General features: G+C 27.3%; 1 protein-coding gene across 2 annotated transcripts; it reads right to left on the bottom strand.

The window, feature by feature from the left end:
- Positions 1–14782: 14782 nt before the first annotated feature.
- Positions 14783–69549, bottom strand: LOC100201849 (tRNA pseudouridine synthase Pus10). Of its 2 annotated transcripts, XR_010640705.1 has the most exons (20): positions 69395–69549; positions 66929–67012; positions 61969–62049; positions 49250–49284; positions 47394–47496; positions 47258–47319; positions 46760–46784; positions 43904–43995; positions 39149–39231; positions 38958–39040; positions 24799–24841; positions 24645–24701; positions 24432–24564; positions 24192–24245; positions 23939–24002; positions 22708–22916; positions 21681–21724; positions 15481–15579; positions 15274–15373; positions 14783–14963 (listed from the first exon to the last, which is right to left on the bottom strand). XR_010640705.1 is itself a non-coding variant. In XM_065805024.1 (19 exons), exons 1-19 carry the CDS (start codon positions 69476–69478, stop codon positions 14907–14909), a joined length of 1383 nt encoding a protein of 460 aa, XP_065661096.1. In that variant the 5' UTR covers positions 69479–69549; the 3' UTR covers positions 14783–14906. The 2 variants fall into 2 exon arrangements, 1 of the variants encoding a protein (XP_065661096.1); XM_065805024.1 differs by lacking the exon at positions 22708–22916.
- Positions 69550–71074: the final 1525 nt, after the last annotated feature.

Genomic DNA, 71074 nt, shown 5'->3' with positions numbered 1-71074 from the left:
ATTGGTTTTATGAGGGTTGATAGCTTCAACAAAAACTGGTTCAAGAAATTTTGAGGCATAGATTGTATGATCACCACGAACTACATAGTTAAGGTTAGAGCTTAGATACAGTAGAGTCCCACCTTTTTTTGACTCAGTAGGGCAATGGTCAGTGTTAAATCCATTTATGGTAATATCAGTTATATTTGAGTCTTTTATTTATAAATTTGATTCAGTAATTCCTATCACCATAGGGGAAGTGTTAAGAGTGCCAATAAGGCTACGGAGATCGTCGATATGTTGTGGTCAGGAAGCAATATTGAAATGAAGATATATATCAGTACCAGGATTTAAAGACTTATTGAATTCAGTAACATCAAGATATTTACAACTAATAGTTGGATTATATACAGTATTCATATCTCTATATAGACTTTTTAGGTGAGCAGGAGATTCAAGAGATTTTAATAGCTTAAATGGAAGATTCTTGCATGAAAGTGTAAGTTTAAGTTCTTGATCGGAAAGGGTACTAAATGGTATATTTTCGGAAATACAGTCAGAGCAATACCATTCTAAAGAATCATTGGAGATAATGTTATATGTATGCCTATTGATTAGATTGCACTTTGTGTGAATCTAAGAAGAGCAGCAGTCACATTGGATGACTCTATGGTTTTTAGATACATTTTTTTGCAAAGTCTGCAGGATAGTTTTGATATCATATTTCATAAATTAATATTTTTGACTTACATATAAGTCTATTAGAAGTTTCTAAGCATATAGAGATAATGCAAACAAAATGGTAGAGCAACAAACTGAAATGATAAAGCAAAACTGAAATGATGGCGCATAGGACTTTTTGGATTAGGTTTGTAGTTGTAAGTCAATTTATTTGTGTTAGATATTATTAATGTATATATTATGTATATTTACTATCTTTTTATAATAACATTTAAAAAAAAATTAAAAAGAGAAACTTTATATTATAGTCATAACTGAAAATATAAGTTCAGATAACTAAATAACAATTTGTTTTTAAGTATATAGAGGGTAATTAAGCAATATAACAGTAAAATATGAATTAATAATAAGAATTATAATTTTATGGTATTGGTAAATACACTAATATTATTTAGTAATAATGAGTATTTGTATATTTTAAGTATAAGACTATATAAGAATAAAGCTATATAAGTACACAAACTTATAATATAGATGGAATATAAATTTATTAGAATAAAGCAACTATATAAATTAATATAGAATTTACACTAATAAATTAATATAGAATATAACAAGCAAAATATATACACTATACACATGTACATATATACATATACACACATATATATTCACATATACATATATCAGTTACACTATATATATATATATATATATATATATATATATATATATATATATATATACATTCTTATTAACAATATGCAATAGAAATTGTGTGAATAGTAAAAATCAGCAACAAATTTAACTTTTTTTTTTACTTTTATATTGTTAACAAGGGTTAGTATAGTCTTATATAAGAAAGCTTGCTGTTTTGAACATAGATCAGGTGTACCATGATATTGTTTTAGGTAATACAATGATCAATGCACTTACTCTTCTGTTAATAATCGCAATAATAATTAAAAAAAAAAATTGATAAGTATTTGTAAGTCAATTCTAAACTGAAGTTTTTTACACTTTTTCCTTATATATCCTAGCTTCCCGGATCCGTAAAATATGGGTCTTTACCAAACCTACCAATTCTATACATATCTATTCCACATCGATAATTTCTATACCTATTCCTTATTTACTTCGATACTTTTTAGTAAAATAGTTTTGTTCTGAAAAAAACTTTAAGAGCAAACCTTAACATGCACACCTTTTCCGCACACGTAGAGCTTATGAGAGACTTATAATTAGGTTTGTTTTTCTGCTAAATGCATTTCATTGTTAGCTCAGTGGTTAAGTGCGCTGTCAGTGATTTTTTGAGGAGTTTAAGGCCTCCTTTTTGTGTAATACATTTTAAAGTATTTTTAATCTTGCTTATATGTTTATATCAAGAAAATAAAAATAAATTAAAAAAGAATTCTAAAATTTAAAATAAAATTTTAGATTTTTCTCATTTATATAGATATATTATACGCGAATATTCCATATTATGCCTGCAAACTAAAGAAGTTTACACTTACAGACGTTTGTACGTAACGCTATACAAATGGTCTCAAGTCATTAAAAAAAGTTTCAATTTTTTGAATATGATTAAAAACTAAAGAAAATAAGAATATAAATAATATAAGAATATTAAACAATCTAAAAGTGAAAACAAAAAAATTTTGCGCATTGACGTCAGTTTGTGGCAAAATAAACCTTTATGCGTCAAGTTTCCTTTTGCATTTATCTTACATTTTTTGAATAATTTTAAATTTGTTGCATACAAATGCATAAATATATTTAAAATTGGTACAGATATATCATTTCACGGATAAGAGGTTGTATTTATTAAAATAGTAATAAATAAATAGTTTTTGTCTTTATTAGAATAAAGACAAAAACTATTTATTTATTACTATTCTATATAGTTCTTATTCTAATATTACTACTATTCTATAGTTTTTTATATACCATACTATTCTATATAGTTCTTATGGGATATATTAATATTAGAATATATCCCATAAAAATATAATCCATATATCTTTAATAGAAGGAGTTGTTTTTTTTAATTTAAATAAAACCTTAGGCCGGGTGAATAAAAATGAGCAATTGCTTTTAGTTAGTAATTGTTCAGCTTTACATAAATAAAAACTTTAGAAGTTTTGCTCAAATTTTTATTCACGTAAAGTTAAGCAATTTACTCAGTGATTGTTCAGCATTACGTGAATAAAAACTTAAGCAAGTTATTATTTACGTAAGGCTGACCAATTACTGAGTAAAAGCAACTGCTTATTTTTATTTCCTCTTATTATTATAGTTTGTTTTTCTAGTTTTTTGACACAAAGTGACGTCACATACGCAAAAAAATTGTATCTTCCAACGGTTTACAAAAAAGCTTGACTACCATTTCCATGGTCTAAGAAGCAGATGACGTAATTTTAGCATCAGAAGTTATCAAGAGAGGGGCAAATCTAAAATTGAAGTTTTAAATTTTCCACTTAGATGAGACAATATGTTTTGTGCTTTTTCAATTTTGTCAATTTTTTAAAATATAATAACATACCTACAAAAAATCAAAACAAAACAGCTTGAGCAAAAAAGACTTGCAATTACTGTAGAATCCCGTAAACTCTGACTCTGAATGGATATATATATTTTGTCCGACTTAGCAAATGTCCGATTTAAGCGAAGCTTTCGGTATGTATAGAGAATTAAAGGGGAATTGAAAATTTGTCCGACTTAGTAAAAGTCCGATTTATCCAGGGTCCGAGTTAACGGGATTCTACTGTATTAGAAAAGTTTACTTACATTACTTACGATTCTGAATAAAACGTTTTATAAGTGGACTTTTTACATTTTATAAGCAATATATAAACAAATAACATTTTAGTTTTAGTGGCTTTTGTTAAAAGCTTTTAAATTTTGCGTCAAATTATCTCATTTCAACATATTTGTTGTATCATCCACTGCAGCCGTTTTTCAAAACGCCTTAAGGTAAAAAAATCATTTTCGACTTTTTTACAAATTAAGTTAGTTTAGATGTCTACAAACCTTATTGAATACATGTTGTTAAAGAGTTCTGAAAAAATTCATAAAAATTATTCGTTTCAAAAAAATGTTACAAAGAGTTTCCCGTAACAAAGTTTTTTTAATTGCGTTTATCTTGAAATACTTAAAATGGTACCCCTAGAAAAAAGCTATTTTCTTTTATAGTGATGGCGAATCGTTCTAATATCAATTCTTCAATACTAGAAATAAGTACGAATTTATTAAAGTATAATTTTATAACAAAACGGGCATTGTTTAAGGCTGAGTCAGCATTTTTTTACAGTTTCATGAGCAAAATTAGGAAAAACTTGGGACACAATAATTTTAAAACAACTAATGCATATAATAGAAAATTTAGTACAATGATATATTACATATATATAAAGGGAATGAGCGAAAAAATCTATAGACAGGCTTAAAAACCCATAATGGCGGCCAACGTAAAAAAATACACTTTTGAAACCCTCTATTCAAATACAAAATTGAAAAAAGAGAAATCAAATGATGAGTCAATAATTTCTTTTCGCTCAGTTTTTAGGTATATGTTTAAAGAATGTTTCCAAAAAATTTCAAGTCATAAAGTTTAATATTTATGAAAATATGAGATTGGAAAAACTTAAAATTGCATGAAAATCATATTTTGCAGAAAATGCTATTTAAAAACTTAAATACAAAGAAAAACAATACAAACTTTTATTCTAAAATCCAAATTTTTCATCTTTATACTTCAAAAGACCCCTCAAATAATCATCATCAAATAATATATCATTGGAAAGAGTATAAAATGCCATTTAAAAAGTATATATATACTCAATTTTGATTTTTTTTCTTTTTTTTCTTTTCATGTTTTTTTCGAGGGGAACCACCTTAATAAGCATATTAAGGCGTTTTGAAAACAGCTGCAGCATATATTTATAGTAAAATAGTAAATGTAGCAAAAAAATCTTTTAATGGTCAAAAGAAAGTTTTACAGTTTTTTCTAGCTACGGACTTTTTTTACAGACCATCAGCAGCTTATTAGGACTAATTACCTGAGCACATTAATAACATAAGTATCTCAATCATGACACATACGCAACAAATTTTTTCTCCCAGTGTTTTGATGTTTTTAGAAATTTTAACCTTTTAAAATCTTTTCGTTTGTTAAAGTGTATGATATCATTACATATGTTTGCATATAATCTCTATAAAACTTCAAAAGTACTTTGTATTTTAAAATAATCAATAATAATTAGTAAAAAACTTTAAAAGTACTTTGTATTTTAAAATAATCAATAATAATTAGTAAAAAAAAAAGTAACAAGTCGAAAGACTATAACCACGGATTTTATGTTTAGAAGCTCTACGTGCTATCCACTCGACCACTCTGGCAGATTGATAAACAAAAAATTTGTAAAACTATATAATATTTTTTTTATCGGAAATAAATGCTATATATCAAAATTAAACAGATGTTGCCGCAATGCAGTTTTCAAGTGAAAGTCAAACTGTAAAACTTGAGACATATTTTGATATATTTTAACATTACATAATTTCAAGTTTGCATAAGTAAGATATTTGCATACACTTTCGCTCACGTTTTCTTATAACGAAATGTAGTGCGACTCTTTCTCGCCACTACCTCAGTTACAATGGCTGCCAAGGGTTCCGTGTCAAACACGCTCTAAGGGGCTCTAAGTTCAGCAATAATATATAAGATTGCATTTTTTAAAGTAATATTTTTTTGTCAAACTGCAATGATTAAGGTATCTTTTAACATTTTAATTTTCTTTATATTTCTTGATTTTCAATATTTAAAAACTATTTTAAAAATGCTAGTCAAGTGTTTGAAGTCACCCGGGGGGACTTTGGACACGTATATCGGACATGTAGAAGGAAAGATTATGGACTTCAAACAAATAATACGCAATTTCAACAATGATAGTTTATTTTTCCTTTATAAATTATTGCAATTGGTATTCATCCAAATTGCACTTAAAGTGTATCATGTCCTTAAAACGAGACCTCTTGTCTTCTGTAGGAACTGGCAATGAACGCACTAGATCGGTTTAGGCAATGAATTCAAATTCTTCATTAGTTCTTTTAAATGTATTGGAAGGGATTTTCCTTTTGTAAAACTCCACTTCATAACCACCTTTCACTTTTTTAACAACTTTTGCTGTAGAGAAGAGTGGGGAGAAGTGGGACAGGTAAATTTTTTTTAGGATAATTCCAATATCTTTTTTATTTGATGTATAAACTGAGCTAAACAAGTTTTTTGAATAAACCTTCTTTTTAGGCACCGATTAAATCTCCTTAGGTTTCCAGCTAATTATATCTAAGTATATAAATTTTTGCTTTAAGAAAAAAAAAATTTACAAAATATTGAGATTTACCTTGCGCTCAAAGCCATATAATTTAGGAACAATTTAGGGATTTTTCGGGGTATTTTGCCGCTTGAGCATAAGGTAAACGTCAATATTTTTGGAATTTTTTTTTTGTAATCGCAATTTTTATATATTTGCCCCAAATTTGGCTTCTTGTGTATTTGCGTTTTGACAACTTTATTTTTTTGAAGACCCCTAATAAATATCGAGAACTTTCATTTCAATAAAAAATGGTTTGGAATGAGTGTATCGATCAGCAAAATTTATAAAATGGACCGCATGTTTCTGACAACGATAAAGGCATTTTAACTTACTTTTTTTAGTGCTTCCCCATGCAACATTAGCTTAATTTAAATAACTATGAATTAATGAATAATAAAGTTGAGTTAGACTTTTTTTACATAAATATGTTCTATTTTTTTCTTCCGAATTGAAAACCCTGTATTCTAAAAACTTTTATTTTTATATAGAAGTACTATAAAAAGCTCAGATTAAACAATCCGAATTGATTAAGCTATCGGAAATCGTGATTAAGCTACCGGGATTCGTCATTAAGCTACTGGAAATTTTTATTTATTCGAGGAAAATTTGTCACAAGAATAAATTTTTGCTTGTGGTTGTATATTGTACTTTTTTTTTAGTCATTTTTTTTTTTCATTTTTAATCATTTTTTTAATCATTTTTTTAAATCTATTATTATTAAAACCTTTATAATAGTTTCTATTTAAAATCATTTATCTATTATTAAGTTATCTATTTATTAAAATACGAACTCTTTTTATTATAATTTTTTTAACAAAACAAAATTTACATTTTTTAAATTATCATCTGTTTCGATAAATTCTGCCCTCTTATGATTAATCCCACCCTCTTTAGCCATCCCTTTTTTCATGAGAATAAACTTAGCTTGCCGCTTCTGCTACTTGTTTAACTCGTTTTTCAATTGACTGCCCATGACAATCTGGAACATCCATAGGCTGAAATATAACCAGTTTTGCATCTTCCGTTGTCTGATCACATTTCAGAATAGGCTCATAGGAGATAGTCCAGTCGATTAACTGTTAAGTATTGTTGCATCAGATTTTATTTCTGGAGTTATTCTAGCTCTCATATTTTTATCGCCAGTTTGAAGTTTTTTGATTTTCACAATTAAATTTAGTCGAACCATCAACTCTTAGTCGAGCTTTTGTATTATCATTTCTGCCATCAAAAAAACACAACCAATATTGCTAGTCCTGCATTGAGTGTCACACTCTGTAGAAAGAGACAGGATAATTTTTTCTTGGGCTTGCTTGACCGTTGTGATCAATAACCAACTTGTTATCGTCTTCTTTAATTATTCCTGCATCCATCCAAGCTGTTGTCGCAATTGCAGCTGTTTCCCATAAGCTTGTACCATGCCGTATGGTTGCTAAAGATATGATGAAAAAACTTTCATAGTTCTTTTGTCCTCGTAAACGTTCCTGAACTTCATTTTGTTGACACATTAGATAGAGTTCAATATTGCTGTTTGTTGTGCAACATTCATTACTAAATAGTTCCTCTGTTTCGCTAAATTCAAAATCAAACCTTTCTTCGTGACTTTTTTTTTTTTTTAATTATAGATAAAGTAATTTTTATTAAATAATGTTTTGTGAAATACTTTAAATACAAGTAGTCTTAATTCTATATTTTTTATCTGTAATGTCTTAACATAAGTAGCGAATTAGTTAACTTTACTTACATGTATAAATTCATAAAATATATAAGTATAAATTTAGTTCTTACATATTTAAGAGTTAAACATACACATACATATTAGTAAATATATAACAAAATAAATAAACACATAGCAAAACGAATTAGAAATACAAAAAATGGTTAGATTTAATAAATATTGTTTCACTGTTTTTTTAAAAGTTTTAATTGTGGTGATAGATTTTATGTTATTATTCAGGATCGAGTTTCACAGACGTGGACCACGACAAGTAAATGAGTAGTCCAATTTTTTAAGTGTTGTTGACGGAATGTAAAAACTGTTAATAGAATGTCTTGTTAAGTATCGATTAATTAAAGTGAAATGTGGCTAAAAGTATAACGGAAGCATGTTATTGTAAAGTTTAAACATAATAAATTTTGATAAATATTTAGTTCGTATACATTTAAAGCATTAATTTCTTTTAGTAAAGGTATGCAAGTAGATATGCATACTTGGTAAGCCAAGTATGCATATCTACTTGCATTAAAAATTAACCGAGTCGCTTGTTTTTGTTTGCTACAAATTTTTTTTAATGAAGACGACTGATTACTTGCTCAAGCTATATTTCAGTATTACATTATTATTATAGCTATGGATAAATGAAGAATATAAACTTTTTAGGCTCATATTATTCAAAAGGTACCTCGTTTTGAACATGATTCCCAAAGTTAAAGAGATTTTATTTCCTATTAACTTAATATGATTTTTCCAATTTAAATATTCGTCAATATGCCTAAAATTTTCATTGAATGGACTTTTTTTATTTAATATTGTTTATAAATAAATATGGAAGTTTAAGGGGTAAGCTATCAGATATTAGAGGGTTTTTTGAATAAAATTTTTTTTCGTTTTATCATTATTTAAGGAAAGTTTATTAGCTTTAAGCCAGTCGTTGAGATTTACAAGTTCAGTGTTAACAGTAGAAAAAATGTACTTTTAATTTAATTGTTACCAGAAAAAAAAAATTAGTATCATCCGCAAAGAGAATAAAATTTAGGAATTTGTAGGATAAATGGATATTATTTAGATATATAAGAAATAGCAGAGGACCAAGCATTGAGCTTTTGGAGACACCGTAATTAATAATTTCTTACTGTGTACTGGTTAAGTCATACTTTACACATTGTTTACGATTCAGAAGAAAAGACTAAAGCCATTTTAAATTCGAATTCAAAACTCCGTAGTTTTGCAATTTATAAAGAAGGATTTCATGATCGACATAGTCGAATATCTTCGATAGATCTGCAAAAACTCCAAGTGTATAGTTGTTGTCATCAAATCTTTTTAAAATACTGTTTGTTAAATCAACTATTGCATCCTTAGTGCAATGGTTTTTTTTAAATCCAAATTGTTTTTGATATAAAATATTATTTTCTTCAAGGTAATTGTATATTCTATTGTACATTACACGCTCAAGAAGCTTTGAAAAACAGGAAAGTATCGAGATAGGCCTGTAGTTTGTTACTATTGATTCGTCGCCGTTTTTATAAATTGGAACTATTTTTGCAAATTTTAAATGATCAGGAAAGAATCCATTTTTTAAGGAAAGATTAAATATAATGAAAAGTGATGATTCTATAATATCATAAATTGCTTTCACAACATTCGCACTAATATCATCAAGACCTGCGCTTTTATTCGTTTAAAGCGTGTTAAAAGCTAAACGAAGCTCATCAATAGAATCTTCCATTAAAAAATCAGATTTTTTCAAAAAAGACTTGAATGATTTGTTACTTGGAGAGATTTCACTTGCTAATTTGTTCCCAATGTTTATAAAAAAATTAGGTTTCTCAATTTAATTAGATTTTGTTAGTTTTAAGTGGAAACAGCCAGATATTTATAATACAACAAGCCAGATTTTTGTAATACAAAAGCCAGATATTTGTGATACAACAAGCCAGATGTTTGTAATACAACAAGCCATATATTTGTAATACAACAAGCCAGATATTGTGCGACTGTGGCGCAGTGGTTAGAGCGCTTGCTATATAAGCAGGAGATCCATGTTCGAAACGAGCTCTGTGCATATTATCGCGTCACGTTAAGGAAGGAGGCTTGAGCTTCCTGATTAAATGCACCTCCGCAGTGCTCTGTGACAAGACCGTTAAGTCTTCTTGGGGCACCTAAAAAAAATTAAAAAAAATAAAAAGATATTTATAATAAAACTAAAATTAATTTTAAATAGGAGTTCAATTAGCTTTTATTTATTAACTAAAAATTAATTAAAAACATAACTAATTAAAAAAATCTTACCTCTTCCTTCACTCTTTTTTCTCGAATTTTATGCTCTAATCTTTATCTCTAATCCATCTCTTCTATCCCTAACTCTTCCTTTGAAGTCTTTATTTTCTTTTCGCAAGTGCAATTAATGAGGGCTTTATCGTTACAATCTGATGAACGGTTTTTCTCCTGACAAGTAATAATTTGGCATTTACAATTCAGTATATCAAACAATTTGTCAAGTTTGACAATATATCTATCTTTATCTTCTAAGCTTGCTTTTTCCTTGGCAACGAGGTTGGCTGCATTCCAATCATCTACCAATCTTGCAGTAATATAATGTTCGATATGTGTTACAGCATATACAAATAAAGCATTTGCGTAGATCATTTACCAATCAACTTTGAGTAAACTTCATTCATTAAGTGGACCGTTTATTTTGAAAGTAGTGTAAGTCCATTTTTAAAAAAAAGTTAGAAATCACATAACTTACATTTAACTTAGTGTGCACTTTTATTTATAAACAATTTGCAGTTAATATTTAAACATATCCAGTTTAAATTTAACTGCAAACAATTTGCAGTTAATATTTAAACATATTTAAAATTTGTTACTAAATGAAATTGCATAACAGTTGATTATGAAAATGGTGTAAGTCCATTTTCTTTAGAATTACTCATTAAGCACTTAAAAAAAGTTTATCCGTCAAATTACGCAAAAGCGTAATTTGACAGGATGGAATGAAAAAATAGGATGGAATGAAAAAATTTGAAAGGATGGAATGAAAAAACCGTTAGCTACAGAAGTCCCGAGAATTTGCGTAATTGCAAATCAGCAAAATATTTGTCTAAAATGCATTGTTATCAGTATTAGTTCGACAGTATCGCGAAGTGTAGTCCCGATATTTAAATTTAATGTATTTTTTACAATTATTTACTTTTATTCTATAAAAAGTGGATAATTTCATGTTAACATCAGATAGTGATATAGGTAGGAATAATAAATCATTATTTTATAATAGTTTAAGATATTTATTTTATTCTATTGTAAATATAAAATCACACAGAAATAAAGCCCATGAATATAAACAAAAGAAGAGTCTTACAATCGGAGGATAATTCCACTAATAAAAACATATGTTTAAAGAAAATTACAAAAAGAAAAAGAATTATAGAGCTAGAATGTACATTAGATGAGGACGATGTTTCATATAGCCAAAACTTCGATTCTGCAAAAGAAAATGAAGGACAATATGCCCAAAGAATAAGTAAAATTAAGCGAAATTCCGGACAAAAAACGGTAAAATTACTCCAGAAAAAAAATTTGAAAATAAAAATTGTAACTGTTCGAAAAAATGTGTTGAACGTATTAATGAAGCAGAACGTAAAATAATATTCCAACAACTATGGAATATGAGCGATTTTGATAAACAAAACTTATTTCTCTATGAAAGTGTTCATAGTTATCCTGTAAAAATAAGAAGGCCAAGAAATTATTCAGAACTTTGAGGACTAATGTGTATAAATTTCACCTGAGTACTCCTCGTAAAAACATTTTAGTATGTAAGAAATTTTTTATAAATACTTTTAATATATCTACGGGACGGATTGATCGCATCTTAAAAGCAAAAAATATTCCAAAAGAAATGCGTGGGAGAATGGATGGTTCTTGCAGGAGAACTAGTGAACTCGCGATAAAATTTGTTAGAGAACACATAAAAAGTTTTCCGGCTTTTGAGAGTCGTTACACTCGATCCCAAAATCCAGAACGAAAGTATTTGAACCCTGAATTAAACATAAACAAAATGTTTAATTTATACTTAGAAAAATGTGCGGAAATTAATGAAATTGCAGTTAATGAATGGACATACCATGAATAGGAAAATCTTTAAAAGAGATTTTAAGTTACATTTCCATCAACCACGCAAAGACACGTGTGAAAGATGTGATTTCTTTAACATGAAAATTCAGACAACAAACAGTGACGAAGAACTCTTGTACAAAGACATGATGTTCACTTAAAAAATGCCGAATTAGCAAGAAAAGCTTTACAAGAAGATAAAACTCTAGCAACAGAAAATCCAGAAAGGCATTTTGCTTTTTTCTTCGATTTACAAAAAGCCTTACCATATCCAAAATTATCTGTTTCGGAGCGGAATTATAAGCGGAATATGTATGTTTTAAACGAGGGATTCCATAATTTTCTCGACGATAAAGTTTTTATGTATGTGTGGGACGAAATTGCTGCTTCTAGGGGATCGCAGGAAATTGCATCTCGTTGCCTGAGATATTTACAAAATGTAACGACCCAAAATCATGTTATAGCTTACAGTGATATGTGCACTGGGCAAAATCGAAATATTCAAATGGTATTGATGTGGTTAAGAGTTGTCCAGTCCTCGGAAAATAACATTGAAATCATCAACCATAAATCGCGCTAAAGTCTTTGTATATAAATGCTAGACCCTTTACACACGAAAAATATAAGGATATGATGCAGTTATTGCCTTATATACCTCCTGTGCATTATAAATATTTTAAAACACTTCTACATAATGAGTTTACATAAAAACCAATAACTAATGTTAAGCTCGTTTAACGTTGAGAATTAAAAAGACACTATTTTATTTCTTGTTATTATTTTTTTTTATGAAGAAAATCAGAACAAAACAATGTATTTCAAGTGAAAATTAATTTTTGATCATTGAAATTTATTGATCTTTACAATTCAATAATTATGAAATTGGTGTAAGTCCATTTACGACCCTGAAAGAATATTTTAGTTAAATTCACATGGAAGTCATTTATGTAACCAAATTACACATTTCTAAATTCGTAGAGACATTACCAAACTTAGTACAATTTAGGCATATTTTAAATCGACTAAAATGCTAACCTTTAAATATCTCGAAAGCAGAAAAAATGGACTTACATCACTTTAAAGATAAACGGTCCAAGTATTTTTTTGTGGATAATTTCTTTTGTTTTTGTAGTTTCTTTCTTGTAAAAAAAGACCATATCTAAGAAGATCTCTTATACACTAAAAAAAAAAGGAAGAAATTTCTACCTTAGGGTAGGATATGTGATATACCCTTAGTAAGATATAATTTTTTACCTTTTAAGGTAGAAAATTATATTAAAAACAATTATTTGTCATACAATTTTCTAACTTTAGGTATAATTTTCTACCTTATAAGGTAGAAAATCATACCTTACTAAGGGTATATCATATATCCTACCTTAACTAAAAACTTCTACCTTTATTTTTTAGTGTGTAGAGTTGGTAACTCTGATACAAGATAATCTGTTCCAGAACCTATAAATTTTCGAAAACTATGATCCGCTCCTTTTTCTAGTTCTTGATGATGTTGCCATGATTAAATCGTAGATTTTATCATTTGCAAACCTTTTGCGTAAATATTTTTTTTTTAAATAATATTTTTTGACATAAAAAGAAAATAAAAACCATCAGTTTGACAAATTATAAATTGGCAACTTTTTATAGTTTTGAAATCACATCTCACATAGAATTCCAAGTGAGTAGGCGTAAACAATTACGTGCGTTTAAAAATACATGGGCACAAAGCAGTATCTATGGTTAGATTCAAATCTAATTACGAAAAATTTAATATAAATGTGCAATTTTGAAAAACACACTTCTCGATGGCTTAACATAATTTTTTTTTTTTTTGGTTTTAGTTTTGAATTAGTTGTACACAAGTTTTCTATACACCAATTTTTTTTAAAAAAATCATTAAGTATGACACACCCTAATCTTCATCAGAAGCATATAGCAGTTTAATAAATTCATGACTAATTCAGGCAAAACCACTTTTTAAAAAACGAATCTACTAAACATATTTTTGCTTAATGTATTTGTTTTTTGTTAAATGTATAAATATTATTTAAAATTCAATTTTGGATAACATACCGAGGGTATACTGCCAGAATGCACTAAGTCATTTTTTGTTGGTTTTGAGTCAAGTCAACATAAACACTCATTATTATATGCTTTATCACTTCCAAAACGCACCAGACCTTATATTCTATATAATACCAAGTTATCGATCATTCTCAAATATACAATGGGAACATACACCATTGCTAAAATGGTGTATGTTCCCATTGTATATTTGACTTAAACTGCCATTATCTCAAAACAATAAAAAATGACTTGGTGCGTTCTGGCAGTGTACCCTCGATATAAACCTCAGTAATTAAAAAAAAATTTTTTTGGTTACCAAGAAAATTTGACAACCTTATTACAGAGCACTGCGGAAAAGCATTAAACAAGGATGTTAATGTTTTTCATTCCGATGTCTCTCATATGGCCAGAGCAGTCATCATGTCTCGGATCTCCTAATTTTGAAGCAAACGCTTTACCCACTGTGTCACGGGTACTTATTTTAAGACATTTTTTTTCTAAATACAATATAAATCAAATTTTATGATATCCTTCTAAATTGACGGGTATATATTTTATGAATGGTATCTCGTAAACAATGCTTTTAAAATGAGCAAATTTTGTAATAATTCAGACTTAGCTCTTATTAGTTCAGATAGAAAGAAAAATTCTATTTCACTCTATAACTTTAAAGTTTGTAAAAAATATTATAATATATCATATTATTCTTTACAATAAAATATTAAAGTGCAGTCTTAAATAGTATGAATTTAGGTAACATTTTAAACTTGCATTCATCATAGAAAAATTTTTCTTTTGGCCCCTTGTGGGGGGATCAAAAAAAAAAAAAAATACAACTAGCAGCACATCAATTAGTCAGCAATTAATTTTATAAAATTGTTACAAATCATTGATTTGCAATAAAAAAATCGCAATAAAGAAAATATAAATAGATCATTCTAAAATGTCGTTAATGGCGGCAAAGATAATGACTAGTCATTCACGCAATTTACGTCATCGCAACTGGGAGGCCAATCGAATTCCACATTCTAAAACAAGTTAAGAACTTTTTAAAAATAAAAAATTAAATTGAATAGTTATGAAAGTTTAAATTTTTACATCAAATACGTCTGAGTCTGAACTGCCTTAATTAAATTAAGGCCCAACAAATAGGGAGAATTGACGATTCAAAATTATCCGATTTTAACACTCCACAAGACTCTAACCTTTTTTTAAAAAAGTCGATTACACAGAAACTATTTTAAAAAATGAACGTGTTCTTCTCCTGTTAAGTAACCATTCTTTATGATTTATAAATGTTTTCACCAGATTATTTATTTATTATTAAGAAAAACTAACCTGCACGTCTAGCTCTAAAATATCAACATCAGCATTTAGTAATGTTCGCAGAGAGGGGTTAGTTCGTCCAAAATCGCCATGGACAAATTCTTTTACGTAACTTAAAAACAAAAGCAATGAACATATAATTTATAAATGTACACAATTTAACAACATTAACGATGTGCAGGATACATATTCTATAATGTATATAATAATGCTACTCACGTTCCAGCTTGCGTAGTAATAAATAGATCGTAATGAAAATCGTCAATACGAGTTATGTTTGTTTCATAAATTGTACGCTCTCGCGTAATTAATGGTCTCCTATGATAAAATGTATTAAAATAATATTAACTCTGTAACAGCTGATCTGTAATAGACGACTAAGTAACAACTAGAAATATTTTGATTAAAAAAAAAAAGAAATGAAAATACTATCTAAAACTTTATATTAAAAAATTAATAAATTAAATATTAAACAAATTTTTTTTTTACTATAATAATTGCAAAATAGAGCTAATAATTAGTGACCTCCATATAAGAGGTATGTTAGAGTGCTTTTTAAGGTCATTTACTGAAGCGGTTATAAAGTTTAGTATGCTGGAGTGCTTTTCAAGGTCATTTACTGAAGGGGTTATAAAGTTTAGTATGCTGGAGTGCTTTTCAAGGTCATTTACTGAAGGGGTTATAAAGTTTAGTATGCTAGAGTGCTTTTTAAGGTCATTTACTGAAGCGGTTATAAAGTTTAGTAAGCTGGAGTGCTTGTCAAGGTCATTTACTGAAGGGGTTATAAAGTTTAGTATGCTAGAGTGCTTTTTAAGGTCATTTACTGAAGCGGTTATAAAGTTTAGTATGCTGGAGTGCTTTTTAAGGTCATTTACTGAAGCGGTTATAAAGTTTAGTATGCTGGAGTGCTTTTCAAGGTCATTTACTGAAGGGGTTATAAAGTTTAGTATGCTGGAGTGCTTTTCAAGGTCATTTACTGAAGGGGTTATAAAGTTTAGTATGCTGGAGTGCTTTTCAAGGTCATTTACTGAAGGGGTTATAAAGTTTAGTATGCTGGAGTGCTTTTCAAGGTCATTTACTGAAGGGGTTATAAAGTTTAGTATGCTGGAGTGCTTTTCAAGGTCATTTACTGAAGGGGTTATAAAGTTTAGTATGCTGGAGTGCTTTTCAAGGTCATTTACTGAAGGGGTTATAAAGTTTTTACACTTAAAAATCAAAACAATAAGCAGTTTTGGATGGGCCATTTTATCTTACTATAAGATAAACTTAAAATATTGTCCTGAAAGTAGATGGTCTTTTAAAATACTTTTCACCTGTCTCTGTTTTCTTTTCGTCTCTTCCCTCTATTTTCACAGTCACCAACACTTTTACTTAAAATACACTCCAAGCCAATATACGTAATATATGCTAATAGCCAATACATGTAATACCATAACTATGTTTAATTTGGTTGAATGGCTTGTCCTCATGGCAAGAAAATTAATTGCATTTATATAAAGCTATATTTTGATGAATTTTGCCTGATGGCAAAATGCCTTGTCGTGCATGAAAATATCAAACTTTTTAATTCAAAACCAATTAGACACATTGTTCTTCAAAATTTTCAAATAAATCCACAATTTTATTTAGTTGTAAACGGTGTAAACCAGCAGTGATTGATTGACAGTGATTAAACCCCAAATCATAATTGCTGGATATTACTCAACAGAAGTTGCAACACAACATTGGCTTAGTGAATTGTTAAACTTGCACGTCATCTGAGAACATGATATGTCACCACATTTCATAGCAGTCCAATCCTTGAGTTCTTTGTCATAAATATTTTTTTATAATAAATTTAATAATTAATTTTTATAATAAATAAATTTGTCATAAATATTTTTTTGATCGAATATTAAAATAAATATGCATAAATATATAATAAAAATATTTGCAAAACTTTATTTATGTATTATGTACCATAATACATAAAGTACCATAAAACATTTCACACAATTATGGGGACACTTTAAAGTTAACAACTGTATTTAAGTGTTAACAACTGCTTTTTAAGTGTTAACAACCGTTTCTATATGGTGAAATAGCTTTTGCTAATATTTTCTAATTTTTACCGAAATATTACAGGATGTCAACAAGCTTATCATTAGATATCAACAAACTTGTCATTAGATATCAATAAGGAAGGAGTATATATCAATAATACAAGGAATGGAAATAATATCAATTATATAAGGAGTGGAAATAATATCAAAAATATGAGTAGAAATAATATATATAGTACAATGTGTAGATATAATATTAATAATACAATGAATGGAGATGTGTTTTTTTTAAAGACAAAATGATTCACTAGTTTTTAATACTGCGTAATTTTAAGATATGATATATTTATATGATATATTATAAGATAGGTGTCTATTGGTTAATATCATTGATTTGTATCACTACCCCCCTATCCTAAAAATTTTAACTTATAGTCGGATTTTTAAAGAATATAGTCAGCTAGTTAGCATTTGACACATTTCATGGGGTACCTTGGTACAACCTATACACACCATAAAAATTTTAAAACCTATATCAAACTTTTTTCGAATTTTCCTACAAGTTTAACATATCTTGTTAATTAATCATTCAAACAGCACTGAATGACTCAAATAGTGAATGTTAGAAAGCTCAGTAAATTTAGTTTAGTATGTTTGTTAGGTTTATGACTTTTTAAAAAAACAATTTCCTGTGTCATAAATCCATGAACTTTTGTTAGAAAACATTGAAAGCATGTTCAATTCCTCTAGGCTGTAAAAAAAGGTAATTAAAATTACGAATTGTCATTTATTTAATCTTGTTACTACTACTACTAATACATTAAAAATCATTTAAAACTTGAAAAATGTGAAAATCATTTAAAACTTGTAAAGATTAGAAGTGTTTAGAACTAAGGAACATTTTGGAAAATTCCAGAATATTTTAGACGACTTTAGAACATTCTGGAACAAATTAGAACATTCTAGAATAATTAAGAATGTACTAGAACAATTAAGAATGTTCTAGAACAATTAAGAATGTTCTAGAACAATTAAGAATGTTCTGGAACAATTTAGAATATTCTAGAACAATTTAGACTGTGTATATATAGCTACTTATCTAATTTTATAGTATTTACAGAAGCAACACATGGTGACGTACAAGCCTAGCGATAGTAGCATTTAGAAAAACAAGGATGTCTAAGCCAATAATCTGGTAAAATTTGAAGACTCTCATAAAAGAAGAATGGTCCCTTTGGAAGAATATTCACTGGAAGAAAAATGCAGAATGCCTCTACAAAAGAAAATTATCGGATGCTATCTGATCAAGTTATACGAGCAAAGCTTGATAAAAAACTGAAATGTTATGATGAATGTGTAAAGCGGGAAAGCTACAAACCCCTTGATGAAATTTTTGATACTACTAAAGTGGATGGAACATGATTTATCTTCCGAATCCGAAGGACAAGCGATTGTACCATCTCCAAGTGCAAAGCAAAGGAACAGTGAGATACTCTACAGGCCAAGCGGCCAGTAAAGAAACAATCCATCCCCCTAAAAGACAAAAACTTTCTAATAGGTCATCCAACTCATCATCTTACTCCTACACCAAGCAGAAAACATCATAAAAGCAAAATTGCAGTCAACTTGGTGACCTACACAAGAGTATCAACAAACAAAGCTGCTAACATATGCAAGCAATTGGCTTGTGAAGGCATTGACATCCCAACTCCATGTCAATCAGCTATTTACAAGTCAACAGTGATTGAAAAGTTGCAGTTGAAATGATTGAAAAGCTGCATATGGAAAGTTGGTCCTTGCACTTAGATGGCAAGCACATCAACGGAATCGATTACCAAGTGGTCGTCCTTAAAAATGAAAGAAGAGAAATCAAATTGGATGTCCTAGACTTGGTAGATGGCAGGGGAAAAACTATTTCTTAAGGGATTTCTAAAGTCCTCAATGAATTTCACCTATAGAATTCAATACAGATGATTGTTGCAGAAACCACCAGCGTTAACACTGGAAAAAAGAATGGTGTTGTTTTAATATTCAAAATGAATAAATGTTCACAGAGAAATGCATCAACAAACCTCAATTTATCAGTTGTCAACACCATGTATTAGATAGAATACTCCGTTTGGTGATACATGAAGAACTTGGAAGTAAAACACAATTGTTGAACATCGAATATCTATTTGTATCTCAACTGTTGAAGGAGTACGAACAACTGAAAACACAGTTTAATAACAGAATAGAAGTAATTCTCGAAACTTCCGGCCGGAGAGATGATATGAAATTTTTATTTTAACTCACTCAAGAGTTAGAATTTTTTGATGAAAAGGGACATTTTTCATTAATCAGGTTTCAGAAATTACCCAACACCAGCAATGCAAGGTGGAATTCCAGAGCTATACTAGCGATCCTGGTCTTCATTTCAATTCCTTCAACAAAAACAGTTCTGCAGAGAGTCGATTTATATCGTATGGCTGAGCAGACCATTGGTTTACAGACCAACTGTACAACGAAAACGACTTTAATAACTTGGCTGAAGTACTGAATCCATACAAAAAGGCTTTAAGCTCTTTGAAAAAATACTAGAAGCGAGAGCCATCCATACTACAGATCCCCAGAAGTAATCAATGCGCAGTAATCAAAGTAATGAAGGAAATGTATTTGTCATGCAAAAATAAAGACAAATTGCACCTTCTATTCCTTCTATGCAACAAGCAAGAGCAAGGTCAATGGTCTGAGTCATTGTTGGATTGAAAATTTATTGTATTACATGACTATGGCATTCTAAATACATTCGAATATGCAATAGTACTTATGCCAAAATTAATTTTTCAATAACGGGGTGAACATTTTTCAAAAGATATGCAAATAATAGTTCAATACGTGCTTTTTAGGTAAAAGTTCATCAAACTACAGTACAGGAGCATGGGGTTGAAAAAAAGTCATAACCCTAATGTTTGTATTGATAATAAAGAGTGAAAGCTAAAAAAAAAAAAGAAAGAAAGAAACAGAAACCACTTTTAAAATAAATTACTAACACATTTAAAAAAAAATCAATAATAATATCATAAATAAGTAATTATAGTAGTTGTCAAAAACATAAGAAAAATTAAATTCAAATTGTAATTTATTAAAATGTAATTGAAGCAAATTAAAAATTAAAAAAAAATCTTGCACATTATTGAAGAAAATCCATTATAAAATTAAAAACGAGTCTAAAAAGCTGGAATTCCTTTATCTACTGTTGAAAGAGTTATAAAAAGATTTTATCCATTAATCCATGTAAAAAGTTTCTATCTGTTGAACAAGGATAAAGTTGTGAATAAGATTTGCTATTCTTTTGAAAGAAATCCAGACTTGCCTAATAGAGAAAAAGCTAAAAATAAGTTTCTAATCTTGAAGGAAAGTGATGAAATACTACAATTACAAGTCTATCCAAGCAAACACCTAAATTGTTCTGACAAAAAAAATTCCACAGCCAAAATACAAGCACAAAAACTTTTAAAGCCAATTTAACCAAAACTCAAGTTTTGACAAAATTAAATGACTTTAGTCAACTTTCTGGTGACAAATCATTTCGCTTTTTTGTCATGTTGCAACATGTATAAATACAAATTGTAGACAATTATGGCAAATTGCTCTTATGGCAAACAATTTGTAGTTGCGAAAAAAAAAGTAGAAAAAAAGTAGTTTTGTAACGACATCAACTTTGACATCAGAATTTTATATTTAAGTGCTTTCAAAAGCCACATTTTCCACTCATGCGATCCCACCTTATACCAATTTATTTTGTGCAGACTTAGTTTTGTTGCCATTATGCTAAGTAAAATTTTGAATGTCGTAAATTGAGAGGTTAGTTTTGTACCAAGAAAACCCAATGCAACAAATCGCCACAATTCTGGCTCATCAAAAAATATTAGAGTAATGGCAAATGATCTTTGCGTAAAACAAGAAAGATTTAGTACAAGATTTTTTGAAGGCATGGTCAACCATAAGCAAAAAAATGACAATAAAGTTAATGAGCACCATCAATAGTAATGTACAAATATTTTTTAGAAATAAAGAAAAATGTTAAAAGTATTTTTAAACTCTTAACTTCTTAACTTTAAATAAAAATTAAAGAAATTTGTAAAAAAATTTGATTTTTAATTTTTTTTAAATTTTGAAAAGATTCTTGTTTATCTTTTTTTTTTTTTGATTTCATGCTTAAGCATACTTCAAGTCAAATACTTATAGTGTTCTAGAATGAGGTTTAACTAGTCATGTAATAATGACATTGATATCTGTTTACTTTTATTTGTTTAAAATTTGGTTGTAAAAATAGCAACAACAACAAAAAAGAATAATATTGCAAAAGATAAACAAAGATAAAAAATAACAAACCTGTGTAAAACCCTTATAGGAGTCTTCTGCATCAGCACAATATTCTAAAAAAGAGATGAGTGAGTTTCTTTTTGGTTTTGGAAGAAGTATTTTGTCTACAGAAAATATTTAATTCTAAAATTTACAAAATAATAAACTTCATTATTGAATGAATTTAAACTTTTTCTTTCTACTTATCTTAACAAGTTCATCTAAATTTAAAAAAAAGTTTATCTCTTATCTAATTTGGACTTTATCTCTATATATTATACATATCAAAATAAATATACTAATTTGAACTTTATCTTGTCAATAAGCAAAGAGTATAAATCTAAATTCTTTAGAATAAATGACACAACTAAATAAAAAATGCACATGTGCATTTTTGTTATCTTAAATATGTATCTTCAACCTTATACTATTTTGTCTTTTGAAAAGTTTATATATTTCATTTGTTTGTTCTGCAAAATTTATTGGACTTATTAAGTATTTGTAGAAATGATTGAGCAAAAGTAGGATTCATTGAGAAAAAACATAAACTTATTATAAATGCCTAACAAAGAAAATAATCATTTAAGTACAATACAAGTGAAATAAAGGGTGAAAATAGCAAATGCCATATTAAATTTCTTACTATCTATAGTTTTATGTTAAAAATATATTTTATATTAAAATCATAACTGAATTAATAATAACATTTTATATTTTTAGTTAATTATTGATATCTTAACAATATTTTTTTTAACTTATGATATTAAAAAAACTATTATTACTTTTTTATATCATAACTAAAAACATAAATTAAAACTTAAAATACAAAAGTTTGTGACATAAAAGCTGCTAGTAAAGCAAAAAATAAAATAAGATCAATATTGAGAGCATATTCACCTAAGTAAGCGGGCGTTTATAAATTAGATATGCAGTAAAACCACTGATTTAGGATCCCTTCCCCTTTTAAGCACCTGTATGCTTTCAACAACACCCTCCTTCCCTCCGTGTACATACACATTACTTATTGCAAAATTGAGACCGGCCAAACACAAGGTACCTGTCTTTAACAGTTATACTCCTAAAGTTGCTTTTTGGAAATTTTCTACCTCCAACTCTTGGTTAATTGTCTTCTCAAAAGAATCAAGGTGTTTTCCAAAATAATTATGGGCAAGAACTATTCCAGCCAAACTATGAGAGGTGCAATCCTTTCTTTGTGTGGATTGAAAGCTGAAAGCCCAGCTGCATTCATGCCATGAAGCATAACACCTAAATCCAGAAAACAAGAGGTCAACAACAGTTGTTAAGATTTCAAGAAGCGAGAGAAAATGTCATCAACCATCATCTTGAGCTTAGTCAGCCTTAATTAACAAATTTAACTTATTTGCCATTAAATGGCATAATGAAAGTATTAGTCTCTATTAGCATTAAAATAATTGTTTTTATAATTAAAGAAAATTTTTTAACTTTAAAAGGCACCTTCTAAATTCATTAACGAACTTTAAATGAACTTAAAAGGGGGTTTTAAATTCAGGGGGTTTAAATTCATTTAAATTAAAAATCCTAATCTTAAAATAATTTTCTTGTAAGGATTTTTCTTGTAAAGACTGCTTTAGAGAATAAAAAAAAAAGTTAAAAACTTAAAATAAATCAACTGTCTGCCCATACCAAAACCTTCAATCTTTGTATGTACCTTTTGCAGCCCCTACTACTAACGGTCAGTAAATGTAAATAGTTTTTGCTATGTATATCCATCAATTGATGCATGTTTATTTTGCTTTGCCTATTCTTAATGGCCAGTTTATATATCACTTAAATATACTTGAAATAGTACATCATTAATATTTTTGCTTTAATGATGCCGCTACCAATCAAACTACATTTCAAAATATTAAAAAACATGTTTTTTTTATTTTTTTACAACTATGATTTTTGGCAATCCCCTACCCTTGGTATGAGGTGAGGGGATTACCCAAATACATTCAAGTGCATACATTTTTGAGCAACCTCTCCTACATATCTGTGTGTGTACTTTATGGACACCCCTAAGCAGCCTGAACAGTGCTGGAAGAGAAATGAAAATGGAATAACAAGATTTATGTTTAAAATTGATAAATGCCTGATTGGCATTTACAGACATTTTAATTATGAATTTAATTAATGCATTTCACCAAAACCTTATATAAAGAATACAATCAGAATGTCACTTAAAAGATATGAACAGAATATTACTATAATAAAGGATACAAATAAAATTTTAAATTCTAAACTTAAGATTAAAAAAATCTTACTTTAAGGATACAAACAGAATCGATTTTTTCAGTGGATACAGGCAATGGACACCAAATTCTTGCCCTAAAATGAAATTGTGCATTTGTGCTTTAGGATTTTAAAATTTTATCTTCATGGAAGTTTTGCGCTAAAGAGATTATCAAAATTCAAGAAAAATAATAACATAAAGGTAAAAAATTAAAAATAACAAATTACCACATGTTCTATTTTTGATATACTTTTCAAAAATTTAGTTTAAAAAGAAATCTAAACCTGTACAACTTCTTTTTTTCTTCTTCCCCTTCTTTCAACTTTTGTATTGCCCCTCTTATGTAAAAATTAAAATGGTATGAATATTAAAGGATCAAGAGATTAAAGGTTTAAGAGATAACATAAATTGTTCATAAAAGAATAGAAACTATTTGAGAGATATAGAATTTGGAAATCAGAATATAGAAATTTTTTAGAAGCAAATATATATATATTTAACAACTAAGTGACAACAAGTTATACCTATGCATCACTTGCAAGTCTCTCACACTAATTAGGTCAGTTGATTTGTTAATGGCATCTTGTAGTTTTTGTACAAGGTTTCTTTCTAATCCAGATACTTTGGGGTTTATAAGTTCCACAGCAAATGGACGACCTAAATTACATAGCAAGATATTACAGATGCTTTTTTAAAAGTTTAATTGTAAACTAAAACAGAATTTAACAATAACAGACCTTTTCCCAGCATTAATACATCAACATCTTCTCTTCCAGATGATATAAATTTATTGTCTGCAAAAAGTAAATTCTAAAAACTCAAAAAAAAAACAGGAGTAATTTATCAAAATAATTTTTTTAAATTAGTTTATCATTATTCTACTTAAGTTACCTGATGCTTGAACTGCTTCTTGCATTTTTCCACATATAAGGTCCTATTGAAATTAAATGAATTTACCAGAACTGCATTTAATCTTATTTCTATTTTTCAAACACATTTAGCATATGCATATATATATATATATATATATATATATATATATATATATATATATATATATATATATATATATATATATATATATATATATGTAAATTATGTTAGTGTATTTTACAAATAGAGTGCTCAATGTTCTTAAAGAACAGAGCAATAATAAATTAGTAAAAAACACTTATCTAACTTTTATCATATAAAAGTTAAGATAAAAGTTAGATAAGTGTTTTTTACTAATTTATATATATATATATACATATATATATATATGTATATATATATATATATATATATATATATATATATATATATATATATATATATATATATATATATATATATATATATATATATATATATATATATATATATATATATATATATATATATATATATATATAATATATATATATACATAATATATATATGAAAATTGGTTTGCATTGGAAATTTTTACAAGATGTTGAGAATTATATACCAATTAATAAAATATTAAAAAAATTTATTAGAGGTAGCCGCTAAGAAAAATAAACTTGCTTTTTTGATACTATATATTTAACATTACATCACTTACATTATCCTTTTATATATTTTACAATAAATCACTTTCGTTACCAAGCAATGATGTTATCATGGATTTTTTATATCTATTATTAGGAGATAGATATTTAGAGTTAACAAAAGAATGGCAGAAGTGTTAAACTTATTCATTAAAAGTAATTAACAATGGTAAATTAAAAAAACTGGGGGCACTCTTCCTGAGTGCTTTTTCATAACATTTATCAAAGTTATCAAATTGATAACAGTTTTTCCGCAAGACCAAGAGCAACTTTAAAAAATTACTTTGGAATGACAACTTTATTAACACTTATCAAGTCATTGAAATAAGAAAATCTTTAATTAGTCCAAAATTTTACTTACACTTCTTATGTTTTTTGTTTTTTTTTAATTCTGATTCACTCCCAACAAGGCTGCAAGCAAACACTATTAAGTTGGGAATTGCTAGAAAAAACTAATAGAGTTATAGAGCAAGGAAATGGTTGACAGAGGACTTAAAAAGTTAAAGGTTGTATGAATCAGGAAAAAACGAAGATGGGAGAGAGTTCCAATGGGTTAAAGTGCGGGAAAAATAACTAGATGAATAAAAGTTTTTAGAGCATGCAGAGACAGATACAGTAAAAGAATGAGACTTTGCTGAGTGACGTGTCAAGTGAGAATGAGTGTTAGTTGATGGAACTAGAGATAATAGCTCCTTTGAGGAGTGACAATGGTAGTATTTATAGAAAAGAGAAAGAGATGCAACTTTAAGACAATGGGAAAGGGGCAGATAGAGCGGATCCAAATACGTTTACAATGCGTTTTTGGACCTTGTCAAAAAGAGACAGAGCATCATTAGAAGAACCAGCCCAAATATGACAACAATATTTTGTACAAGGACGAATAACAGATTTGTAGAGGTAGAGAATGAAATCAGGAAAAAGAAAATGGTGAGCACGATAAAGAGAAGCAACCTTAGCAGATGCTAATTTAGCAATTGATTGTATATATGGTTTCTATGAAAGGTCTGTAGTAAATAATAATCCAAGAAGACGTAAAGAAGAGGACTCAGTGAGAGGGTTGTCATTCATTAATATAGGAATGATGACAGTACTGCTATAGTTGATTGCAGTAAATAACTGAGTTTTGTTGGAGTTAAAATTTACAAGCCACTGTGAGCCCCAATCTGTTACAGAAGTGAGATAAGATTGAAGATCGGCTGCCTGTTCTAAGCAATCAAAAAGACGTTTTATCAAGACAGGAGTATAAAGTTGAGTCATCAGCAAAAAGAGCTACTTTAGATGTAAAGTTGTCGAGAAGATCTACATTAATGTAGATAAGAAACAAAATAGGACCAAGGATAGAGCCTTGAGATACCCCAGAAGTTACTGGAAATAAAGAAGATTGTTGGCCTTTGAAGAAGATTTTAATAAAACAGTTTGAAAAAAAAGATTTAAAAATCTCAAAAACTTTCCCAGATACACCATATGAAACAAGCTTATGGAAAAGACCAGAATGCCAAACTTTGTCAAAAGCACTTATTAAAAAGTTTAGAGGGAATTGAAGAGAGATCTAGAACACAATTTTAAAAGACTGTGACAGGAATATTGTCTGGACCACAAGCAGTAGAAGAGTTTATTTGAAAGATGACTTTAGCAACAAAAGCTGGAGTGATTTGAATGTCTAACGATGGGTTAACCTGATAAATTGGAATGGAAGGAAGAAAATACCCATAAGATTCAAGAGTCAAATTAGAAGAAAAGTTCTTTGCAAATAGTTCTGCCTATTCCTTGGGAGAGCTTTTATTCCTTCTTGCCAGTTATTCTTTAACTAATGAGAAGGAACAAAAGCTTTCATTCCTCCCTGATTCCAGGAGGTTACGTAAGAGGCGCATTTTTCAGCTGAGAAAGAAAAGACATTTCCCCAAGGACTATCACGAACAAAATTACGAAAAGAATCCCAGTCAGCTTTAGGGGAGTAGTAAGTAGTGCGATGATAGGGTGAGTCCGAAAAGAAAGTGCGCGATGAAAGTTTTAAGAGATCATTGTATGGTCAGATCTACATAAGGGAGAAAAAGGAGAAACTGAACACAAGCTAGGATCAGAGACCAGGCATAAATCAAGGGGTGAATGTAAATGATTAGGGTTGTCAGGTAAGCATGTCACAAAGTTAACTATTTGAGAAGCCAACTCCGACATAAAACACTTGCCTTGGGGCTCGTGGTTGAGTAAAGACTAGAGGTATTGTCTCGATAAAAATACTCATCTTGGACAGATGTTGAATTCATCTGGCTACTGTCTTGTAAAAGGCCTCCAAGGCAAAGGTTTAAGAGGTAAACAGATTCTATCTGTTGACCAGCCTCGAACCCCTTCTTCATCTATTAGGCTGGCGCAGATGTATTTTTAATAAACTGTTTCCAGTTTAGGATGTTGAATGCTGGATCTTTTAGACTCAATGCATAAGTTTTGATTGTATCTCTGTTTTTATGACTAGGCAACTCATTCTATTATCTCCTATCCTAATGAGAATACAACTCTAAAACTCAGTTTTAAGGTTTTGCAGCCGGCTGTTAGTCAGGTTTCCCGAACTCTGTGGTAGCTCTCAGAGAGGCTGATAACATCAACAGATGAAAAATATCAAAGTATTAACAGTGTCATGTTGCGCATGGAGGGTGTCCCTGTTCATAATCTTGGTGTGCGTTGTCAAGGCCACATTTGGAGCCCTTTGTCACGGCTTTAGGTTTATTAGTAGTAATGAGGCAATGGCTTGGGCAATTAAACAGTGTACTGAGTACTGTCTATGCTTTGAGTCAAGTTCTTTAACTAATTTAAAAATGAATAAAGTACCAAAATCTAAAAAACATAAAAAACCATCATCATCACCAAATCCTCTAAACCTATCATTAACTAATATTCAAGGTCTTTGAAGTAATTTTACTTCTGTTGAGTCTTATCTCTTGCAAAGTTCACCAGACCTACTTGCTCTTTGTGAGACTAATTTGAGTTCAGCTGTATCATCTTGTGATCTTAGCGTTGATGGCTATCCTCCTTTAATTTGTAAAGACTCCAATAATCACATGCATGGCCTGGGCATTTACACTTGTAAAAATTCACTCATTTGTTGGGAAACTGGTAGTGACTCTGCTGGCATTAAGACCCTCAACTTTTTCTCTAACTCAAATAGTCTAATTTCCAACTCGCTTTCCAGACAACTCGAATCATTTACCTTCTCTACTCGACTTACATCTTTTTTCTGATCCTAGTCAGTGCTCAGTCTCTCCACATTCACTCTAAGGAGCTTCTGATCACGATTTGATCTCTCTAAAACTATAATCTCATTCTTTTTCATTATCTGAATCCCCCTATCATCGTACCTCTTACAACTACCTTAAAGCTGACTGGGATTCTTTCCCTGATTTTCTTCGTGATGGCCCTTGGGTAGAAATCTTTCGTCTTTCTGCTAACAAATGTGCTTTTTGCATAACTTCGGGGATTCAGGCTGGCATGGAATCTTTTATTCCCTCTCGACAATTCCAGGTCAAGCCTCACTCTTCTCCATGGTTTTCCTCACATTGTGCTGCTGCAATTTCTAATCAAAAACGTTACTTCCATATATATCAGCAAAACAATTCTCCAGAAAACAGATGCCTGTTTATTACTGCTAGAAACCATTGTAAAAAGGTTTTGTCTAACACCAAAGTCCACTATTCCCAGGTCATAAAATCTCGTATTTCATCACAAAAATTAGGCTCTCATGACTTATGGAGAATCTTTAACAGTATCAATAATAAGGGCAAATCTGTTATTCCACCTCTATTGTATAGTTCAGACTTTGTCACCTCACCTAAAGATAAAGCTGACTTGTTTGCTGAGAACTTTTTATCAATATTATCTTTTGATTCCACTAGTTGCGTTCTACCTGATTTTGCTGTCAAACAGGTTGATCCATTCCTTGACATTCATATCACTCCAGTTTCTGTATCTAAAGTGATTTCCTGCTTAGACTCTTCTACAGCTTGTGGTCCGGACAACATACCTGTTATTGTCTTGCAGAAGTGTTCTCTGGAGCTGTAGTCTATACTTATAAAACTATTTAACAAGTGCTTATTAGAGTCTTGCTTTCCAGCCTGCTGGAAAACGGCATCTGTTATTCAAAAACTCTGGAGAGCGATCTGACTCATCTAACTACAGTACCATTAGTCTTCTTCCTATCATAAGCAAGGTTTTTGAATCTTTAATCAACAAACACTTAATCTCTCATCTTGAATCTAATAATTTACTTTCTGAATATCAATATGGATTTCGATCTTCTTGTTCTACAGCTGGTTTGCTAACAATAATACCCGATAGGTTTTATCGTGCATTAGATAAAGGTGGAGAGATTAAAGCCATCGCTTCTGACATTTCAAAAGCTTTTGATAAAGTTTGGCGTGCTGGTCATCTCCATAAGCTTTCTTCTTATGGTGTATCTGTTAACATCTTTAAGATTATTGAATCCTTCCTTTCTAATTGTAGTATAAAAGTTGTCCTTGATGGACAGCACTCTTCTTCATATTCTGTAACTTCAGGGGTTCCTCAAGGTTCTATTCTTGGCCCTATACTCTTTTTAATTTACATAAACAATTTTCCAGATATTTTCACATCTAAGCTGGCATTGTTCGCTTAAGATACTACCATTTATTCTTATCATGATAAGAAGTTAATACTCTCTGATTGCTTGGAGGGGGCATTTGAGCTGGAAAAGGATCTCACTTCTGCTGCAGCATGGGGCTCACAGTGGCTGGTGAACTTTAATTCAGATAAAATTCAATTTTATTCAGCCAATCATTATCACAGTAGTTTAGATCTTCCTGTATTTATGAACGGTAATGTACTCAATGAGTCATCTACCCTTTGTCTACTAGGATCAACTCTTACTTCCGATCTTTCTTAGAAACCATATATCAAATCTGTTACAAAACTAGCATCTGCTAAGGTTGCATCTCTTTATTAAGCTTGACACTTTCTTACTCCGGATTCCATTCTCTATCTCTATAAATCTCAAATCCGACCTTGTATGGAATACTGTTGCCATTTCTGGTGCAAATCTTCTAATGATGCCCTTTTTCTTTTAGACATGGTGCAAAAACACATTGTAAACATAGTTGGACCTGTTCTTGCAGCCAACCTCCAACCATTATCACATCGTCATAATGTTGTTTCTCTTTCTCTTTTCTACAAATACTATAATGAACACTGCTCCAAAGAGCTAGCGTCTTTGTGCCATCTACTAAAATTCATTCTTGTGTTACTCGTCATTCAATTAAGTCTCATCCTTTTTCTGTGACTGTTCCTAAATGCTCTAAAAACTCTTATTGCTCTAGTTTTTTTCCTTGAACATCAGTTCTTTAGAACTCACTTCCTTTATCTTGCTTTTTTGATTCATATAGTTTGCAATTCTTTAAATCATCTGTCAATCGTTATCTTGCTCTACAATCTTCATCTTTTCTCTTCCAGTAACTTCCAACTCTAATAGTGGTTGCTTGCGTCCTTGTTGGAAGCGAAAATGTTAAAAAAATAAATAATAAATAAAAAGGGAATAGCAGAATTTAAATCAGTCTCAATAAGAGCAAACAAGTCTCGTGAATTTTGCATGAGATAAGATTCAACTAATGGAAGGTTGCATTGCAGACCATGAATATTAGTAAAAGATATGTTAAAACAGTTAGGCGATAGAGATGGTTTTTTATGTTGAATATTTTGGTTTACTTTTGGCATAATTTAAATTTAAAGAGAACTTGAGTCATTCATAGATAGAGCACATCCTCCCAAGCAATGAGCTATGCAATTTTTCAGTCCTGTTAATTAACTCTGAGCCGTAACATAGGTTTACATAACCAAACTTATGCAACATAACCTTATGTGGCCTCGACAATGTGCACCAAAAACATTACCAGGGACACCATCCGTGTGCAACATGGCACTGTTAATACTCTGATATTTTGCAGCTGTTGATGGAATTAGCCTCTTTGAGAGCTACTACAGAGTTCAGGAAACCTTACAACCAGCCAGCCTCAGAACCATTAAACTGAGAGCTGTACCCTCATTAGGAGATAACAGGAAGAGGTGCATAGCCACGTTCAAGAAGGCATAAGCAAAAACCTATGAGAAGATCCAGCATTTATGATCCTTGGCAGGAAACAATGCAACACAGGTTTACATCTAGGCCAGCCTAATAAATAAAAAAGGGGTTCGAGGCTAATTAGGAGAGTTATTCTGCTTACCCCTAAAATCTTTGCCTAGGAGGCCCCTTACAAGATAGTAGTTAGATGCAGCTAAACATCTGCTTAAGATAAGTATTTTTATTGAGACACCATCTCTAGCCTTTACTCAACCGAGAGCCCCAAGGCAGGGGAATTTTAGCTGGATGCAGTTAACATCTGTCCAAGATGAGTATTTTTATCGAGACACCATCTCTAGCCTTTACGCAACCAAGAGCCCGCAGGCAGAGGATTTTGAAGTCAAACTTTATTTCCTCCTAGCCTTTGCCTAAAAAAGCACACTCTACAAGACAGCAGGGCATGGAGCAGGTAGTACTGGGTTACATAATACCAGTAGCAGGGTTGTGATGATCCTAAACCTGACCTGACATGGAGTAATTAAAAGGAGCTAATTCCTGCAAACAGCAACTTGAAACATCAGTCATGATATTTTGGAAATACATTAGGAAAAATATTACACCCAACAAAATACTAGAGATAAGGGTGAGTGTAGGTTTTATAGTTGAAGTGTCTAGTTAGCTAATGAGCTTACACTGCATCAAAACAGATTTAAACAATTAAACAGAATGTTTAAACATTTAAACAGGAAACATACATACATAAAGTAACTTACAAGCGAGTAAACACAGCTCCAGAGGTTCAGACAGAACATAAACATACAGATAGCAACTTACGGGTGAGTTACGTAAGCGTTCATTATGTAAGCAACAAAAAATCAACGAAAAAAACGCCAGAGCTTTAGCATATGCATGTAGTTTTAACTTATTTTACACAAATTTATAATAAAAATGTGCTTTAACTAAGCATGATTTTCTAAAACTTTAAGCATAAAAACGTAACATTTAATATTCTTTTGCATAAATTGTTAAAAGGTTCAAGTTTTTTAACTAAATTTTAGACTAACAAAACTTTATCATGTTTTTGTTAACTTACATTACATAAAAATCGCAAAAGTTCTTTTGTTATTTTCTTAAAAAATATATATTTTATAAAGTATAAAATCTGACCAACATTTTTTTTTTAAATTAAACATGTTAGCTCAATTTTCACACTAAATTAATTCAGATTATGCAAATTAATTCATGCCTAAAATAACATTTTACCATGATACTTTTTTTATCATGCAACAATGAGAAAAACCGTAACTTATATATATATATATATATATATATATATATATATATATATATATATATATATATATATATATATATATATATATATATATATATATATATATATATATATATATATATATATATATATATAAGTTACCGTAATATATATATATATATATACATATATATATATATATATACATATATATATATATATAATATATATATATATATATATATATATATATATATATATATATATATATATTAGGCACCAGCAATTTTTGGTATTAGTTTGCTTCAAGCTGGTGTAGATAATTTAAAACAAAATAAGGTTTAACTCAAAAATAAAAAATTCTTAAGTTAACTAGAACCTATCTTATTTTAAAAATGAGTTTTAAAATTTTGACTTAAAATATTGGCTATATGTCGCCATTTTTATTGAATATATTATGACATTTGGCGTTAAAAAAATGTAAACAAACCAAAACAAAATAGTAAATCAAAGCCTGAGGAAGCATTTTACTTACTGCTATTTGTGTTAAAGAGTTACTGAATCTATAATACATATATATATATATATATATATATATATATATATATATATATATATATATATATATATATATATATATATATATATATATAAATGCGGTAGTGGTGTAGTGGTAAAGCGCTCGCTTCATAAGCGAGAGGTTCCGAGTTCAATCCCCACCACGTCCCTGGTAGTACCGCGCTCAACTTGTTTCTCCGCGCAGCGGCCTTGTTCGTCGAGGTTCGTGTTTCGGAGTTATAGAGTTGAGAGAGGGTTATAACCACTATTAAGTAGCCTCCTCATCTGTAATGGCCTTCTAGGCCTTTTGGTGGTTAATAACAAAAAAAAAAAAAAAAAAAAAAAAAATATATATATATATATATATATGTATGTATATATATTACCTATATTATCAAACGATCTAAATTCATTACAATAATACAAAAATGCCTCCTGTAAGAAGAACTAGACGGTGCAATTTATATGGTGGTAGTTCTTCGGATCTTCCTATTACAGACCTAGCAACTTATGGCGATGTAGCAAGATTTTTTTACAAACTGAGAGATTTAGAAGGCATTTAAAGACAAAAATGTCATTATTCAAAGAACACTTTGTAGTTTAAAAGAAGTTTGGTTTAATTGTAATTCCAAATTAGTTTTATTAACTGAAAAAAGTTTGATTGTTAAACTGTTAAGATTTTATAACAATGTTGTTTCTTGGAATGGAAATAAGATTAAACCTTTGACCAAAAAGTTATTGGAAAAAAATAAAAATAAACTGTTCGACCTGCTAGCATTTAACTGCAAGCTTGAAGCTCTTCCCTGTGATGACAGGAATATCAAATGCTTAGGTTGTTTAGATGTGCATTTTTACTATAGTTGTGTTGGCAGTAAAAAAGTAAGTTATGAAAATTGAAAATAATTTCGAATTGGACTTTGCATAACTTATTTAATTTTTATTTGATTGATTAGTTTATTTTTTATATAAAATTATGTGTTCCACGAGTTATTTTTAAATAGTATTTAGAACCACAAAATATTATTTAGATTCCTATAGAAAAGCGCTCCTATATAAAAGACCAAAGAGAGAAAATTGGTACTAAAGGAAAGTTTCAAATAGGAGGTATTGATAACTCTATTTTATCACCTACCTCAAATAAAAAGCAAACTAAAGCATCTGATGAAGAAATTTATATTAAAGAGTTTGACACAATCATGGATTCAGATCAGGTAATAAAATGTGATGTGTAAACTTTGATTGTATGATACAAACTGTATATTATTTATATAGAAATTACAGCATATTTAAAATAAATAACCGATAAATAATTCTTTGAAGTATAATGTTATAAAATCAATTCTTAAATGGTAATGCATTTAAATGTAAAATTTGCATTGTTGTGAATTTTGATTTCTTTATTTTTTTTTGTAGAGTGAAACTTCCTTATCATCATTAAGTCACACTAGATCCAAGCACTATAACACTACCCACTATCCCAAATTTGCATTAGAGGTAATTAGATATGGAATATCAGATGAAGCGGGGGCCGCCATAGCTAATGCTCTACTTCAAGATATTGGTCTTCTCCATCTAAATGAGGTTATTGATCCAAGTACAATGAAGAGAGAGAAAGAACGAGTGTGTTCGCATGCTAGTTTTGAACAATCTAAGATTTCAAATATAAAGGTAATTGGTTTGGATAGTAAACGTAATAAAAACTCATTGGTTTATGAAGAGAGAGATATTGATGGTGAAATAAAACTTTATAAATCTACCAGCACTGTAAACCACTTGACATTTACAATTGAATCAGGTAAAGGCCAATGTTATCTGTTTAGTTATGATTTTTTTTGTAATTTTTTTTTTCACTAAAAATATATCTTATTTTAATCAAGGCAAGTTGCAAGGTCAGTACCTAAAGCACGTAGATGTACCTAAAGAAAAAGGAAAAGATCTTGATGAATTTACCTGTGATGTTCTCAAGGAGTTTAAAAGCAATGAAAGTATCAAGGCAATAATTTTGGACAATACAAATGTTAATACAGGTATTTTTTTTTTCAAAACACCTGTCTGAAATTTCAAAAAAGTTAGTATATAAAACTTCAGTTAAGTTTTATATTTGCATATCAATATATCATTTTAGGTAAAAATGATGGTTTAGTAGCTTGTCTTGAGAGAATGTTGCAAAGAAGAATTCATTTAGTTGGCTATCTTCTACATGTTAATGAGTTACCATTGCGACATTTAATTTCTAAACTTGATGGTTCTTCCAATAACCCAAATAATTACTCGGGTAATAATAACACTACTTTAAGTTCTTGTTTGTGATCATATTAATAGTAACATTATTTATCACATTTTTATTGCTGCTTTACGTTACTTTATTCTAATGTATTTTATTATAAATCAAAATTTTTAATAAAATATTTTTTATAATATTAATATATTTGATTAAATAATAATACTAATATTTTAAAGGACCAGTCAGAAAATGTTTGACAGATCCATTTCATTTAAATTTAACTGTTAACTTCATAAAAGTTGAGACAGACATTGAATATCCTCCTCCATCTGTTATTAAAGAACTCTCTAAGGATCAAAGAATGCTACTAGAATACAGTATTGGAACTTCTAGAGGGTTTTCAAACAAAAAGTATCTGAAAAAAAAATAGGAGTGTTGTTTTGTTAATTATTTGTTCTTGATATTTTTTCTATTATTTAGTTTGTTAGAAGTTTATGTATGTGTATTTATTAAAAAGCTATATAATTAACTATTTAAGGTCTAAAAATAATTAATTTTTATATATGAAAGATTAAAATTATAGGCCCTATTTGTCATGCAAGGTGGCTGACAACAGCAGTGCGGATAATGGGACTATACACAAAAACAATCAATCCCAGTAGAAAGCTTAAAATCTTTGTTGAATATATTCAAACTCCAATGTGGTTCAATATCAAAAACAGTACTCCAATGTGGTTCAATATCAAAAAGTCACCAAGGGACCTAAACTAATTTTCCAATTTATTCAGCAAATTTTGAAGCTGGATACTGAAGTTCAAGATATTACATTGCCTATTATTTATAAAAACTCTTTTTGTCTTCAATCTGAGAATTTTATTGCTGCTCTACTTTATTCTGAAGAACAAGTTTATAGAACAATTGCTGTTATAAAAATTTTAGAAACAAGAAAAACTTCTATCAAGGAACCTAAAAATGGATTAAAAGATGGTATTAGGGTTAATTCTATTCCAATTATTGATTGTAAATGCAAAAACTGGTCAAAATTAATAAATTTGTATGATATAGACTGTTTTGAGCCCCCTTGTGATGAAAATATATCAAATGAGGAGCTTTTAAAGATGATTCCTAATCGAGGAAAGGCTCCCAACTTTCTGTGCCACTCACAAACAGTTGAAAGAGCAGTGAAATTGTCTTCTGAAGCTAGCAGAAAATCCATCAACCTCAAGAAAAGAAATGCTATTATTCTAGCAAAATGCAAAAGTCGAAACAAGCGTAAAATTTTTAAAGCAAAAAAAGATTATGTGTTGTAGTTGTTAATATATTTTTTTGATATTGATATCGTTTTGGTTAAGCATTAAAATTTTAATATATTTAGTAGTTTACTTAAAATAAAATGTGTACTTAATCCAAAGAAGCATAACAAAATGTTGTCTTATTGGGTGAGGGGGAGAGAAGGATTGTAAACACCTGACGTGGCATTTAGTTGCCACCCATAATAATAATTTTTTTCTTTTGCTTCCGTAATTTAGAATAAACCCTGATAAATAGTGCTAAGTTATAGCACTATAGTATAACATCAGTGTTGTGTATGTTTTAATCCGTTTTTTAGTTAACGGCTAATGTTTATTGAAAACCGCTTGTTTAAATTATGATAACAATTGTTTTCTAACACCCTAAAAACACCCTTAAATACACCTTTAAAAACTAAAAATATTTTTTTAACATTTTTGGTTCATATTAGCAATACATTAATGAAAGTTTTGTGCCCAATATCCCTTTCAAGTATTTATTGTCCTACCTACTAAAGTTAATACTTTTAATGATAAAATTTGATAAATACAAGTCCAAATAATATAAAATCCGTAATACCTGAAGCTTTTATATTTTGCATATAATGTTTTTATGGTCTAATGAAGGTACTCCAGCTTAAAGTATTTTCATTTTCCAAAAAAAGTTAAAAATCTGGTGTCTAATATATATATATATATATATATATATATATATATATATATATATATATATATATATATATATATATATATTTATATATATATATATATATATATATATATATATATATATATATATATATATATATATATATATATATATATATATATATATATCAGTTAAGCTCAAAACTTTTGCCATTTCAATTATCAATAACTTAAGAAATACTAAACAAATTAATTCCAAATTTTTTTACTATGAAGTTCTATATACATATATTTAATTGTATTGGTGTTTTACTAATACTATCAGTTTCCAAAACGAGTAAAAAGTTTATTAATTAGAAAAAAGTGTTAGAAATTTTCCTTCAAAATCAAACCATCCAACATTTAAAAATTACAAAATTGTCATTTGGAGACATATCGAGGAAATACAAGCATATTCAAACTACCGAAAAAAAAAGAAAAATACATGCCAATCCCATAAAGATCTTGCCAAAAAGTTCAAATGCATTTGTTTTCTTGTCAGAAAAGTACACAAGAGCCAGGCTTCCACCAAAAAAAAAAAATCTGAAGCAATAAATTGAATTTAAATGGAGAATTAGTATAATTAGACAGTAAAGTTTACCCTGAAGATCCAAACGATTTATTTTTGTGGCTCCATTCATCACTGGGAAGAATTTGACTTTTGACTTGTACATAACCAAATTTCTTCTGAAACACCTTTGCTATTTATTAACAAACACCGCAAGACAGTTATCTTTTGCCCTGATTTTGCAGCAAAACACTACTCCAAGAAAACAATGGAGTGGTACAATCAAAAAGGCATCAAAATTTTCCCAAAAGATGCAGCACATAATCAAGAGTTACTGGGCATTGTAAAAGAAATCTTGTTGAAAAGCAACAAATCAGCAAAAGATGATAAAGAACTAAATCGAAAACGGATAGCGGCTTTGATCCAGGGCATGATAGCACAATAGCACCTACTCTCAAAAAATTTGATGAAAAAGTTGGAAATAATTTGTTAAGTATTTTTTGACTTATTGCTAACTATATCTGACCAGAAAGTTTTGAGCCCAACCATTTTAAAATGTTATGTAACAAACATTACATTTTGTACTTAGGATTTGAATTTATAGATAAAAATAAATTAAAAAAAAAAAAACTTGAACAAGTATCCTATCCAATTATTGATGATTAACATCAATAATTGGATAGGATACTAATTTAGTTATTAATAATTAATAATTTTAATGCATTTATTGTAAATATGATTAGCAGTTAAGAATTGCACAATAGATTGCATAATAGATTTGATTATAATGATAATTGTAGCTAATATTCAATCAATTAACAACCATTTTTTAAGCATTACAGCAAAAAAAAATTATTTTTTAGACTGAGAGAAACTACTAACCTGAACAGATGACTTTGTCTTACGTTCTCCTTCAATAATCCAAGGTGTTTGACTGAGTTCTCTTGAATATTTATTGTAGCGACCTTAAATATGAAAAAAGTTATGAAATGTAAAAGTCATATCAAATAGTTATGCAATTTTAAGTAATATTCATTATCAGATTCAACTATACTTCATTATAAACCACAAACCTGCTATAAATATTGATTCTTGGCAGGTATTAACACTGAAGTTGCATAATGATGTCACTGATAAAGGTGGAAAAGATATATATCTAATATATAATATATTAGTGTACAGTATATGTAAATAAATGTATGTACATTATATAAATAGATATGTTTACATATACTGTACAGTCTTTTACATTTACATATATTATGCATATACACTGTACTATATTTTCATATACTACTTACAAATACTATACAGGCCTTTATATTTACATATACTATACAGGCCTTGTTAAGAAGCATTACACCATGTGAACTTTACATACAAAATGGCGATTTCACCTACAGGTTAAGCTATTTACATTATGCCAAAACTTTTTTCAATTAGATTAGTTAAACAGTCTTATAAAATAGTTTATGCAGAAAACATTAAGCAGTAATTAATTGTTGTAAAAAATATTTTCACAGCAATTGTGAAATTATTTTATTTGAGATAAAAACATATAAGTTATATAAATTTTTTTCTAATTTCCATTTTTAGAAAATTTTTAATTTAAATTTATTTTATTATATCTAAATTAAATTTATTATTAAATTATAATAGATTCAATTTTATTTCATTAAATTTAATTTAAACTTTTTAAAAATTTAAAATGCCTTGTTTTATGTTTTAATTTTTTCAACTTTTAAAAATTCCTAACATGTTAAAGAAAATTCTTTTTATCAAATTTAATTGTTCGTTTTACATTCAACTACTTTGTTTATTCATAGTTTTATTTTTTAACTAATTAATAATTTATTTTTTACTTATTATTTAAAAAAGCAGAAGTGCTAATATACAAAAGTGCTTAATGCTTATAGCTGTATGCATTGTCAGATAAACCATAGTTAAGCCTGTAGGCAAAAATAATTTAGAAAATTTTTTTAGTAAACTTTATGTAACAAATTTATAAAAAGATGATTTTTTTTTTACTTTTGAATTTGCTTTTTAACTAAAGTTTTTTCATTATCATTAAGTTTTTAGATAGACCTTATTTTTAGATTGATCTTGAATGAACATCAATTAAAAATGATTAACTAGTTTATGAGTAGTATGCGAAGATTTTGTTAAAGCCAAAATGTTAAAAAAAATTGTTGATAGCTTTTTTTTCTTCTTTTTTGACTCTCATTTAAAAAAAACAATTGAATTGTGAGAAAAGCAAACATAAGACAATAATGTTGTGTTATAAATGTTTCAAAAAATAAATAGTATAAGTTTAAATAAGTATAAGTTTTTTAAAGTAAAGAAATTTTTTTTTTAAACATCATTTAAATTTTATTGATAATTTTTTTATAACAATATTATTTAATTTAAAAATATTTTGTAAAGATTTTGTATAGACTTTTAAATTTTCAACGTGGTTTCAAATTAAATTTAATTACGATGCCGTATTTTAAAATACCCAACTGATGTAATTTAACTTTTAACAATATAAATATGGATTTTGAGTAAAGTTACATTTACTTGCATTATGTTTTTCCATTATGCAACAAAATCTTATAACAAGACCTGTATATATATGTGCATAAAATAATACACATGATATACATACATACATATATTATTATATATTGTTAAACTTAATGCTTATTCTTGCATGTTTGACACAGAACTCATGGCAGTCGAGTTAATGGCGAGAAGCCGAGTTAATTGCAAGAAAAAGTCTTCTAACACTTATTTTATACAAAAATGTGAAAGAAAATGTAACAATATCTAACCTATATAAAAATATTTAAATTTAAAAAAACGTGAACGAAAGTGTAAGTATGCAAGCAAATATATAACTTGAGTAAATTTACAACTATTTAAATGTTTAAGTTATACAGTTTTACTTTTACTTAAAAACTGTATGGCAGCAATATGTCCTTAATTTTTGATTTATAGCACTTATTTGCCTAATTTATGATGTTATGAAAATAGATTTATCTGAGATAAATATAAAGTTTAATAATATTTAATAATATTAATATTTAATATTATTATTATATTTGTTTAATAAGTAGTGTAAAAAATTACATATAATTAATTTTATATAATTAATAAAATCATATCAATAAAAATATCAATAATTTTATATTTTATACATTAACGTAGTATTGGTGTAGTTTTAACTTAACACAGTAGTGGTGTAGTGGTAGAGCGCTCACTTAATAAGCAAGAGGTTCCGAGTTTGATCTGTACCTTGTCCCTGGTAGTACTGCACTCAACTTATTTTTCCACGCGGCGGCCTTGTTTGTCAAGGTTTGTGTTTCAGAGTTATAGAGTTGAGAGAGGGTTATAACCACAAATAAGTAGCCTACTTATCTGTAATGGCCTTCTCAGCCTTGGGGAGGTGAGTTAAAAAATATATATACATTTGTGGCCTAACTTGTAGCTTGCTTTGCAAACAATGTTTAAAGTAAGTGTATTATGTTTAAAGTCAGGGGGTTCAAATCTTCTGCTCGCTCAATAAATCTTTCTTATTTTAAAATCTTTCAAATTTTTCAAAATACAAAATAAAACAACTATATAGTTCTATAGATATTATACACATACATCTATAATAAAATTACTCTTTTCACCTGCTCAACAAGAATGGTTAGGTGGGAGCTTAATTAACAGGAGGGATTTTAAAAAACACTCAAAATTTATAAAGAACATAAAAACACCACAAAACATTTGTTGTGCATTTGTCATCTATGATATTTGTGTTATTAATAATATGATAATATAATAAGTTTATGTAATTAGTTTGTAATTGTCTGTGTGTTTCACACACAAAGATTTTACATTTAAACTTTTATTTACTTTAAAATTAACAAACAGGGTGAGTGTCCTAATAAACTCTGGATGGTCAGAAAAAACTTAATAGAAACTAAATAAAGAAAAAAACTTAATAGAAACTACATAAAGAAAAATTTAATAAACCCCTTCTTCGTTTTTTTATATGAAGTTTACAATTTTACAATAGGAAGTTATAAAATATTGTACTCAAGATTTTGAAGATTTTTATTTACTACTTATTGAAGTCCCATCATTAAGATAACTAATTATTACTACATATTACAGAGAAATCCAACATACTATAAAAAATATAATTTGTCTAGTATTCTTTTAATTACAATGCTTTGGAATTCTTATCCTTTCCTGTCATTTCCTGATTAATTTCATTGACTAATAATTTTTATATGTACTAAACACTTTCTTGTCCTTTAGCTGATTTTTGTACAAAGTCTTTATATAGTGGTCACTTTTACCACTAAAAATAAACTGAAAAAAAAAAAAAGTGAACCAAAACTTTTTCAAGACAGTGCAATATTAACATTTTGTGTTTAACTTTGTTTTACTTAAAATCAATGTTTATAATTGAAAAGCGTTTTCTAAAAGACTTAACATGTTTAACATAAGAAAAATTAAAAACAAAAATAATCAGGAATAATATTTTTGAATACTAATAATTTAGAATCTTAAATATAAATGATGAGCAAATTTTTTATTCATTTACATAGTTAGACTTGTACCCTTTTCAATAAAGAATCCCATTGTTGAAACAACCTAATTTTGGGGAAAATTGACTTAGTTCCCTTATAGAAAAATGCTATTCAATTACCTCAGCAAAGCGATATTATAATGCTTCAAACTTGTATAAACTATTATTTAATATTTTTAAATTACTTCTTATTTAATGGTTGCAAAGGTCTTTGCATCCTCTAAGGTTAAACCTGATATTCATATTTGAAATGGAAAAAGAGAATAGTATATGCTTTATGCTTTCACGTATCTTTTAATTGTACAAACATTCTAGCAGGGTGTTTAACCCTGAGTTCCACCCTTTTTACCACTGGCTACTCTTTTGTAGTTTTTAATTTTTCATATTGTTTTTAATTTTAGTGTTATTGTTTTTTTATGACTCTTAGGTCAAAATTATAGATCTGTCAAAAAAAAAAAAAAAAAAAAAAAAAAAAGATTTGAACTCTTATTCAAACAGTTGAAACCTAGAGTTAAGTTTAAACAGTTGTGTCTATTAAAGTTTAAACAGTTCAGCTGTGTCTATTAAAGATTAAACAGTTGAGTTGTGTCTATTAAAGATTAAACAGTTAAGTTGTGTCTATTAAAGATTAAACAGTTGAGTTGTGTCTATTAAAGTTTAAATAGTTGAGTTGTGTCTATTAAAGATTAAACAGTTGAGTTGTGTCTATTAAAGTTTAATTAGTTAAGTTATGTCTATTTAAAAAAACCTTCTATTATAGATATTCTATCTTTTGCTGTTGTAAAAAATGATGACATACACAGTCTCTAACCAAAAGTACAGAAAAAACAATTTGTATAAAGCCACCATATTGCTTTTGACTATAAAACTACAATAGTAAGCACAAGTTTAATAGTAACTTCTTTTAAATTAAATGAACAAACTATATGTATGCAAATGGAGCTTAAATTATTTAAGTATATTTTAAATAACAATATTAATGTTTGTGTGTATGCAAATAAAAAAACAAACATTTCGAAAGGATGAAATACCCATTTTTTTAAATGAAAATGTTAATGTTTGTGTGTATACCAATAACAAACATTTCAAACCATTTTGTAAACAGTCAACAGAAAGTAAAAAGTGAAAATAAAAAAATAAAAAACTGTTATTTAAATATTTTTCATTAAGTTTTTAAAAAAAAATGTTAACAAATTTGTCAGCATAAATTGTTAAGCAAAAGTACTACAGCATAAATATATTTACAAATAATATAGGTTTTTACTTTGATATTTCTGACTCCTTTAAGTTACTTAAAAAGTCTTCTATTACTTGATTGGTTACTTCAGGTTGTGAATTCTTAGTCTTGCAAAAATACTAAAGTAATATAAAAAATTAGAAATATAATACAACATAACATATTTATAATATGATACAACATAATAAGATGTTTTTATGTACCATCATCATCATCATCATCATCATCATCATCATCATCATCATCATCATCATCATCATCATCATCATCATCATCATCATCATCATCATCATCATCATCATCATCATCATCATCATCATCATCATCATCATCATCATCATCATCATCATCATCATCATCATCATCATCATCATCATCATCATCATCATCATCATCATCATCATCATCATCATTATCATCATCATCATCATCATCATCATCATATCATCATCAATCATCATTATCAATATTTTTGAGCAGAAAAACACTTGCTACAAAAAAATTCAATCTGAGTTTAAGACTCTTTAACCAGACCTTCAGTTTTGTGTTCTCTATGATCAAGTGAGATAACACCATCAGTGGAATACAAGTGCCGAGTGTGATTCAAGAGGCTTTAACAAATTACTTTCCTCCAACAACAAATTCTTTAAAACCAACTATTCACTTGGTTATAGTCTTTGACTTTAACTGTAAAACCAGCAAGTTAAAGATGTCTAATCTAGGTTTTTGAAAACTGCATAAAATCTCTAGCTGGGACCTTGCATAAAACCTCTAGTTGGAACAAAAATTCATGACACGAACAATCTCTTTTTTTATTATTCCAATTTAGCGATGATTCCAATACCATCAATATCAACTCCACCTGTCTTAGATAGAGTCAAAAGCTTTTCTACTAAGTACTAGTTAGAGGCAAATAAAGACAGTGTTTATGACAAGTAGAATATATGTGACAAACTTTAGAGACTCCCTCTCTCTCTCCCCTCCCCTTTCGCCTTTCCATCCACTACATAGACATCATTTATCACAAAATTGAGATGTTCCTATAAATATTTTAGCTAATTCACTAAATCTAACCATTAAAAAGTGTGTTGATTTTTTCTTGAGATATCCCTGAATGGTGTACCTTTAGAATTATCGTGCAATTTAGAGCCATACAAACAATTGCCTCTAGAAGACACACTGTGAAGATATGTGTTTATGTAAATTTAGCTCTACTGCATAATATTTAAAAGACTCAAACAATTTCTTAGGTTAAATAACATTAGGGTTGCCCCTTAATCAAACTACAGTTTTTTAACTAAACTTGCTTAGTAATAAAAAAATAAAAGCTTCTCTTTCTTACAGCCACTGCAGCATCATCATTATGTTTTCATGAATTTAGTCTGATATTTTTTAATTGGAGGTATTTTCTCAAAATCAATAAAAATTAAATTTAAAATACAAGATTGTATTTTGATGTTACATTTTTATGTAGATTTAAATTGATTTCTATCTTTATTGATTACTATTTATTTTACTTTTGATTGATTTTTATTTTTATTTTACTTTTGATTGGCTTTTTTAATTTTTCTTTTGACTGGCTTTTTAATTTTACTTTTGACTGGCTTTTTTAATTTTACTTTTGATTGGCTTTTTTAATTTTTCTTTTGATTGGCTTTTTAATTTTTCTTTTGACTGGCTTTTGTTTTTTAATTTTAATTTTGATTGGCTTTTATTTTTCATCATTTATCATTGACAGCAGAAGCTCAATAACAATATAATATTTAAAAACCTTTTTTAAAAATTTATGCTTTGAAACTTAGTATAATTTTGTTTGTTTAGAACTCATAATTGCATGCTTTGATATGTTTTTATATAGAACTGTATTTGGTTGTATTGGTATGAGTTGGTATTTATGTATAAATAAGATTCATTATTTAAAAAAAAATTACTATTTTGTTTTTTCTTTTCTTTTGCATTTTCCTAACAAAATATGAACTCACAAATATGTAATCATATTGCCATACTGTTAATTTAAAAAACAGTTTACATTTAATAAAATAATCTTTCAATTTCTAGTAGCAGTAATAATTGAATTTGTTTGACTGATAACATGCAGTTTAATGTTTAACAATACTTTTACAAACAGTTCTTTAAATGCAAATAAATTATTTTACAAAAAACTGTTTCATAAATGTTAATTTAAATGTTAAGAATATATAGATAATGAGCGTCATTTATCGCACCAAAAAAAATCTTTAGACAAGCTTTTTTTTTGGGTTTTCAATTTAGCTATCCATTTATTCATTAACACTTTACTTACTTGATAAAAAAATTGAAAAACAAAGAGCTATAAAAGTTTTTACTGCTTTTAAAAATTTATCATTTCTATTACAATAAGAAAATATTTTATATTTTCTTACTGTAACAGAATGTATAATTAAATTATAATCTCAAGCATTACAAAAAAAAGTCAGAGACTGTTTTGTTTTTTTTCAAAAAAAAATAAACACTCGCATTTTGTGAACAAAAAAGTCAATCTGAAACTTGAACTTTGACTTTTTTATGTAGCTTGCACAAGAATTTTTATTTATTTTTAATCAATATCTAAGAGTAAAGAAAATATATGTATATACACATATAAATGTATATATATATATATATATATATATATAAATATATATATATATATATATATATATATATATATATATATATATATATATGTATATGTATATGTATATGTATATGTATATGTATATGTATATGTATGTATATATATATATATATATATATATATATATATATATATATATATATATATATATATATATATATATATATATATATATATATATATAATGTATAATGACAATGTATAATTAAAGTCAAATTGTAAAATACCTTTTTTTTGCTTTTCTTTTGAGGACTAAAAATGATTAACTCAAAGAAAAAAATAGATTATATCAATAAAGGTTTATTAAGTATAAAATTAAAAATCAAAAAAGCATTAAACACAACCACAGAATAAAAAATTACAATAAACAAAAAGATTTTTTTTTTTAGTTGATCACTTGTATATTTTTGAAAAAAAAAAAACTTTTTTTTTTTGCAACTTCTAAAGAGTTGGGAGATTTTTTTTTTCCTGAGAGTTCTGCACAGATAAAACCCTAAATCTTATTTTTATTGTCATATTTATTACTTTGCTGAGGCAACAAAAAACAAAAAACTGAGTTGGCTGAGGCAAGGTAACTGAGTAACCCTGGCTAACAAAAAACTCTTTTTGTATATCCTTGATTTTCTACTGTTTCTACATAATCATTAACCATGATAGGTGAAAATTAAGATAAATTATCAAAAACAATCATTAGATAAACAACTTTAATAAAAAAATTTATTTACATTTTTGATAAATCAGCTGCATTTGTTTCATGAGAATAAATTAAATCAACCAAAACTGTACTCTAAATCATAAATTCTTTTTTAAACTTGAATAATTATAAATATAAAAAAAAAAGGAACAAAAAAGTAGTAATACCTTAGAGCAATGCTTTTTTAGTGAGAGTTCATCTACTTGTTGAATAATTTTGTGTTTCAGTGATTCTTTTATGGGAATTACATTTATCGAACTATTTTTTATTCTAAAAATTCAATAAAAAAAAACTCAAACAAAAATATTCAAAAACAATTCAACAAAATTTTTCTTCGTATGAATGAAATTTTGCACCAAAAAAAATTTATTTAAATATAAAATAAATTAATAAGTTCAACTTTTTTTTTTAACTTGTTTAAATTTATTTAGAAATTTTATTTTTAAAATGTTTTTTTTTTTTAAAGAACACAGTTATATAATAACAAAAACTACCGGTAATGTGTTCAATTTGTTGACTAGAAAATTTTTATATTCATCTTTATAACTCTTGTTTGATCTTGTCTAATCTCTTGTTTGTATATATTTAAAATTAATAACTATTTTTGAAATGTTTCTATAATTTCACTTCTTTTGAGACAAGTTGACATATTTGCGTAAAAAAAATTATTATGATAAGGGATCCCTCTAATTTTCAAGGGAGCAACTCGTAAATCTCTCGTAACCTAATTTTGAAATTCATTTTATTATAAAGAACACAATTAAGGGATGAGAGTAAATATTTTTGAAAAGAGTGATAGCTTAAAAAAATTTTAAAGTTACCACTCTTATATAATGAAAATATGACCTACATTATGTAATTTTTTTTTAAATATATGAATTGCTTCATACAAAAAAGAGTTTGGTCACAAGATAAAACTCGTAAAATGTTAAGTAGGATGAATATGTTAAATTTTGAATAGTACAAATCTTTCTAACTCAAAATTTATTTAGAAAAATATAAGTTCGAATTTGAGAGATTTTTGAAGTATGAAAAGTTGACTTTTTATTGTGACATTTTAGGGTGTCTTAACATTTAATCAAATTGTGAAGGAGTTCAAATTAAGGAGATTCGAAATTCAGAGAGGCTGCATTGTATTGAGTATATGTTAAAATAATTTTTAGTTAAAAGCTTATGTGTTAACAAATTATAAAATACAAATCGAAACATTACTATGGCTAACTTTTGCAAGTAAATGTCTTTAATATAGTGCATGTAAGGTCCATTTATTAGTGAAGTTTAGTAACTTTATGATTGTTTTGATTTACATTAAAGTTAAACTTAGTGTGATGTACTTTATGGATAAAGTACATCACACTAAATTTAACTTTAAAATAGAAGCAGGGCTTTGTATTTTGTACCCTTTGTATTTAAACGAAGCGCAATACAAGCCTTGCGACAAAGTAACTTAAAATTTCATAGTTTAACACAAAACAGTCAGATGCTAATCATGCAAAAAAGTCCTAGAAGTGATATATGCTAGGATTTTTTTAGTCTTTTGCATAAAACTAGATTCATATGACACAATCCTTCTTAGCATCAAACAATTCATTTGCATTTCAATTAGGTTAACCATGTACACTAAAACCATATGATAAACCATATGAGATAATAGTGAAATATATTTTATAGAAAATTTTTATACCATCAGTTTATATAACTAATAAATTTTTTTTCTAAAAACAAAGAAAAAATGAGATAAAAGGAGTTACAAAACCTAAAAGCGTGTGGTCACAATGTGACCACACACTGTAACCAGCGTGTTGTTACACTGAACATTAGATTTTTAATCTAATAATCTACATTTTTTTCTTAATTATGGTGTTTTATGTCAAAAAAGAATTTCATATGTAGCAATAATAAGGGAATAAAATAATAAAGGTAACAGAAGACAATATTAAAAATTAATAAAAAATAATAAATACAGATAAAAACAAAAGTTTTAATTGTGTTTAAAACATTCTCATTAATAAAAAAAACTTACAGTTTTTTTTGCTTGATAAAAACCGATAAGGAATACTAAAAAAAAAATCTTACTATTTATCTCTTTATATTATTACTAAACTTAATATTAGTAGTAATAGTAGAAGTAGTAGCAGCAGCAGCAGTAGTAATAGTAGTAGTAGTAGTAGTAGTAGTAGTAGTAGTAGTAGTAGTAGTAGTAGTAGTAGTAGTAGTAGTAGTAGTAGTAGTAGTAGTAGCAGTAGTAGTAGCAGCAGCAGCAGTAGTAGTAGTAGTAGTAGTAGTAGTAGTAGTAGTAGTAGTAGTAGTAGTAGTAGTAGTAGTAGTAGTAGTAGTAGAAGTAGTAGTAGTAGTTATAGTAGTAGTAATAGTGTCCACTTGTATGTGTTTGACACGAACTATTAGCAGCCACTAAAGCTGAGGTAATGACATTAAATTCTCTCAACATATATTTTAAAGGAAAGTATAGGAAATTTATATACAGATGTATAAATAAATATGGAATAGCAATATGTCATTTAAAATTACAAAAATTAAAAAATTACATTTTGATAGCATTACGTACAAATATCTGTAAGTTGAGATTGCTGGCGGTATATGGAATGATTGTGTACAATCCCTTTATAATATGAGAAAACTTGGAAATTTTATTTTAACAACTAGAAGACTTTCTTGCTATAAAAATACACGACAAGATTAAAAAAATTAAAATATTTATTTATGGTAAAGGTTGGATTTGAACTCTTGGAAACAACACTGAGGACAACGCACTTAAACTACTGAGCTATTGGAGATATATGTTTAAAAGAAAACAAACCATTTTATAAATCTCTTATACGGATTGTAATTAATCAACACTTTTGAAGTGGGTTCTCTAAATAAGCACAACTTTATTGCATAGCAACTTGCAACTTTATTGCATAGCAACTTGCGACTTTATTGCATATCGTCAGGTTAGAATTATTTTGTTGTATCTCCAAATTTAAAAAAAATGAGTTTATACCTTTTTCTCTTTTTTTGTTATATTTTCTTTCTAGCTTTAATACTTTTTAAATTGAAAAAAACAACTAAATAGTGTCAAATTAGGTGTAACCGATTGTTCTATGTGCAAAATAGCGATAGTTATTAATATTATTTTGTTCTATTTTCAACAACCAATAAAATTGTTTATAAATCTCATTAAATAATACGTTCGTGTTTATTTCCTCTTTAAAATTTTAAAATGGCGGAAAATATAAATGTATGTCTTGGAGTAATAAACCAAAATACAGGTATTTTCTTATATATTCTAGTGCTAATCACCTTTTTTTAGTTATTAATAAAAATTCAGCACATTATTTTAGTAAAAAATGTGCTATTATCTTATCAGAACCTCACGGATTCTGTTGTATATGTGACATATACACTAGTGTGTGTATGTCACATATATAACAGAATCCGTGAGGTTCTAATAATATAAATATATAAATATATATATATATATATATATATATATATATATATATATATATATATATATATATATATATATATATATATATATATATATATATATATATATATATATATATATATATATATATATATATATATATATATGTCTCACCATCAGTAGGTTCATCAGTAAGAATCAGGGAGATTCTTCCTGATGAACCTACTGATGGTGAAACACAGTGTTAAAGAATATTAGATAAGTGTTTTTACTAATTTATTATTGCTCTGTTCTTTAAGAATATATATATATATATATATATATATATATATATATATATATATATATATATATATATATATATATATATATATATATATATATATATATATATATATATATATATATATATATATATATATGTTTCACCATCAGTAGGTTCATCAGTAAGAATCAGGAAGATTCTTCCTGATGAACCTACTGATGGTGAAACACAGTGTTGAAGAATATTAGATAAGTGTTTTTACTAATTTATTATTGCTCTGTTCTTTAAGAATATATATATATATATATGTATATATATATATATATATATATATATATATATATATATATATATATATATATATATAATGTATATATATTGAGCACTCTATTTGTTGTATATACTAAATAAATAAAGATTCAAATTTAAATGAATCGCTTCATATGTGGAAAAAATTATCTTATTTTCACCTATTTGCATTGCATAACTTTTTTATGTTTAATTTTTATTTTTAGTTTATCCACAACAAGCTAATATCATGGTTACTCCCTATGTTTCAACACATCCTTTAATTGCTGCTCAACTGCGATTACCTCTGCACGGTGGGAAAACAAGAAAACGTAAGGCAAACTGATATAACTGGAAACAGTCAAAAAGAAAGCGACTTAGGCAATCAGGAAAAGAATATATAAATATCAGAGGCAAGGTTATTCAACCAAAAAGTATTAAAAATAAAAAAGATTGTGGAAATTGTTGCAAGTTTAAGCGTTCCATGAAAATTTCAGAAGACGAGAGAAAAATATTATTTAATGGATTGTGGGGAATGTCTCAGATTGAAAAGCAAATCTTTTTTAGTAAAAATACTGAAAGATTAGATAAAAAAAACGACTCAGACCAATAAAGTAAGCAAATCAAGAAGAAAATATACTTATTTTTACAATTTCTTTGTTGATAATGTCAAACATCGTGTATGTAAGGTGTTTTATTTGTCTACATTAGACATCAGCAGCAGGCAAATATCATACTATCATGAAAATAAGCTTGAAACTGGTATTCCTGCCCCTACAAAATGGGGGAAACATTGTAAAAAAAAAGTTCTTGAAATGACTAAACAGAGTATAGAAAACCATATTAACTTGTTTCCACGAGTTGAATCACATTATTGTCGAAGTATTTCCTGCAAACAATACTTTGATGGTTCATTAAATTTGAAGAAACTTTATGATTTATATTTAACATATTGCACTCAATATAAAATTTTACAAGCAAAGGAATGTATGTACCGAAATATTATTAAAACTAAATTTAATATTGAATTTCAAAAGCCAAAAAAAGATCTGTGTGATACATGCTACCAATTTTGCATTATTGAAAATGCAAATGAAGAGCAAATCCAAAAGTATAACAAGCATATTGCATCAAAAAATGAAACAAAGATCAAGAGAGATAAGGATCGAAAGTTGAACTCCCCTACCACAACCATAGTTTGTATCGATCTACAAAATGTCTTGAGCTTGCCAAAAAGTAACGTGGGAAACTTCTTTTATAAAAGAAAGCTCAGTTGTTATAATTTAACAGGTTACTCTTCGCTGAACAAAAAAGCATATTGTGTATTATGGCATGAAGGTATGTCTGGTCGTTCTGGTAACGATATTGCTAGTGCTGTGATATGTATACTATATCAAGTTTACAAGGATCTTCCTAATATTGACAAGTTTTTACTTTGGTTTGATTCTTGTATTCCACAAAATAGAAACAGTCATATGTCAGCTGCATTGCGTGAGTTTCTTATTGATCATCCAAATATTGAAATCATTGAACAAAAGTATTGTGAGCCAGGGCATAGCTCCATTCAGGAATGTGATAATATACATAGTCAGATTGAGAAATCATAACATTCGGCAGAAATATTCAACCCTCCCGAGTTGGTAAAAGTAATGTTGAATGTTAACCAACGTAAACCATTTTTTGTATACCAAATGCAAAAAAAGGACATCAAAAATTTCTCAAAAATTGCTTGTCTTATGAACTACAAAAAGGTTCCGTACTTTTATGTCAAAACACTTGTATATAGGTTTAATGCTCCTGGTCATGTGTATTTCAAGAATCGTTTTACAGATATTTATAAAGAGGCACGGCTGTCTAAGCCAAAAAATACTAGAGGATCAGGAAGTAATCTTGAAGAACCATCAATTCCATTGGCATCTTGTTTTCCACATAATATTGAAATTTCTAGTGAGAAAGTAAAAGACATTGTTTCTATGTACCCATACATGCCAGCTGTAGATGTTTGTTTCTATAAAACCTTATTTCAGTAGTTTTTTTTCAACTCTTCATCCGGAAACAAATTTCATTTTAATTGTTTTATTTATATACTTTAGTTATGTTATGCAACATTCAGTTTTATAAGTTGTATAAGTTGTATAAGGTTCATTCAAACTATTATTAACATGTTATTTGTATTAAAAACTTTGTTTGTTTATTTTCAATAAATCTTTTTAGAAATAATTTTCTTTAAATAATATAGCTCTTGTTAAAAGCTGCCCATCCTTCCAGAAGTAATATCAGTTGAATTCTGTCTAAGTAGCAATAAGAAAGCTAATTATATAAACCCATCCATTTAAGTTTTCCAACGAAGTGTTTTAGGTTTCTATATTTGCATTTAAATCCCTAAGTTAAAAGTAATTTGTTGTAATTCATTTGCTTTTCGCAAAACATTTAAATTGTTTTTACTAAAATATGGAGATAGCACAAAATAATATTAACGCAAAATGTATCTATCGAAATTATCTCCAAACAGGGTCGGGCCATAATAGCAATTTGAGCAACTTACTTTTTTTTTCAAAACAAACAATTATTTTTAGTATATAGCCAAGTATTGAAAAAAGTTTTCATTAATGAAAAATATATTGCCAATTCTACTGTATTACAGTGTAAAACTTCAACTTGATTTATCTCAGTTTAAACAAATGCAGAGTTAGAACAAAATAATTCTAACCTGACGATATGTAAATAATATAATAATAAAAAAACTTGTTATATGCAACTGTAAAAATTCCACTTTTATAACGTTATGTACAAATGTCTCTAAGTGTAAGCATTAGTATGTTAAGCTGAGTTTGCAGTCGCATATGAAACAATTGTGAATAATATAACTTTTAAAAACTTTTTAAAAATTATGTCTTTTTTGCTTAAACTGTTTTGTTTTGTATTTAAAAAAGTGACATAAATGTAAAGACCCAAAAAAAAATTTTAGGTGAAAAAGGGATGTCAGTACAAAGGACAGCACACTTAACAACTAGGGTACTGAAGATGTGTTTTAAAGATTAACAAACAATTTTACAACCTTTTTATACCGATTAAAATGATTCAACACTTTTTAAGCGAAAAAATACATCTAATAAAATTTTTATTAAAAATCAGCCTTTAACATACAATAATAACAGTTTGAATCTCATGAATTAATTTATTAAACTTGTTTTTTTTTTTGTTTGCACTTAAAAATTCTATTTTTAAAAACTATTTATATTCAAATCAAATTTGATGACCACAAACTAGACAAAGGCCTTTTCTATAAAACAAATTATCACGTTGCTCAGAACACACAATACACTTTCTCGCCTTAGCTGTTTGAAGTTTCCTATCAGCTGTGCAATTCAAAGCGTTTTTAAACAAGACGGAGCTTCAGCTCCTGATTTCTAACTGGATGCAACTATCTTAATTCCTTATTTAGGCAGTTATGCAAACACTCTACCTCCTCTTCATTCAATTACTCAATAGTTTTAAACTGTTTAACAAAATGTGGTACATTAAAAATAAGCTCACACATTTTTTGAATGATACTTTCCTTGGGAAAGCAAGTATGGAACTCTGAAACAAATAAATTTATATAACTTAAAAGCTAACTTACCCTGACATTCTAAACACTTATATTTCTCTATATCACACATTACCCTCTTTTCAGAATCACCAATAAATTCACAATATTGATGAAAACACCAGAGACACATACTACACGGCACCCAATCAATATTAGAATTTTTCGCAGTTTTTTTTTTATTGCAGGAGTTTTGAGATATATGTTCTAATTCAGAAAAATTTTTTTTTTTATTGGCTATCCATTGTGTCTGTAGATTTGCAATGTCTACAAATTGTATACTTAACAAAAGTAAAAGGATTCTGCTGTACTAAAATATTCAATGCTTTAAGCAGCTTATATTTTACTCATTCTACATATTCACAATTACATAAAAATAAATCAGCCTGACTATATGTTTAAGTCAATAATTCATACAGTTTTAACACTATTTATAATATGCAAAACAGGAGGCACAACATTTTCTGAATTTATTGTCAGAAAAATCACAGGAGCAATAATTAAATAATGAAACTTACTTAGAGCTTTTAAGTTTCCACCAAGTCTACCTTCACACAAGTTTGCATTGTAAGCCTCTTCCAGATATTGTATTGTTCTCATTAAGATATCACAATTAGCAGGTATGTGAGGCATAAAGGCATGACTTCTTAGAGATTTTAACTCAACTAGGTCTGTAGAACTAGGAAAGCTAGCAGCTAAACCCTAGTGTCCCAGAACATCATAGATAAAATGAAAATCTCCACCTAAGAACAACTTTTTTTTGCATTCTTATTATGTCGTCGGCATAACTCCGGAGAATAAAGATAATGTTATCACAACAATTAGAACCCTGATACATACAAAATAAATGAGTGTCATACACAGATCTAGATGATTTAGAATTGATAAGTAAAAGATATTGAATTTCATATACTTTCCACCTTTATCTCTTGCAAAATGGAGCCATACCTCTTTGCAAAAACTAATATCAGAGTTAAGATTTTAAAGATTATTAAAAACTTCTTCAATATAAGCTGTCAAACCATTAATACACAGACTGAACACAAGGTACTTTATTCGCAGATGGATAAAGCAACATGGACTTCACAGTAACATGTTCTTTACTGACATGCATTGTTTGCATATCTTGTTCTTGTTTTACCTTGGGTTTAGATGGGAGGATCTTTGCATCAAGATTACACAGAATACACCTTAGCCTTCGGAAATCAGCTGTAGGCATCCTTAATTAACTTTGCAGCTCAAAAGCATCAGAAACTCTTAACTGCACAACAAAACTTTATAAAACTTATTTGCAATACACTGAAGTATTGACTTTTCACGAGACAGAACATCACAAAACAACAAAGACAAGTTACTTTCTAAATCTTTTTAAATCTGCAACAACTAAATCCTTATTATCACTAACAACTTTTTTTTCAATCTTTTTTTCTTTGTAATGTTTGGCACATTTTATCAAACTCATCAATACTAGGCAAATTAAACTCAATTGGCAAAATAAAACTTAAAAAACTAAACGACACTTTAAATTGAAAAACTAAACAACACTTTAGATTAAAAGACCATGAGTAAAATAGAAATCAGATTGTTGGTGATTTTATCATTAATTAATCACTTAACAAAAGGAAAGTTACATTCATCTTCCTAACCATCTTCCCATTCAATATATAGTTTTAAAATTTTACATTCAATAAAATACAATGATATAAAATTATTATAAATTTCATGACACAAATATAATACAAATAACTCAAATAAAATAAAATTTATTGACAAATAGATCCAGTAGATATAAAAGTATTACACAACTTATCTGTTTACTAGTCAAACTCTCCACGAGCCAAGAAAAAAAACTGCATAACTTAGTTTATTTTGTACTTCAAAATTTTGTCTAGCTGAAACTGTAACTCTGTTGAAAATTATAAGATTTTAGCTTGGAACATAACGCATTTAAGGTCATTGCTTGAAAATGTAAACAAAAATTTTGTAAAAAAAACTTTTTTTTTTACTAAATAAGACAAGTTTGAAATCATTCTTTATAAAATAGCTAAAGATATAGAAAATTTTTTTTACATTTTCATGTCCATAAAGGGTTGAAATTTCAATGATTTAATGGGTATTACAAAATTAATACCTTTTTTATTTAAAATAAATAAAAACAAAATAATAAATGCATTAAAAACTAACTTTTTGTAAAATAATTATCAATGCCCACTAAAAATTAGATAGAACAGACATTAATTGATAAGTATTCCAAACTTCAACCATCAAGCATGAAGACAGGTTATAAAATTTTAACCCAAGACAGATTTTCTGTAAAAATTGTTAAAAACAAAAAAGTGATCCAAAATCATTAAAAATGTTTTAACACTATTGATTTTTTTTCCGCTTAATGTAAACATTTATTTATCAAGGAAAGATGAATCCTTGAAATGAAAATTTATAATTTTATTTGAAGATTAAAGCATGAATATAAAAAATTTAATATTATTTTAAAATCAGTAAATTTTGAAACTTTATATGTGGAAATTGTTTATTTTATGATAAACTCATGACATGAATTTATCATGTCATGAATTTTGTTTCATGCAATGTAAAATGTCATTACATAATGACATAATTTTACATTGCATGAAACATCCATGTTATAACAAGAAACGCCAATTTCTTGGTAACTTTTGCTTTTATTTAGAGCAACCCAGGGCGATTCTGCACACAGGGTGTGCAGAATATCTTTTAAATTTGAAGACCAAGCTGAAACAGCAAACTGCATCTGGTAGTACTGCACTTAACTTGTTTCTCTGCGCAACAGCCTTGTTCATCTAGGTTCATGTTTCAGAGTTGTAGAATTAAGAAAGTGTTGTTATCACAACTTAAAGTAGCCTTCTCGACTGTAGTGACCTTCATGGCCTTGGGTAGGTGAATTGAAGTAAAATTTATACATATATATATATATATATATATATATATATATATATATATATATATATATATATATATATATATATATATTGCTGTTTATTGTATCAAGTTTAAATACAAAGCTTCTTGTTTGTTTAAGGGTGATCATATGTGATTAATATAAATTAATGATTAATGCAAATTATTCACAAAATGGATCAATAACATTATATGCTGTCCGGACTCTTACACTTATATATTAGCTGTCCGGACTCTTACATTATATGCTGTCCGGACTGTCTCGTACACTGTCTCGCTGTCCGGACTGTCTCGTACACTGAACATTTCTATACTTATTCTTTCAATATTTTTTAGTAAGCAGTAGAAAAACTAAACATATTGTCTACCTTTTAAAGTTTTAAATAAGAAACTAATCATGACCAGTATAACAAGAATCATGGTAAGTCCACACCATTTCTGTGCTTATTCTTAATTTAGTTGTTTTATTTAAATAATTTTTAGTAAGTGTTAGAAAATGAAAATCTGTCAAATCTTTGTTTTGAGATAGCGATTAATGTTCAATACTTTATAACTTCTTATTGTAAAATTGTAAGCTTTTATAAAAAAAAAAACGGGTACAGACTTATAAATTTTTTTCTATATTTAGTCTTTATTAAGTTTTTATTAAATTTATTTTTAGACCATCTGCAGCATATTACTACCCTCACCCCATTAACTAATTTTGAAATAAAATAAGTAAGAATGTAAAATCTTTTTTTTTTATAAGAAAAAAACTTGTTCATTTAATGTGTGTTAAAGGCCCAGACTTAACTAATTACCTTACATTATTACATTAATAACTTAAGTATTTTTATAGTGATGTATGCACAAAAAATTTCTACCACTGTTTTGATGTTTATTAAAATCTTAGCCTTTTTTAAAAACTCTCTCTCCTTTTTTTGCTATAGTATATAATTTCTTTATATTTGTTATGTATATAACACCAATAGAACTTTAAAAATGTTTTATTTTGTATTTTAGAAAACTGAAAAAAATTAAAAAAATAAATTTAACATGCAGGCAAAAGGATTTGAACCACCAAGATTCACTGCAGAAGTGCAGCGAGCTAACCACTTCGTCCACTAAGGAACACATACTTTATACAAATTTTTATTACTATTTAACAAACAACTTGATAAAACTTTATAAATTGGCAAATAAATGCTATAAATCAAAATTTAGAAAATATTACCGCAATGCAATTTTAAAGTAAAAGTAAAACTATGAAAATTGATAAAATTTTTAACAACATACAATTTAAATATTACATAAGTTAGATATTTGCATACACATTTGTCCACATTTTCTTATTAAAAAATTGCTGCAACTCTTTCTAGCCATTAACTTGAGTTTAATTGCTAGAAATTAATATTAAGTTGTTTAATAAATAACATGATAAATTTCTTCTCTAAAGAAAAGTATATATAAATATATATACATATATATACATATATATATATATATATATATATATATATATATATATATATATATATATATATACACATATATATATATATATATGTATATATATGTATATATATTTACATATACTTTTGGGAAGAGCGGAAGGAAAAAAGTGATTCTTACGCCAACACATACGTCACTTTTAATTACTTTTGACTTTCGCCCAACATTTTCGTGTTGGACGAAAGTCAAAACCATTAATTTAATTACAAATTAATTGTTATATAAAAAAACCACAAAAACGCAAATTTAATTGACCAGAATGTTTTTAAAAACATTCTGAATGTTTTTAAAAATATAAACAATGTTTTTATTTTCATTTTTTTTAATAAAATGTTTTTATTTTTGTTTTTTTTAATAAAATGTTTTTATTTTTATTTTTTTTACTGTAAATCATGCGCGGAGTGTTGCTACATCGACTATCTTATAGCCTGACTCGCAAGGGAGTGTTGCTACATCGACTATCTTATAGCCTGACTCGCAAGGGAGTGCTGCTACATCGACTGACAAATAGCCTGACTCGCAAGGGAGTGCTGCTACATCGACTGACAAATAGCCTGACCCGCAAGGGAGTGCTGCTACATCGACTAAGGGTTTGGTTGGGGCAGGCAGTCTATCATTATTTAAAAAAAAAAATTCCGGTCTTGCATTTTAATTTTTACTTTTTGTCAACAAAATATGGAAAAAACTTTCGGACAACATCTAAGGGTTCTATATATATATATATATATATATATATATTTCTTCTATATATATTCTATATATATATATATATATATAGAACCCTTAGATGTTGTCCGAAAGTTTTTTCCATATTTTGTTGACAAAAAGTAAAAATTAAAATGCAAGACCGGAATTTGTTTTTTTTAATAATGATAGACTGCCTGCCCCAACCAAACCCTCAGTCGATGTAGCAGCACTCCCTTGCGGGTCAGGCTATTTGTCAGCCGATGTAGCAGCACTCCCTTGCGAGTCAGGCTATTTGTCAGTCGATGTAGCAGCACTCCCTTGCGAGTCAGGCTATTTGTCAGTCGATGTAGCAGCACTCCCTTCCAAGTCAGGCTATAAGATAGTCGATGTAGCAACACTCCGCACATGATTTACAGTAAAAAAAATAAAAATGAAAACATTTTATTAAAAAAAACAAAAATAAAAACATTTTATTAAAAAAAATAAAAATAAAAACATTGTTTATATTTTTAAAAACATTCAGAATGTTTTTAAAAACATTCTGGTCAATTAAATTTGCGTTTTTGTGGTTTTTTAAAAACACGATTAATTTGTAATTAAATTAATGGTTTTTACTTTCGTCCAACACGCAAATGTTGGACGAAAGTCAAAAGTAATTAAAAGTGACGTATATGTTGGCGTAAGAATCACTTTTTTCCTTCCGCTCTTCCCAAAGCCAACAAACTATAGATCTATATAGAACCCTTAGATGTTGTCCGAAAGTTTTTTCCATATTTTGTTGACAAAAAGTAAAAATTAAAATGCAAGACCGGAATTGTTTATATTGTTAAAAACATTTAAAATGTTTTAAAAACATACAGAATGTTTTTAAAAACATTCTGGTCAATTAAATTTGCGTTTTTGTGGTTTTTTTAAAAAACGATTAATTTGTAATTAAATTAATGGTTTTTACTTTCGTCCAACACGGAAATGTTGGACGAAAGTTAAAAGTAATTAAAAGTGACGTATATGTTGGCGTAAGAATCACTTTTTTCCTTCCGCTCTTCCCAAAGCCAACAAACTATAGATCTATATATATATATATATATATATATATATATATATATATATATATATATATATATATATATATATATATATATATATATATATATATATATATATATTTAAACAACTTTAAAAAGTATTCTAATTTTTTCTCTAAACAAAAGTATATATAAATATATATACATATATATATATATATATATATATATATATATATATATATATATATATATATATATATATACATATATATATATATATATATTTATATATATATATATATATTTATTTATATTTATATATATTATTATATTTATATATATTATTTATATATATATTATATATATATATATTTATATAAATATATATATATATATATATATATATATATATATATATATATATATATATATATATATTTAAACAAATTTAAAAAGTATTCTAATTTTTTCTCTAAAGAAAAGTATATATAAATATATATACATATATATATATATATATATATATATATATATATATATATATATATATATATATATATATATATATATACATATATATATATATATATATATATATATATATATATATATTTAAACAACTTTAAAAAGTATTCTACACAATAGAGTGCTCAATGTTCTTAAAAGAACAGAGCAATTATATGTTAGTAGAAAATCACTTAACAAAAATTTTTTCCATTTAACACTGTGTTTCATTAATGAAATGATAAACACAATGAAACACAGTGTTAAATGGAAAAAAATATTGTTAAGTGATATATATATATATATATATATATATATATATATATATATATATATATATATATATATATATATATATATATATATATATATATATATATATATATATATATATATTGTTAAGGGATGTATGTATATATATATATATATATATATATATATATATATATATATATATATATATATATATATATATATATATAATTTAATTTGTTGGTATATTTAGTAAAATAATTCATACCGCTCTAATGAGAATGCATTGAGGTAGTTGAATTGCAAGAGTATATAATGGTGCTTCATACTTTTTAAGCTGCTCCACTATCTTAAAAAAATAAAGTTCTTTTTGTAAAACAAATAAATAAAAAATGTATATAAAGTACAATCAGTAACAAATAAATATTCATATTAAAATATGCATATTAAATTAATTATGTATGTAATTAATTTAGTTTATAACATTTTTTGCTTCTACAACACAACGATCACATAGGTGACAAAGGGAACTGCTTAGTTAAGTAGACGCAGGAGGAGCGATTCTAGGAACTGATTTTAAAATGTGAAAAATACAATTGTAATTGTATGAGTGAGAGTCTAAAAAGGTAGATATCAAGCAGGGTAGTGAGGCTCACTCTAAACTAGTTTATTTTAAACTGAAAAACTACTTTATGTTAAAAGAGACAAAATAAGTACTGTAAGCATCATCAATATTCTACTATGCTACTGTGTCAGTAACTGTTGTAGTTTACAAATGGGACAAAACAGTATAGCAGTGTTATACCTATAGGAAGGGGAACAAATACAATCACACATAGGCACTTTTTTGCTTAATGAAATTACTAACTGAAAAAGAAAACAAAGCCATATCCAATAAATTTCGGTTTAGAGAGTTGCAGAGTAAAGATATGCATACCAAGAAGAACTTTCTTTGAGTAAAACTTATGCAAATCAATATATGCTGTTTAAACTATTGTTTGTAACAAGAGCATCATTAACAGTAAACATTAACAGTAACATTATTCAGTAACAATTTGTAACTGATTAACATTGATTGTTCTTAATGCGAAGGTTTTCTGTGCTTAACTTCCTCCACCCAAAGAAAAGAAAATATTTATCTGTGCTGTCTTAAAAAAAGCTAATTTGTTTAATGGTGTTGAGTCCAGATAAATTGGACTCTAAAATGTAAGTGTTAACCATTAATTTTTGATTTCTTATCATGTTGGTATTTTTTTTAATTACATCACAGGACAGCTGTAATACATGTAACAGCTATTTTAAATAATTTAACTACAAAGACAAACATGCATTTCCTCAAGGTTACTTGCTAATATTTGTGTCTTTTAGCATCAAAAGAAAACTAAAAAATATTTTTTTTTTTGGCATAATTCTGTGTAAAAGATGTTATTTACAAACCTTTTCAGCTTTACTTCATTTTTATATAAAGCCTCAAAAAATGTTTAACTAATTTTTCAAAGTATACAGTACAAATCTTTGTCTTAGTAACAATATCTTTTCAAACTTTTCAAAGTTTTTCTTATTGATTTCAAATAATTTTTTGTCTAAAAATTTGTTTGTGCAGAATGTAAATTCTGTTATATTGGCAAAAACTACTTGCCATTTAAAGAGAGATAAAAACTCTCATATTTAACTTCACTTAAAAGAAAGTTGTTTAAAATAATTGTTTCACTAATAAAATAATGATAGGTGTTTTTAAATTTGGATTCTGCAGGCCTTGTTATGAGATTTTTTTGCATAACGGAAAAGCGTAACGCAAGTAACTGTAAATGTAACTTTATTCAATAAACATATTTACATTGTTAAAAGTATAATTACGTCAGTTGTGTATTTTAAAGACCTACATTGTAATTAAATTTAATTGGAAACCACAATAAAAATTGTTGTAAGTCTTTATCGTTATACAGTATTTATAAATAATCTTTAAATTAAACAAAATTGTTATAAAAAAATTATATATAAAATTTAAATGTTGTTTGAAAAAAAAAAAAATTTCCTAATTTTAAAAAACTTAATCTTATTCAAACTTATACTATTTTTTTTTTAAAACACTTGCCTTACGTTTATTTTTTATAAATGAGGGGGCAATTTTTAATTGCTGAATTTTATTTCAAAAAAATAATAAAAACTATCAACAACTTTTTTTTAACATTTTGGCTTTAAAAAAATCTTTGCATACTACTCATAAACTAGTTAATCATTTCTAATCGACGTTCATTCTATGATCAATTCAAAAAACTAATGATAAAAAAACTTTTGCTAAAAAGTAATTTCAAATATAAAAAAATCACCTTTTCATAAATTTTTTATATAAAATTTACTAAAAAAAATCTCTAAAACATTTTTTTAATATTAGCACATTTTTATTTAACTATCTGTTTTTTTTATCTAATAAAAAAAATATTTTACAAATGTTTTTTATTAATTTAATTAATTACTGCTTAATGCTTACCGCATAAACTATTTTAGAAGACTGTTTAAATAATCTAATTGAAAAAAAATTTTGGCATAACTTAAATGGCTTAACTTTAAATCACCATTTCATATGTAAAATTCAAATGGCGTTTCTTAACGAGGACTGCTTCAGCAAATTAGATATAAAATATAAATAAAATTTGAGTATAGAGTGGAAAAAAACCTAATATGAATAAGTAAACCATGTTAAAACGAAACTTACCATTTAGTTCATAAAATATTTCACTAGTTCTTTTGTTGAATATTTTAATTTTAATTTTGTTGAATTTTTAAAATTCGAGAATTTTTATTTTAATTAATCTCATTCTATAAACACAAAAGTATTGTGTATCTATAGAAAATTTGAAAAAAAGATAAATAAGGTAAATAAAATAGAACAATTTTTTATGAAATACTCAATATTTCAGACTGTATGAGATAGTGTAAATCTATATTTTATGGTAATATTTATGGGGAACATTTTGTTCATAAGTGATGAGACAGGGTTATCACTGCACCAATTTAGTGATTTTAAAAACAAAGAAACAGCTGAAAACAAAATGATAACTGTATCTCCTTGAGAAAACTTGTGGGCTTTTTTTAGTAAAAAATACCCAATATATTGGTGCATATATAGTGTATGCAATGGTATATTGGTAATTTAAGTAATCATTTACTACAGCTCAAGGGTTGAAGTAAGTGATCGCGATTTGTGAATCTGAAAAAATATCTAGTCTTCAAAATTTTATTGATGCAAAGTCGTGTACTTTGATTTCAAGGAGCAAATTATTATAAGTTTGTTAGCAAAAAAGTTATAAAAACAAAACATTAAACTTATGACTACAAAAGTAATAACACTCTAGTCACTAACTGCATCATAAAATTCATAAAACTATAATAGTGTTATTACTTTTATAATGCAGTTAGTTACTAGAGTGTTATTGCTGTTGCAGTCGTAAGTTTATTATTTTATTTTTTGTAACTTTTTCGCTAACAAATTTAAGTTGATTCGCCCCTTGAAAACAAAGAACACGGTTTTGCATAAACTAAAATTTTAGACCAGATAATTTTCCGGATTTTTCATTTCATCATTGCTTTATTCAACCCTTGCAACTGTATGTTTAGTTCTTTAAAAAACTGTACGGGTATGTTCCATTGATAATTACTTAATTAAATATTGGTAAAAAATTATGAAAATTTTACAGAAAGTTTTGAATATTAATCAAGTGGAAATATTCTGTAAAAAAGGAATGTTTGATTTAAAAAAAAGGAAGAATAGATGTTGTAAATAAATCATTGAATAAGTGTCCAATTTGTAGGATTGGAAAAGATGCAATACGCCATAAAAAACTAAACATATCAGAGTTTCTACCAACTCATTATTCAACATTTAAATGAAAATGAAATTTTCCGATAACAACTATAGATTGTATCATAACTGAGATTGGCAATAATTTAGGGTGCAGAGGTATTGAGTCTAATGCATAAAAGACCTTTAAAGAGAAATACTTCTTCCATTATTTTTTTCCATGTTCAAAGTCCATAATTCCATGCCTGGTGAGAATAGGTTTCCATATTACCATTTTTTTATTTAATCATGACATTACGGAAGAGTAAAATTACTAGGGATATGGCAGAAAGTTGGCTAGCTGTTATTGCAAAGAAACAAAAAAGGGATTTTCAGACGAGTTAAGAACATATCAAACTCATTATATAAAGTATGTTGAAGACAATCAGCAATACAAAAACATTTGCAAAAATATTTGTATTTGCTCAAAACAATCCAAACACTCTTATAATTAACATAGTACCACCTCTAACATTCTATTTAAATTCCTGGACCACTGCCATAAGTTGAACTAGAGTTTCAGGTTAAGAGTTACCATTCTATTTCTGTGCAATTATCCATTTTGGATTTTTCTTCTGTAAAATTCTGAGCTATTATATTTACACCTATTATAGACACCTTTGCAGTTTCATGGAAACTTCACAGTTACCACGTTAACTTCTTATTTAGTTATTTTTGTTGCGCATTTTTTATATATGATGCAGTAGGTACACCCTGAGTCAATTAACACATCCTATACGTCTTTACAGACCAAGCATATGGTAAATCTAAAATCATTTTTGGATGCATTCTTAATATGCCTTGGCACAAGTAATTCAGCACTTCACTTGTCTTGCGCCTTCTACTTGACTTGTTTCAATTTGTGTTTTAATTATATTTTTAGATGATAATCACTCACAAATATGATTAAGAAATTTTCAGTCGTAACACACTGATTGTGTTTGCAACCTGGGATTAATATGCCTTTTTGTTTTTATGAAGTTGTAAATAAGCGCAAATGAAAAAATTGTTGCAGCAGCAAAATTTTCATTTGCATTCTTTGATTGTGCTTATACAGGAATTTGAGTATACAAGTATATATATATATATATATATATATATATATATATATATATATATATATATATATATATATATATATATATATATATATATATATATATATATATATATATATATATATTGTTATAAAATTATATATATATTGTTATAAAATTATATATATAATTGTATAATGTTATAATAATAAATTTATAATGTTAATAAATGTAGAAGTTCAATATAAAAAACAATTTAAAAAAAAAAGGGGGTAATCAAAGCATTTTATTTAAAAGAATGATTTGCATATTTGCAAATATTAAGCATTAAACTGGAGCATTAAACTTACAGATAAAACTGTTTTTTCAATATTTTCATCTGATAGAACATCTAAACATAATCCACATCCAGTTACAGGTGAGAACTGTTCTGACTAAATAACAAAACAAAAAAATTTAAGTCAGCAACAATTAAAAAAAGTAAGTAAAAAAAATTTTACCAAGAAGGAAATCTACTCTATCATTTTGCATTTCAATTTTGAATTAATACTATGCTTGTTATAAGTTATTGCAAAATAACAAACATAAAGTTTATGGGCTAACTTGTATCCAAATTAATTGTAGAAAATTCACTCTACCTCAAAAAAAAGTGAAGTTTTTTAAATCTTCATTTTGTTTACCTACAGAAGAGGTAAACAAAATAGAAATTTTTAAATTTTATGTACACTGTTATTAGTTCTGTTACCTATAGCTCATCAAGTATGGTAAAAAAAAAGTTTAAAAAAAACTTTACTAAACACTCCTTATCTAAAATTATGGTAAAAATGAAAAAACTAGGAAAAAAAAGTTAAAGGAGAGGCTGTGTTAAATATCAACAAAGTTTAATAAACTATTTTATACTTGTTTTAAATTTGTAATATATTTTGTTTAAATAAAAATGTTTTAAACTGTTTCCTGCCTAGGATAATGGATGCTGGATCTTCTTGACTCTACTTAAGGATTTTTTTTTTTACCTCTCAACTTTTTCTGCTGTTTTCTTTATGAAAGTAGCTCATTAAGGAAAGTCTTTGAATTGACTTTTTATCAGTTAAATCTTAGTTTTAACTTTTTACTATTGTTAAGGTATTTGAATCTTTAATTAAAAAAACTTCTAATATCTCGTGTTGAGCCTGACAACTTTTTCTCTGAAATTTAGTATGGATTTTGATCCAATCTGTCTGCAGCTGACTTGCTAACTGGTATAGCAGAAAGGTTCTATTTAGTAAACGACCAGGGCTATGGCTGGGGCCAGGTTTGATAACACATAGCCGCGACCGGGGATGAGTTTATGATCAGTGCTGCATTAATATTGATAGATCCTATAAAAACGTTATTTTTAATTGAAATTTATGATATGAGTTATAATTAAAAACAATACTTTTAAAGGATCTATCAATATAAATGAAACCCCGGTTATAAACCTGGCCGGGGCTGCATTAAAATTGATAGATCCTATAAAATATTGTTTTTAAATAAAATTCATATCATAAATTTTAATTAAAGATAACATTTTTATAGGATCTATCAATATTAATGCAGCTCTGATCATAAACCTGGCCCTGGTCATGGCTATGTGTTATCAAACCTAGCCCCGGCCATAGCCCCAGTCGTTTACTAGTTCTATTGTGCATAATATGGAGGTGGCAAGACAAAGGCTATTGCTCTTAATATATAAAGGGGTTTGGATAGTCTTGCATGCTAGTCTTCTCTATATGCTCACTCTATATGTTGTATCTGGGAAAATTTTTTACATTACCAAATCATTCCTTTTTAACCACAGCAGTAAAGTCATCCTTCAAGGTCAGCATTCTTTTTTTATTTCAAAAAAATTTTGAAGTACCACAAGGTTTTATTATTGGTCCTGTGTTGTTTCTTATCTATATTAATGATCTTCCAAACAATCTTACATCTAAAGTGGTTCTACATGCTGACAACACAATTAAACACTCCAGTCTTGAAAAAAAGTCATCCCTGTTTGATTGCTTAGCACAGACAGTCTATCTTGAATTTGATGTCTCTTTTTTGACAGCTAGGAGTATGTAGTTACTTATGAATATTACCCAAACAACACTTGTTTAGTGCTAACAGTTATTGCATTATTGATGATATTTCTACATAAGTGAATTGACAACACTCTTACTGAGTCCTCAACTTGATTCTTTTTGGACTAAACTTCATCATTTATCTCTCATTGATACTATTTACACAATCCATTGTATCATCCAATTAGTCATGGCTTCTTGTTATAAAGAGTTTTGTATTATAGGGTGAGCTACTAAACTTGTTTTATAATTATAATTGTGTAACTAAAATCTCAATAAAGATTTCTTTAGTTTGTTAGGTATTTAGCATTTACTTTTCCAATTTTTTTTCCAGCATGGATGCAAAACATGTAAACTTCCTATTAACATTTTTTGAAGAAAACAATATTGTGAGTGTGCAATTAAAGACCTGCAAGAAAAAAAATTGTTATCCCTTTTGTGTTTGAATTTTGTTAATCTAACCATTAACCAAAATTCATAAGTATAAGAAAATTTAGCTTTCTTTTATTATGGATATAAAAAATTGAAAAAAAATTTTATATTACAGACAAAAACAAAGTTTCCTTGTATAATAATATTTTCAAAAAGTTTTCATCAAAAACTGTTTAAGTGAAAATAAAAGTAGCATTACTTATCCTGTCTTTATTTTTAAGATATATTTAGTTAAAGCAAACATTCACTAATTATATCTCTATTATTATATTATAATAAGTAAATTATATATTTTTTAATTACCTCAAACACTTGATTAACATTTTCAACAGAGTAACGTAGTATGCACCGGGTACAATATTTGTTTGAGGAAAATAACTCTTCCATATTGAATATGTAAAAATCTAAAAAATATTTTCTTGCCAAGATTGGGTTAAAATTCAATTTTAAAAAGTATAATCAAATATAAATTTTAAGAGAGAAAACAAACTAATTTCATTCACAAAATTTTACTATTACTATTATTATTAATATTATTACTATTATTATGATTGTTATTGTTGTTGTTATTGTTGTTGTTGTTATTATTATTATTATCATTATATGAACTTTTGTAATTAATGTTGGCTAATTAGCCTAGTTCCATTTATGTTGTATTGAAATATGCACATAGAAAACAGGAGATTTTTTAGGCTTCAGATTTTTCAACTTTTTATTTTAATAAATTATCGATTTACAATGATTTAGGACTTTCATTGTTAGTTTTTGTTTATTTAGAATATATGATAATTTCTTGAATGTGTATTCAGATATATTAAATATCTGAATATCATAAATATTTGTTAATATCATAAATATTTGTGAGAATAAATAGTTTTCAATATTTATTTATTATTCATTTTATCTATAAATTAAACCAAAAATCGGAAATTTAAGCAGAACCCAAATTCAAACAACTATGATTTTTTTATTGAGTTACTCCCTACCAATTTCTTTTATTTAATTAACAAATCAATATAACTATAAAAAAAATTTAATATAGAAATCTTGTCATTCACTTTAATTGTTATATAAAGAAAATTGCTATTACAAAAAAAGATAGCATTTTCAATAGAATTTAAAAAAGTGAAAAAAGAAAATACAGAAATTACTTGATTTCTTTCTGACTTATTGATTTTTTTTATTATTTCATTTTTTTACTGGGTTCCATATTGTTTTTAAGATCAAACTAACATTAACTTAATTTAAAGAATAAAAATTAACTTTAAACCAATGTCTTTTATTTGATTAACAAATTGATATAACTATAAAAAAATAATAATTTTAATATAAAAATTTTGTCATTTACTTTAATTGGTCTTCTTGAAAAAACTACTTAAAATAGTCTATAAAGAATACATCAAAATCAATTAAAACATGCAACTACACTTATTATAATTTATTCGACTAAAAAAAATAAGGGGACAAAAACTTTAGTGTAATAGAAGGCAAAATCTGCGAAATAGAAATGAGCCAGTTTTTTTTAATTGCTTATTTATAAATCTCACAAATTAAATTTGTGAGGTTTATAAATAAACCTTTATTGACACAAAAATAGAGGAAGAGAAACTGTAAAGAAATAAGAAACCTTATCTGTGAAGAAATAAGAGCTCGTTTTTTTAAGGGAAAAAAAAGTCAATTATTTCTGACTGCAACTAAAACTTTATTTGACAGAAAACATGAGATTAACACTTGTAAAAAATTTTAGCAATGGTATTGAAAACGCAAAAGATGTTAAGGTAAACATATTAAGGTTCGTATCTATATATTTGGTCAAGAATATAGATACGAAGGTTATGATACGTTCTAAAATATGCTTTTAAATTTTAAACCCCGCACACTTGATTAAATTTTAGTTTTAGACAATGCTGGTACAAAACTGATAGTCAATAAAGAAACGTAGTAAATTAATATAGTCCCCACGTGGAATAGTTTAATGTAAAA

Source organism: Hydra vulgaris, chromosome 09 (assembly GCF_038396675.1).
Source record: "Hydra vulgaris chromosome 09, alternate assembly HydraT2T_AEP".
In the NCBI taxonomy this organism is placed as follows: domain Eukaryota; kingdom Metazoa; phylum Cnidaria; class Hydrozoa; order Anthoathecata; family Hydridae; genus Hydra; species Hydra vulgaris.
Note: the sequence above shows the minus strand (reverse complement) of the source record. Positions and strands in the feature narration are given on the sequence as shown.

Bases quoted from the DNA above. Each gene is read 5' to 3' on its own strand.
- LOC100201849 (XM_065805024.1), bottom strand. From the start codon at position 69,478: ATGGAAGAGTTATTTTCCTCAAACAAATATTGTACCCGGTGCATACTA. The intron at 47,320-47,393 runs GTATTACTACTT...TTTATGATTTAG, and splicing joins TAAAAAAGCATTGCTCTAAG to AGTACAGTTTTGGTTGATTT. The intron at 15,374-15,480 runs GTGAGTAGCATT...TTTGTTTTTAAG, and splicing joins ATTACTACGCAAGCTGGAAC to TTACGTAAAAGAATTTGTCC.